The sequence below is a fragment of the Dasypus novemcinctus genome, unplaced genomic scaffold (assembly GCF_030445035.2).
Source record: "Dasypus novemcinctus isolate mDasNov1 unplaced genomic scaffold, mDasNov1.1.hap2 scaffold_215, whole genome shotgun sequence".
In the NCBI taxonomy this organism is placed as follows: domain Eukaryota; kingdom Metazoa; phylum Chordata; class Mammalia; order Cingulata; family Dasypodidae; genus Dasypus; species Dasypus novemcinctus.
The window spans coordinates 31,089-99,557 of record NW_026688187.1 but is presented as its reverse complement, the minus strand read 5'-3'; the positions used below and the strand labels follow the sequence as shown (position 1 = coordinate 99,557).

Sequence of the window (68,469 nt, the reverse complement as noted above, 5' to 3'; positions counted from 1 at the left end):
TGAAATGGTTTGGTTTGAAAAATGGAAATTTATTACCTTACGGTTTTGAGGCAAGAAAATGGCCAGATCAAGGCTTCATCAAGCCAATACATTCTTCCCAAAGACTGGCTGCCAGTGATCCTGGACTCCTCTGCCACACGGCAAGGCACATGGCAGCATCTGCTGATCTCCCCTTTCTCTTGCAGGTTTCATTGATTTGAGCTTCTTGTTTCCCTGGCTTTCTCTCTCTGTATTCATTCCATTTATAAAGGACTCCTGTAAAGGATGAAGGCCCACCCTGGATGAGGTGGGCCACACCTTAACTAAAGTAGCTTCATCAAAAGATCCCACCTACAAAGGGTCCACACCCACAAGAACCGATTAACTAAAGAACCTGTTTTTCTGGGGGACATACAGCTTCAAACCACCCCGACTGTTACTCAGGTAATTAACATTTTAGTACAAAGGCATAACATTTCAGCAATTAATAAAGCAAATTCCAGTTTCCAAAAACAGATGCAGCTTATCTTCAACGGTGTAGACATACTGCATATCTCTTTATGTCTCCAAAGATATGCAAGGCAAACCACCACATACCAACCGGTGGAGACCACGAGGCCTCTGCCTAAATTTTAATCCAACACGACTGAGGAGGCAGGATGTTGATATATGTATTTATCATCTGGCCGGTTGTTGTGTTTTTTTTTCTATTAAAACCACACAGGAATATAACAGGAAGAAAATTTCACCATTAAAAAACAAGGTACTTTAGCAGTGTCTGTGATAGAAGGATAAAGATGAGGTGCAGAAAGATGTCCTTTGCTTAAGAAAGCAGCTTAATTCATTTCACATTATGAGAGGAGAGTCTTCTTGAGCTAATCTTGAAAGATGCGGTAGTGAACGTGATGACTAAATTGCTCTGCACAATAAAACAAATTGCTTTTGGGGTAACAGTGGTTATAGAGAAGAGGAGCCTAAAGGTCAGGTTGTAGATGCAGGGTACATCTGTGCCTGAAAAGTGCCTGATTTCTGAGGATTTCCCAGGAGGCTCAACAAATCTGGCCCTCTGAACAACTTCTGTCCTGAAGTGCAAAGAAATTAGCCATTCAAATTGTGAAATAAAATGGTCATCCACCAGCTTGCAAACATGGTCCTGCATTAGCTCCGGTCTCCACTATCAATCACCACAGCTTTGCTATCAAGCTTGAACTTACTCCCTGATTTTAGAATCTGACTGATTGGGGGGACCAGAAGTGTCTAGGAGGCTTGACCCAAAGTTGTGGAGTTGATATGTATTGGTAACAGTTATTAGCAATAACTATCACTTATTTAGCATTCACAGCGTGGCAGGCTGTGCAGTGACTATTCGCGACATTAAGTCCCTTTATTAACAACAGTAGGGCCATCGAAAGATTAATACCCTCAATTTATGATGCATGAGGAAATTAAGAGTTACAAGTTAATAGATTTGTTCAGGGACTACAGCTAGTAAGTGGTAAAGCTGGGAGTCACCCTCGAGTCTGTGCTCAGGGAGTAAGATATTTAAGAATTCCCGAGTGAGGGGAGGCAGCTACTTGAGAACAAAGGTAGAGTAACCCAAGATCCTGGTCACAACGTCTTGTTTGAAACTCCCGGGCTCAAAAGAAGCCCTCATAAGTCCAAACAGAAAGTTCACTCCACTGGGCCCCTGAAAGCTAACAGGTGAGGAGAGAAAGACAACCAATCAGCAACTAGCTGGGGTCCCTCCCCAACATGAGGAAGGGGGAGGAGGAAAGGCTTCAAAAGGCCTGCCCAGGAGCCCCACAGTGCTTGTCATCCCGCAACGCGCCCGCACCCCCACGTCTCAGGTGTGCACTTTCACACTTTCTCATTTTTTACTGTCCTCGTTTAACAGGCACACCTTTGAATTATTTCTTGTGCTGGAGCCCAGAACCTAGAAACCCACAGTGTTCCTGTGATACAAGTGCTAGAAGACAAGAATTTCAGCCTTTCTCTCCTTAGTTTATGAAAGAGTTCACAAAACAAATATTTTTACCAAACTTACTGCTCCTTATGAACAAGATATTCCTCCCAAATGAAAAAAAATTAACACAATATTAAAAATAAATTACTAATTTAGTTGTTTCACTGCAGACCTTGAAGACATATCACTGGACCACTTTCTCCCAGAGAGAAGAGCATCATATTTGTTCTGTCCTTAGCAGTCTAAGATCAACTTAGTCTTATTTTCACCCTGACATCTAAGAAAAGACCTGGCATTCAGCTAATTTCCTCCATTTACTCATTTACTGGGCAAATATCTGTTGAGAACCTACTGTGTGCTAAACACTAAAAATATAGAGGTGGAATGGGATGCTGATAGCAGAGCCAAGACTTGAGTGCTGGAACCTCAACTCCTGATTCTGGACTTCTCTTTCTATGCATGTGGTACCATTCAATAACACCCCTCCTCATTGCCTCTAGGTAAAAGGTGACAGGAAGAAAGGAAGGAAGGGAAGGAGGGAAGGAGGGAGGGAAAGAAGGAGAGAAGAAAGAAGTGGACAAGACAGTCAGGGTCTGAGTCTCATAGAACTCACATTATACTTGAAAAAGAGTAGCAATAAATTAAGTAATAGATATAGCTGGATGATGATAGATGGATTAGATAGATGATAGACAGATAGTGATAAAGATAAATAGATGATAGGATAGGGTGGGAGAGAGAGAAAGAGAAAAGAAAAGATAAGAAACTGTAGGCTCTATGGAGAAATTAAAAGAGGTTGAAATGATAAAGATAAAGAATGCCTGGAGGGATACTTTATACTGCATTGTTTCCCCTTGAGATGGCATTTATACCTAAATGTTGATAAAGATTCCGCCATGGAAAAACACTTTAGGCACTTAAAATAGTAAATGCAATCGCCCCAAGGAGGAAGAATCAGGAACAAAAAGGAGGCCATTGTGGGCAAAGTAAAGCCAGCTTAGACAGGAGAGGTGTGAAATAATGCAAAAGAGGGAGGTGGGGACCAAATCTTATCAAAGGAATTTTATTCCAAGTATGATGGAAGCCCTTTCATGCTCTATGGACCACCACAAAGGAGAAATTCCTAAACAACTTGAACCCAAACCTGCCTCCCTGAGACCTCCATCCTTTAGCCAAGAGTTTTGTCCTTTGGCACTTAGATCACATCTCCCTCCTTTTCTGTGCAGCAGACATGTGTAGAAATTGTTTAGGAAAAACATCCTAATTCTTCTCCTATTCAAACTAAATTGTATAACATTGCCATCAGTCACTTTCTGTATGATCTGGTTTCCATATGCATCTCTGGCCAGAGAGCCGTGTCTGGCTCTCCCCAGCAAAATGGTGAGGTCGGGAATTGTCATGACAAAGGAGGACAGGGGAAAAAGCCCCTGGAAAACCCAAATTTGTCAGTGCCACATTAAAAATATGGTACACCGTCCTCAACATTAATTTTAAAATGTTGCTCAAGCAGTTGAGCGCCTGCTTCCCATATGGGAGGTCCTGGGTTTAGGACCTCCTAAACAAAACAAAACAAACAACAAGCAAAAGAAATGTAAAAGCCTACCCAACTCAGCAGAGCCGATGTGGTTCAGTGGTTGACTGCCAACTTCCCACATATGATGTCCTGGTTTCAATGCCCAACCCCCAGCACGAAAAAAGAAAAACTTGCATGAGCACACCTGCACTCCCATTTTGAGTGTGTCCTTTCACTTTACATTAAATTCTCCTGCTACTATATGACAAGTCCTTTATTCTTTCTTATGACCATGTCAAGGACTCTCCTACCCTAGCCTGAACTCTTCTCCAAAACCTCCAATGGCCTCTCCAACATCAGATTTTGGTGACTGACAAAGGGACGGAAAAGTAAGTATCAGCCCATCAGCCTTTTGTACCTGCCCCTGGCCTTTCCTTCCTACTCCTTTTTAGCTCAGCCATAGAACATAATCTTGGCATACCCGCCTGACCATGGCCCCCCTTCCCAGAGGGTAGTGGAGGACTTGTTCCTCATACTGCGCAGATTCAAGGGCCACAAGGGTGACAGCTGATGCTGTCCATAGGGGTCTGACTGGGAAATTACCCTAGTCAAGAAGGAGTTCACCAGCCACTTTTCCTGTCCCACTGCCAAGCAAGAACATCTTTTGATGCTTTTTCTTTTTCCTACTCCCAACCTCACTTTTCTTGCAGCTTGGATACCTCCTTTGGTTCTGACACAGCGAGCTTCTTCCTCCACGTAGCAGGTCCCAACCCACCATTCAGAGGGATTTTGTTGTTTCTGTGGTGACAAAGAGTTGAGCCCGTGGATCTCTCATTTAACCACCCTTGTGACCCATTAATGCTAGTTAGCTGCATTTTTCCCCTGCACTCCTTTGTCATCACAATCCCTGACCTCACCATTTCGCTGGGGAGAGCCGGACATGGTGATGGTCATGGCATATGACCCAACCCCTTCCAAGGCACATTCTCTCCAAACCCTTGTGTACCACCCTAAAGATCATTCAGATACACCCTCCAAGGACACATGCTCTTCTTCATGTTAGAAGCCCTTCTGACCCACAGCTGTCTCAGTCGGAGGTGACTGGGTGGCCATTTTAGTGCCTACCAGTTCCATCTCAGACTTTCCTGTCCTCTCAAACTTCAGAAACACTGAAGCAGTGGTCAGGCCCCAGGGACACCTGGGGGGGTCCCCTGGCCAGTAAAGACCTAGGACACTAGGTCTCAAACTGTTACCCGGGAAGTGGGTGCTTCTTAAAACACGGGAGTGCCTTCAAGATGGATGGCTTAAAACAGAAAAAGCTAATCTTTTTCTGTAATTCTGCATGGCCCCCATATAGGTCAGAGGATGGAGAAACATAGCCCAAAAATGGAACACAGGAAGCGGACTTGGCCCAGTGGTTAGGGCGTCCGTCTACCACATGGGAGGTCCGTGGTTCAAACCCCAGGCCTCTTTGACCCATGTGGAGCTGGCCCACGCACAGTGCTGATGAGCACAAGGAGTGCCGCGCCACACAGGGGTGTCCCTCGCGTAGGGGAGCCCCACGCGCAAGGAGTGTGCCCTGTAAGGAGAGCTGCCCAGCGCGAAAGAAAGTTCAACCTGCCTAAGAATGGCGCCGCCCACACAGAGAGCTGACACAAGATGACACAACAAAAAGAAACACAGATTCCCGTGCCATTGACAACAACAGAAGCGGACAAAGAAGACGACGCAGCAAATAGACATAGAGAACAGACAACGGGGGCAGGGAAGGGGAGAGAGATAAATAAATCTTAAAAAAAAAAATGGAACACTTAATTTTAATACCACAGCCCAATTAGACCCCTTCTGCAAGAAACAGGGAAAATGGACCAAGGTGCCTTATGTTCTGGTCCTCCAAAGGACCTCCCATTTATCTTAGGCTCATACCCATCTAGAAAGGCCAAGCATGGGAAATGGATTTTGCTGATAGAATATCCGTCTACCATATTGGAGGTCCAGGACCTCCTGACCTGTGTGGTGAGCTGGCCCATGTGCAAGGCTGATGCACACAAGGAGTGCTGTGCCACGCAGGGGTATCCCCCGCATAGGGGAACCCCATGCATAAAGAGTGTGCCCTGCGGTTTCTCAAAAAACTAACCATAGATTTGCCATATGACCCAGCAGTTCCACTGCTGGGTATATACCCAGAAGAACTGAAAACAAGGACACAAACTGATATATGCACACCAATGTTCATAGCAGCATTGTTCACTATCGCCAAAAGTTGGAATCAACCCAAATGCCCATCAACAGATGAGTGGATCAATAAAATGTAGTATATACATACAATGGAATACTACTTGGCTTTAAGAATAAATACACTACAAACACACACAATAACATGGATGAATCTTGAGAACCTTATGTTGAGTGAAGCAACCCAGGCATTGAAGGACAAATACTACATGACCTCAATGATATGAAATAAGTAAACCAAGCTGCCTCAGAGTGCTAGTGACTGGAAGATAGGCTTACAGGAAATCGGGGGGTAGAGGAAGGATGTAAGCTGACATCTACATGGGTGAAATCTATGATAAGCTGGAGGTAAGTATATGTACAAGGAAGGGATAAAATGGGGGCGTAGGTTTACCTTTGGGTGGGGCTTTGAGGGCTTGAGGGGGGCTAGGGATGGACGGATGGGTAATATTGCCCAAGAAATTGGGGGGAGGGTAGGGCAACATACGAACATAGGAGATTGTCAGGGGTTGGTTGAGAGTATAATGCTGAGAAAACCTTTTCAAAATATAATTAGGAAAGTTACCTGTTTAAGATACTTAAAGGGGATAATCTGATGTAGACAGATTCCTAGGGAATATGTGAATGCTCATTTTGCCACAGTGGGTTATACCATTGGGTAAAGACCCATATAATGAGAGTGAAGGTATACCAACATCCTGGGGAGGACTAATGCCATCAAAGAGAGGGGACTGTATCTCTCAAGAGAAATGGTGGCTCCCAGGGCATTAGGGCAGTTGAGCAAGTCAAGCCCTCAACACTGTTGCAAGTATCTCTGAACATGGCTCCTCGAGAAATGAAGATTGACTGTCACCGTGGGGCCCAAGGGGAGGGAGAAATAGATATTGAATAGATGGAACCAACGTAACTGTAAGGGCAATAGAAGTGTTTCACAAGAGTACACAAGGATGTAATAAAACATGTAATATTACACCAAAAACATATAGGGGCAGACTAATAATGTAAATCATAATGTAAAACATAGGATAACTAAAAATTTAGAAAACTGTATAGCCTAAAGTATAAACCACAATGTAAACACAAATGTTACCTTGTTTGAAAGCTATTGTCTCAATATCTGTACATCAGTTTCAGTAAATATGGTATGAATACGTTAAAAGATTATCGCTGTGGAAGGGAAAAGGTTTTATATGTGGGATAGGTGGGAGTCTGTATATTATATATATGAATTACTGTGATCTATGGCTCTTGTGAAGAGAAGCTCAATAACTAGGAAAAAAGAAAAGAAAAAGATAGGATGTAGAATTTTTCCAAATCAATATGTATTCTATATCTAACCTTTAAACTCATCGCTATATTCCATTTTACTATTAAGGGAAACTGGCATTATATTGGGCTTCACTTTTCAGGAAGTTTTGGATCACAGAGTGGTTCAACAATGGCAGTGGAGGAATACTGGTGTGGGATGTTATTGACAGGGGACATATGGTTGACAGGGAGTTATACAGGGCATATGTCCAGGGTGCATGGAAATGTTTGGATATACTCATAGTGGAAACAATTAAAAACAACAGCTGGGGGGGGGTACTGGGTTCCTGGCCGGGGGGGCTCTGTCATGGTCCCTAGGGGAGCAGCGGCAGTCCCCCATGTGCAACGGTAAAGACCAGGAAGGAATGAGGGTCCAACAGTGAGCCCTGATACTAATGACTATGCTTGTGAGCCTATACACCTGAAATAAGAACAAGGCCTAGAGCAGCACTGTGCCTAAGAGTTCCCTCCCGACAGCCTCCATGTTACTCAAATGTGGCCAGTCTCAAAGTCAAACTCAGCATGTAAATGCACTGCTTTCCCCCCAGCGTGGGACATGACACCCGGGGATGAGCCTCCCTGGTGCGGGGGAAATCGCTACCAAGTACCAGCTGATGACATAACTAGAAAATGACCTTGAATTAAAGGTTCAACACGGACCAGCAGAATATCCTGTCTACATGTAATAACAGGAGTTAAAAATGCTTTTTGACCTAAATTAAGGGGGAAATGGAAAGGACAAATGAGTTTATATAGCTATGAGTCTCTGAAAAAGAGTCTGGAGGTTGTCAGAAGGATTGCCCTTATGCACACCTGAGCAGAGTCTCAGAGACAGATAAAGTAGATACAACCCCAGGTATTGGTTCTTTTGAGGGCTAAAGAGACCCACAGGCTTTATGGTCATGGCAGATGGAGTTCACTGCCATGTCAGTTGGTCCTTCTCTGGAGTTGGTGTTTCTGCGTGATGGAGCTGGACTCAGATGGGATCTCTTTTCACAAGCCTTTCATGCTACTTTACTGGAATTGTAGTTGGTGCTGGGGTTTAAGATATATCTTGGGGATCTGAATCTCTGGACTGACAATATGATAGCCAGGCCCTGAACCTCAACAGACTTCAGCTCCTACACTCTGGGTTATTGGACTTATCCCACTCAGCTAACATGGAGTTGAAGAATGTCAACCACCACACCATGGAGCCTAGAGTGCCTACAACTAAAAGCAGGAGGATTGCACCCAGTATCCATGTGGAATCTAAGCCCCCTCTTGACATAGATGTGGAATGGACACAACCAAGCCAAGGTCCACAGGAAGGAGGAATACAGTAAGGATTAGAGTGGACTTAATGGTATTCTATTCATGAACTATTGTGGTTAGTAATCAAGAAAATGTGGCATTGGTGTGGAAAAAGTGGCCATGGTGGCTGCTGGGTGTGGGGAATGGGAGGAGGAGATGAGATTTGGAGGCATTTTCAGGACTTGGTATTGTCCTAGGACAATTACCGGACATTGTAGATCCTCCATGGCCCACTGGATGGAACGTGGGCGAGTATGCGCTATGATGTGGACCATTGACCATGAGGTGCAGTGATGCCCAGAGATGTACTCACCAAATGCAATGGGTGTGTCATGATGATGGGGGAGAGTGATGCTGTGGGGGTGAATGGGGACCTCATATTTTTTTAATGTAATATTTTTCAAAAAAGGAAGAAAAGAAAAAAGAGTGTGCCCTACAAGGAGAGCCACCCTGCGTGAGAAAAGTGCAGCCTACCAAGGATTGGCACCACACACACGGAGAGCTGACACAGCAAGATGAAGCAACCAAAAGAGACACAGATTCCTGGTGCCACTGACAAGAATGCAAGTGGACACAGAAGACCACACAGAGAATGGACACAGAGCAGACAATGGGGGAAGGAGAGAAGAGGAGATAAATAAATAAATCTTAAAGAAAAAAAAAAAAGGAAAAGAAAAACCAAGCAGTGAGAAGTGGATGTGGCGCAAGTGGGTTGGGTGCCCACCTAACATGTGGGAGGTCCCAGGTTTAATTCCCAGGGCATCTTAAAAAAAGAAGACGAGCAAGACAGTGGGCTGATGAAACAAGATGGCTCAACAAAGAGACACAACAAGGAAACACAATGAGAGACGAAAAAAAGCAGGGAGTGGAGGTGGCTCAAGCAATTCAGTACCTCCCTTCCACATGTAGGTCCTGGCTTCAGTATCCGGTGCCTGCTAAGAAGAAGATGAGCATGCAATGAACAGACACAGAGAGCAAACAGTGAGCACAAACAATGGAGGTGGGGAAATAAATAAATTAAATAAATCTTAAAAAAAAAAAAAAAAAAAGCCAAGCAGGATGAAAAGGTCATATAGAAATGTGAATATAGAAACTATTGGGGAAAAAAACTTTTCCTAGACTCCTTGAGCCTATCCTACCACCCACCTCCCAGGCCTTCTCTTTGAGAGGGTTATGGGGGAAGGCCTAGGTGTGGTAAGATAAGGAAATTTTTTTTTTAAGATTTGTTTTTATTTCTTTTCCCCACCAGCACCCCCTGTTGTCTGCTCTCTGTGTCCATTCGCTGTGTGTTCTTCTGTGTCCACTCGCATTCTTGTCAGCGGCACCAGGAATCTGTGTCTCTTTTTGCTGCGTCATCTTGCTGCATCAGCTCTCGATGTATGCGGGGCCACTCATGGGAAGGCTGCACTTTTTTTGCGCTGGGCAGCTCTCCTTATGGGGCACACTCCTTGCATGTGGGGCTCCCCTACATGGGGAGCACTCCTTGCGCACATCAGCACTGCACATGGGCCAGCTCATCACACGGGTCAGGAGGCCCTGGGTTTGAACACTGGCCTCCCATGTGGTAGGCAGACGCTCTATCTGTTGAGACAAATCTGCTTCCCAAGATAGGGAAATACTATATTGAGCTTAGAACTCTGTCTACCAGGCTTGAAAATTAGGAATGATAGGGACAGAGGAAATTTTACAGAATAAGCCTTAGTTTGCATAGTTTGTCCTGTAATTCTCCAATTTAAACCTTTTTAAAAGGTTTGGAACAAAAGTAATTAGTAAGGAAGCAGATGTGGCTCAAGCAATTGGGCTCCTGTCTTCCATATAGGAGGTCCAGGGCTCAATTCCCGGGGCCTCCTGGTAAAGGCAGACCAGCAGGCCCAAGCAGAAAGCTGGCCTGTGTGGCAAGCTGGCTTGAGTGGAGTGCTGGCCCATGCAGGAGTGCTGACCCACATGGCAAGTTGGCCTGAGCAGAGAGCAGGCGCAGCAAGAAGGCAAAACAAAGAGAGACTCAAAGGAGAGACAATAAGAAATGCAGCAGACCATGGAGCAGAGGTGGCACAAGAGACTGAGCACCTCTGCCCCACTCTGGAAGGTCCCGGGATCAGTTCCCAGTCCGCCTAAAGAAAAGACAAGCAGACACAGAAGAACACGCAGCAAGTGGATGCGGGGAGCAGACAATGGAGCGGGGGAGGGGTAAATAAATAAATAAATCTTTTTTAAAAAGAGTAATTAATAATCCAATTGCCAAATTGTAGTAAAAATCTTTAAACTGATATTGATAACAAAAAGTAACTATAGCAGAAAAAACCCATCAGACACCACCTCAGTCTGCTATGATCTATGCTGATTGTTTACTGAATATTGTAATGATGCAAAATTAAAATTTGATTTTCTCTCTCTGTTAATGTAACACAATTTTCTTAAATGGCCTGTTTTGAGTGTAAGGATATAAAAGTCCTATTGAAATTATACACACACATATATAAAGAACAGAGAATCTGTACTTTATCAGAATGGCTTCATCATATTCTTAATGGTTTAAAAAAAAATTCAAAGTCCCTGTGATTTTGGAAGTTAAGTCTTTTCCAAACTATTTTACTAACTTAATTGTCACTGTGATAGAGGCCATTTAAAAAAAAAACTTTTAATAGTCTAATAACACCCTTAAGATTTTTAATTACAAAGTCTTACAAAGTGAGGCGCTTGAATACATACATTTATGAAAAGTAATATTATCAATATTAATTGATAACATTTTAATTCACAATGGGAAATATACTCCAAAACTGAAATATAATACTTGAGTAAACTGCAGAAAAGTTTAAATGGGATATTATTTTGATATTATGTTTTAAATTTTAGTCATTTTTTATTCTGGTCAGAATTTTTAACAAGATGTTAAATTTTTTTAACTGGTTTGTCTAAAATACTATGCAGAATCACAGTATTTATTCCTTAAGACGATTGTAAATGTGTAAACATGTTTACTACTAAGGAAAATATTACTTATAAAATGATAATAGGAAGATACTCTTGATTCCATTGGTAATCTTAGAGCCTAGTAAAATTTATTAGAAAAAATAGTTTTCTTTTGGTATTGCCAAAGTTTCTTTGTGATAAACAGTATCTTTCTAAAAGAGAAAACATGAAGGAGAAATTAAAGCTGTTATGTATTTGGGGGTTATATAAAATTCTTAAAGACTGAACGTTATTACTGTCTATCCTAATACTGATCTGCAGGATGATATTGTTGGTTATAGTTTTAGGGATTCTTAGAAAAATGTGATGCTATGAAAACAAGCAAAATCTCTTATCAGTTACAGTGTTCTGCTCTGATGCTTCCATAAAAGAGCATGCAGTCAGCTCATCTTCAACAAAAAGGGACTTTAAGGAGAAGGAAGGCAAGTCTATTAGTTACGTTTTACCTGTTGATTAACGTAATTTTGGTAAAAGTGTAAAAGTAAAACAAAACAAAACTTCTACCACAAATTGTAGTTAATGATCTCTAGAAACAGCTTTAAGGAAATTAGGGCCTAGATTGTAAGCTCTTGCAGCAACTGAGTTGGATGCCTTATAGCAGTGGGCATGAGCACAAAACCAACATACCCTTAAGGGACTGGTAAATAGATTCGTGCATTGAGACAAGCCCCCAACTACCGCACATGGTGTCTCTCCATTTGAGTTATTGGCACGGCCAGTGAGTACAGCCTCAAACAATAAAGGTATCTGCTCCATCACCTGGCCATGCCCCCAAGTGGACAGAAGCATGCTGCTGCTGGAGACACCTGTGGCTTTGCTAGCCCATGATGGCTCAGTCTCCTTAGCCCTGCAGTGGACAATGCCTCCAGACTGACTGGGTTTCGTGGGGCCAGAGGGCGCTATGCAACAGGAGGGTGGAACACCACAGCGAACCTTCCGTTCTCACAAGGGCTGATGGTACTACAGTGTGTCAATTGCACGAGAGACTTACCAGCAGGGGCAATACTCGCCAGAGTGTGAGCAGAACCTAAAGAAACACCATTGGCATTATGGCCTGCTCCTGTGGAGGGTTGGCGTGTGGTTTTGTAAGCCTGGATCTTCCATTCCAGAGGCCATAAAATCCACTCTCCCCTTCCTCACTTGGTTCCTTCCCCTCTGTAGCAGTTTGATATGGTTATGAATGCCGAAAACATACATTGGATTACATTTGTAATCTGGTCTGTACCTAGGTGTGATGAAGTTATGATTAGGGCTTTCATTGGGCCACGTCATTAGGGCATTGATAAAAGGTTTGGCAAAAGACAGAGTTGAGGGTTTTTGATGTTGAAGTTTTGATATTGGATTTTGATACTGAAGCCTTAAACTGGAGCCCCAGAAAGTAAGCCCACAGAGGAAAGAGAAGCAAGCCCCAGGAAGAGAGGAACCCTGAACCCAGAGTGAAGCAAGACCCTGGAAGGGAGGAACCCAGGAAACCTGAACCCTCGCAGAGGTCAGCAGCCATCTTGCTCCAACACGTGAAAATAGACTTTGGTGAGCGAAGTGACTTATGCTTTATGGCCTGGTATCTGTAAGCTTTTACCCCAAATAAATACCCTTTATAAAAACCAACCTAATCCTGGTGTTTTGCATTAGCACCCCTTTGGCTGACTAATACACCCTCCTTAAGCCATTAGTTCTGATCATTCTACTCTAAATCTTTGGGCCCTGCTTATTCAACCTACTAATTAAATTTGTATATTCCAGACTTCAAGAGCTCTACTTTAAGATGATGGTCATGCAAGGATTTTCTCCAGCCCCATCCAAAGATCTCCCAGCTGATCCTCCCTTGGGATCTTTAGATTTAGCAGTCAGAGAATTTCACTTCCATGATAGGCAAGGACAATGTCCCAATGACAGCATGAAGTAGTTACAGAAGACAGATCATCCTCCATCATCACCCATTAAGAATAGGGGATGGAATTCTCTGAGCAGGCAATGAGGTAGAGAAAGTTAAGAGAAGGAAGATAATTTGACAATCGAGGAGGACCAACGGAAAATCACTATCGGATAAAACCTAAAAGTTGACTTTCTCTGTTACAGTAACACAATTTTCTTCAGTGGTCCATTTTTAGTGGAAGGATATAAAAGTCCTTTTGAACCACAGTGGAAAATCACCTCCCCAAGGCCTAGGGCCCAAGGCTTAATTGAGGAAGATACCAGATGACAGAAGGCACCCACCAACATATGACATGCTTCACTGACCCCTACCCTGGACAGTTCCAACTGCTAGGAATATGGACCCAGTAAAAAGTTAAATCCCTCTTTTGCATAAAGCAGACCAATGAGAACATTGGGATTTACAAGTCCTAATTTACCTAGAGGGGGAAGAGGTAGGGGAACCCAGCCTTAATAAAACAGTACTCCTAGGCCCAGCAGGTGTGACCTGTGCAACTCGCATGAGCAGGCAGGCCCACACTCCTGTCTTGACTGTGTACTTTTGCTTACATTAAATTCTTCTGCTACTAAAAAAAAAAAAAAAAAAAAAAAAGCAAATCATAATATATAGCATATAAGAAGACCTAAGTTAGCTATGAGGTGCATCAAGAGTAACCAGAGAAGCATTTGCTAGTCTTCTAGGTGCTCCACTCTGAAAAACATGGGAAACTAGCATGAATGATTTTCTCTGATCTTGACCTCAACCTCTAATGAAAAGGGGAATAGAGCTTTGTCAGTCTGAGCACAAAAGAAAGTAGCAGAAGGAAAGCTACCAGCAAGGAGAAAAGGAAAGGAAGAAGACCAGGAAAGAGGGACTTCTAGGCATCCATCCAAGAAAGACTGTGTAGGCACAAAAGCAGTCCTTTAGCAAAGTTAATAATTGATTGTTGTGAATAAAGAATTTAGTAAATCCAAGGATGATGGTGCCAGGAGAAGTACTGTGGACAGGGAAGATAAATCCATATACAGAGTGCCTATTCCATTGAGGAAAATAATCACAGCATTATCCGTGATATCCTAATGTAATCAGTCTGCTGCCAGGTGGCTGGTTGGTCTCTAAGATCACAGTGTTATATTGGGAGTAAGGCTTTGGACTCTGCAGTTAACAGGTTTGGGTACTCACCAAAAGTATATCCAGATCACCCTTGAAAGAAAGTCCAGTCATGGAGCCTTTTTATAACTCTGTTCTTGACACCAGGACCACTTTGTTCATGAGCACAATGAGCAAGAACTGAAGAAATTTGAGAAAGCAGTTGGTTAGTTTCACAGAGCAGGTCATCTTCTCAAGATGATTTGAGGGCACCACCTCTACAATAGGTGACCTTTGGTGAGCATTCACATGGGAGACAAATACCTTCATATTTCATGTCCTTCCAAAGGGTTCATCTGCATATCTCTTCTCTAAAGAATTGGTGCCTTATAGCAGCTATCAATCCTTCCATCTCGTTCTTTCTTAAGTCCCTGAATATCCAGTCAAACCATTAACCACAGCCTGTGAATCAATATGTACCCATAAGTCCACAGGTAAAGTGGACAACTAAATGTACTACTCAGGGAAACGGACTTTGGCCCAGTGGTTAGGGCGTCCGTCTACCACGTGGGAGGCCCGCGGTTCAAGCCCCGGGCCTCCTTGACCCGTGTGGAGCTGGCCATGTGCAGCGCTGATGCGCGCAAGGAGTGCCCTGCCACACAGGGGTGTCCCCCGCGTAGGGGAGCCCCACGCGCAAGGAGTGCACCCATGAGGAGAGCCGCCCAGCACAAAGGAGGGAGCAGCCTGCCGAGGAATGGCGCCGCCCACACTTCCCGTGCCGCTGATGACAACAGAAGCGGACAAAGAAACAAGACACAGCAAAAAGACACAGAAAACAGACAACCGGGGGAGGGGAGGGGAATTAAATAAATTAAAATAAATTTAAAAAATAAATAAATAAATAAATGTACTACTCAAAGTTCTGTCCACTGAGGAGAAGTCCTTCTCTGCTGCCTTCCTTTATATATATATATATATGAATATCCTCAATTTTTTTTTAAGATTTATTTTTATTTATTCCCCCACCCCCAGTTGTCTGCTCTCTGTGTCCATTCACTAAGTGTTCTTCTGTGACCGCTTCTATCCTTATCAGTAGCACTGGGAATCTGTGTTTCTTTTTGTTGTGTCATCTTGCTGTGTCAGCTCTCCATGTGTGCGGCACCATTCCTGGGCAGGCTGCACTTTCTTTCATGCTGGGCAGCTCTCCTTACGGGGCGCACTCCTTCCACGTAGGGCTCCCCTTCACAGGGGACACCCTGCATGGCATGTCACTCCTTGCATGCATCAGCACTGCGCATGGGCCAGCTCCACAGGGGTCAAGGAGGCCCGGGGTTTGAACTGTGGGCCTCCCATGTGGTAGGTGGATGCCCTATCCATTGGGCCAAGTCTGCTTCCTCTGTTACCTTTCAGGACCACCCAAGAGAGGTTCTATGGTGCTGCTGTCATCTACTTTCAAATGATGCCAGTATATCATGCAGAAGTATCTGTAAATCAGATGGGAATTTTCTTTTTACCAATTGGTCATAGGAAGTGTTCCATAGAGCCTAGGTTTGGGTTAAAGGAGAGGTAGCTATGTAAAAGGATTAGTTGCCATTGGAGAGGCTAAAATATGGGGGGGGGAGAGTTCCAGAGCTAACTCCTTTTTTTTTTTTTTTTAATTTCTCCCCACCCCTTTGTTGTTTTTCACTTGCTGTGTCTGTTCATCTTCCTTCTTTCTTTAGGAGGCACAGGGAGTCGAACCTGGGACCTCTGATGTGGGAGGGAGTTGCATAATCACTTGAGCTGCCTCTGCTCCCTGCTTTTTTATGCCTCCCATTCTGTTTTTCCTCCCCACATCTCTTGTTGCATCATCTTGTTGTGTCAGCTTGTTGTGCCTGCCTGTTGTGTCAGCTCACTGTCTTCTTTAGGAGGCACTAGGATCCAAACCAGCAACCTCCCATGTGGTAGGCAGGAGCCCAGTTGCCTGAGCCCCATCTGCTTCCCATGGCTAACTCTTAGCTTAGTGTCCGTCACTGTTCCTTGTAATTTATATGTAATAATTCATCTACTCCCCAGAACAACCATATAAGAGAGGGTTTTATCAGCATCCCTATCCCCCCAAAAAGGAAAACCAAGTTAAGTAACACCTCCAAGGTCTCCCAGCTAGCAAGTGGGATATCATGGAGGCAGGCAGACTGACTGCTGTCAACATACCTGTTGGAGAAAAACAGCATTCACTGGGACACGGAGACTGATTGACCACAGGTGGAAAACGTTTGTATTGAGAAGCTCTCCCAGTGGAGGGGGTCTGAAGAACAGACTTCAGCCCACTCCTGGAAGGCGGGGACTTGAATTTATACAGAACTTTCCTAGCTGGGGAAATGATAGTGGGAGAGGGGTTGAGCATCCGAGTGAGGTAGTGGGAGGGGATTGAAAGAGTTTATGGCTTCTTGGAATGCTGCAGGAGATGTTTCTTTTCATCTGCAGGGATTAAAGGATATATAAATAGTGAAGGTTTCCATCTCTGTTTTCCTCTGATATGCAGGTAGAGGTAGTAAAGATCTCCATCTCCCTCTATTCCTGTCTCTATGGGGGAGGGGGAGGGCTGCTCATCTCTTCATAGATAACCTGACTGAGCTGTGCATTTGGGACAGTGAGATCTGCAGCCCTGCCCTTGGTAACCATGACAACAACTCCAGTTCCCGGAGAAACAGTTTAGCAATGCAGACTCTATAAACTTTAAATATTCAGGGAAAATGCAAACCAAATGTGCTAAAAGCTTATCTAGAATGTATGAAGTTCATGCTAAAAGCTTATCTAGGATGTGGAAGATATATGTTAATTCAAGCCTATTGAGCCCTGAAACAAAGAACCATTGGCCCTTCCTCTATATAAAAAGAGCTCAAAAATCTTGTTCCGGGCTCAGATTTTAGAATGAGAAGCTCCGAGCCCGGCCGGTCGTAAATAAATCCTTTTTCCTTCCCAAAATTATTCCTGAGTTCTGGCCTTTCTATACGCAAATAATTGAACCTCTCTTGACTTCTACAACATGAGGTTTCTTTGTTTAACCTGTGGGAAAGTGCCTGCCATGCCCTCAGACACAGGGGAGGGGGTTTGCCTTTTCTCAGTGCATATCAGGGGAAACTGAGCTACAGCTTGCTACTTATTGCAAACCTCTAACAATACCCAAACCCCTAGCAAGGCTCAGTGGATGGAGCGGGAAGCAGATGGTATATAATGGAGACCAGCAGCAGCAGCTTTTGGTTGCTGCTTTTAAGTCTTTTGGCGCCATCTGCTGTTAGTCCTGCTGTTAGGACACTTTGGCTTTGAGAACCATCAGAAAGTAAGAGAACTGCCGCTATATAAGAGAGGGGAAATGTTGGTGTCTGATAGCAGCTGCCAGTTGTTATTAGTGAAATCAGAACATGAACTTTTTGACTCATGAAATCTGTGCAGAGAAAATGTGGTTTAAGATCTCTCCTCTTGGAAGGTGTTTCCGTTTTTGAAAATTTTTATCATTATATACTAACCTAACTTGAGGCAAGCTGTTTCTTTGTGACATGGTTAAGCCTTTCAAGCATCAGGAAACTTTGACTAGCTTAGAAGACAAAAGCCATGCCCCTGGGCAGCAGCCCCTCCTCAAGACAAGGAGCCCATTGCTTCCAGGGATAGATATATGAGTGGTTGGCTAGAAGTCCTAGGACAAATTATTGTTTCACCCTGAGATTGTGGCTGGGGTTTTTATCTCATTCAAAATATGTATTTATTTCTATTTTCTTTCTTTGAAATATAAGAGTGGCCATAGAGCCTCTAGTGTACCCAAAATTTAGTAGTTTTCATCTACTGTTTCAAGTAAGGGTTACTTTTCCTATAAGAAAGCCCAAGAAAATTGAAAAATGGTCAGTGGGAAATCCAAGAGGATTACAGGATCCTAAATGAGAAGAACTCCAGCCTTTCAATTCAAAATATTTATACAGATCGTATATGTCTAGAGAATAGAAATCAGTACATTGAATAAAACATGGTTGTACAGTTTCTGCTAGAAGAAACCTCATTGTAGATCAGCCCGCTTGTCTTTAGAATATTCTTAATTGTAAAGATCAGAAAATGTCCCAATTGCAATGAATTTCTATTCTGGTTGTTATAAAAAAAGACCACTAAGTATTCTACATAAATCCCAAAGAAATCTTAAAGGCTATTGTGGAAGGTCATTAAAATAATGGTCCTCCATAAGTCATACTTCCCGCTGTCCACCTCTCTTTACAATGTGTCATTTCTTCTCTTTCCATCAAGAGATGCAATCTGTTTTTTCACCTTCTTGAAACTGGGTGGATTTGTAAATTTGCTTTGACCAATAAAAAGTGGCAGAAGTGAAGCTGTGCAAGATCCAGAAACTAGGTCTTAGTAGCCTTGCAGGTCCTGCCCGCTGCCTTTTGGCACCCTGAGACCATCATGCCGTGAAGAAGCCCACGCTAGTCTATTGGAGAATACAGGACCACAGACAGAGAACTAAAGCAGCCTGGCCAGTTCCCAGACACGTTATTGAGATCATCTTGGAAAATTCCCACCCTTTGAGTTGTCAGATGACTGTAGTACCAGGTGAGTGCAACAGAAGAACCATCCAGAAAGAATAAATTGTTTTTGTGTTTTAAGTCAATAAATATTGAAATGGCTTGTTATTGCAGCAAGAGATAACTGATACAATGCCCCCCAAAATTTAAAAATCAAGCCCAAAAAAACCTGAATGCTTTCAATGCACTAGCCCTTTAAGTAAAACTTTCCTGGTTGGAAAATATACAGTCTTGTCACCAATCTAATGTACCTAAATATGTTATATAGTTGTTAATATCCCCATGACTTAATAGCTCATAGGACTAAATCTTAAAATGATTTTCTACTTGGAAAAAAGATCTTCCAAATGAAAAACTGGAGTGTTTTCTATTATAAATCCTTTGGTTAAGAGGAGATACCACACTGACAAGAAGAAAAATAAACATATATATAAATGAGTGGTATAAAATACTAAATTGTTAATAAAAATTAAATATCTTTATTCTCTAATAAAAATACTTTATCTCCTTTAAAAAAATTTTGGACGAGAATAAAGGAAATCTTACTTCGGCTTAATGACCTCAGGGCCCCTGCTGTGTAACAAGAAAACGTACAAAAGATATACAAATGATCAATCAGTAGGTTAATGATCAGTAATCATGAAAATGCTGAAGAGAACGGGCAGTGGACTCGGCGGCTGAGGCGGCGGCGTCTACGCAGTTTCCCCGGCGTGAGCAGACACGGCGGGGCCTTCGGAAAGGCGGCGGAGTCCCGGCAGTGGGAACACCCGAGAGCAAAGCCAGCCCGGCTTTCCAGAACACCTGGGCCTGGTGAAGAAAAAGAAAGATTAGAAATTTCGTGCAGATAACTAATGAAAAAAGCAAGAATACTCCAAAGCTCTCCGGAAGAAGGCTCTTGAAAAATATCCAGATGAATTCTACTATAAAATGACTCGGGTTCAGCTCCAGGATGGAGTTCGTGTTATTAAGGAGACTAAGGAAGAAGTTTAACTCCTGAACAGCTGAAACTGCTGAAAACTCAGGACACGTCAAATACATAGAAATGAAAAAAGGGTTGAAGAGCTAAAAAAATGGAAAGACTAAGAGCAGAGCTCCATCTGCTGGATTTCCAGGGGAAACAACAAGCATGTGTTCTTCGATAGCAAAAAAGAAATTGTACAGTTTGATATTGCAACTCACCTGCAAACAGCCCCTGAACTAGGGGACAGAGGGTTTAATAGAGCCGCAACAGAGTCCTTGGGGAAGGAAAAAGTGAAAGGAATTACCCAGTAGGGTAAATTGAAGTGGATAGCTAAAGAAAGGCAAAAGCAATGTAACTGCCTAACACAGGGGATTCAACAAGAGAAGAAATTGTTACTGCACAGAAAATTCAAACACACAGAGATCTTCTGGATAAAACTCTGAAGGTGAAGGTGAAGAAAGAAACATTGAACTCACTATTTACAAAGTTCGGAGTCATCGAAAACGAAGTATTATAGATAAGTCTTATCATTTATTCCAGGTGGACAAGAATTGTTTTTTTCTTAGTCACCCCAAATTCCTTTAGTCCAGATGGCATGGTTTTTCTGTTTGTAGCCATAATTTGTTGTAGATTTGACTTTTTGTTTTCATTTTTTAAATTTTTATTGAAGTATATCATTCATATGTGAACATATGTAAATTTTAAGTGTATAATAAAAGTTGTGCACTTACAAAACAAACATCCATAACATCATACAGGTCTCCCATATGTCACTCCACCACCACCACCTTGCATTGTTGTGAAACATTTGTTACAAATTATGAAAGAGCATCGTCCAAGTATTACTACTAATTATAGTCCACAACTTACAGTTGGTGTATTTTTCCCCCAACCCTCCTGTTTTAGTCAGCCAAAGGGGTGGTGATGCAAAGGACCAGAACTCTGTTGGCTTTTATAAAGGGTATTTATTTGGGGTAAAAGCTTACAGTTACAAGGCCCTAAAGATTCCAACTCAAGTTTGCTTTCTCACAAGTCAGTTGCCACATGTTGAAGCAAGATGGCAGCTGATCTCTGCCTGGTAGCTCTTTCCTGGGCTTCCTCTTTCTCTTGAGGCTCTGTGGGCCCAGCTTCTCCCCGATCTCAGCTGTAAAAATTAGGGCTTGTCTCTTCCTATGTCAGGCTCTAATCTCTCCCCACGGTCAGCTGCAAACTACCAGACAAATGGCTCATCTCTCTTTCCCAGTCCCCATGATCAAACATGACAGAGTTCTCTCTCTTCCAGTGTATTTTCTTGAGTGTCCAGTTTACATAGCCCCACCAAGGGGGTGGGGCTCAACCTGAGTCATGCTTTACCAACATGGTTGAATCAAAGCCCTAATCTTTTTTTTTATTGTTTTTTTAAAAAGATATTAGATCACAAAAAAAATGTTACATTAAAAAATGTAAGAGATTCCCCCATACCCCACACCCCACATCCCCACTCCTCCCACATCAACAACCTCTTTCATCATTGTGGCACATTCATTACATTTGGTGAATACATTTTGGAGCACTGCTGCACCATATGGATTATAGTTTACATTGTAGTTTACACTCTCCCCCAGTACATTCAGTGGGTTATGGCAGGATATATAATGTCCAGCATCTGTCCCTGAAATATCATTTAGGACAATTTCAAGTCCTGAAAATGCCCCACATCTCATCTCTTCTTCCCTCTCCCTGTCCTCAGCAACTCCCATGGCCACTTTCTCCAGATCAATCAAAGCCCTAATCTTAACCAAGGGCCCCTCAACTGAATTTAATACAACCAAAGGGTATTACACCCAGACAAATAGATTAATTTACAATATAATCTTTCTCTTTTTGGGATTCACAAAAATAATCTCAAAATGTCACATGTCCCTATTATTTTTTTTGTTCATAAACCATACAATTTCATTAATATTTAAATTTTAAAATTTACATAATTAGTCCTTATAAAATGGTTCTCTTAACCTTAGTTATTACTACAAAATATGTGGACTACAAAAATAAAGTTGCTCCATGTACACAAACTGGGTAAAATTTTAAAATGCCACATTTTTCTGATAAATTTGTATTATCAACAATAATTGTACTGATGTTAGCTTGAATAAAACTTCTGAATCCCAAAATAACTTTAGAACTTTGGATTAATATAATATTGAAATAATTAGTTAATAGTCTGTATTTATCTGAATATTTCTGAAGAAATTAAATTCAACACCTATTCATCTTTTATAAAAGTTCACAATTTTTTTTTACATAAGAAAAACTCTTACCGTATAAGGAAAACAAAAGCTTCTGTAAATGATGAAGTGTTTTTACCAAAACCTTACAACAAAAGTCCTTGTTACGTTGTTACTGGTTTGAAAAAAAAATGGAAGTACTCCAGGTACAAGAAGAGTTGTTCTATTCAGTATTGTACTGGAGGTTCTAGATTGTACAGTATGATAAGAAAAGATACAATAGCATAAGGATTGGAGAGGAAGATATAAAAAGATTGTAGTTGTTTATGATCATAGAAAGCCCAAATGAATATTTTGTCAGATTAATTTAATCTACTGATTTAAGAGCATTTAGCAGTGGATATACAATTATTATACAAAATAGCAATTACATTCCCATCTACCAGAAATAAATAATTTTAATATATAATTTTTAAAAGATATTATTTTAATAGCAAGTACCTAGGAATGATAATAAAGTACCTAGGAATAAATCTAACAATTATAAAACTTTATATTGTAACAATAATTAAGATCTAAGAAAACCAAAAGATATTTATACAAATTTTATGGAAGAAAATAATCATTGTAAAGATGTCAGCTCTCCCCAAATTGATCTACAGAGTAAATACAATCCCAATCAAAATCCTTATAGGTTTTTTTATGGAATTTCATAAGCTCTAAAATATATAGGAGAAAGAAAAGACTCAAGGATCTATGAATAAATCAGGGGAAGGGACTTTCCCTGAAAGAGACCAAGGCTTATGACAAAATTAGATCATTAAGGCAGTATGGTATTGGCACAGGGATAGACAAAAGATAAATAAAACCAAATTTAAAAAGACAGAAACAGACCCACATACATAGTCCTTTGATATATAATAGAAGTAGCACTGCAGATCACTAGAATAAGGAACAATTAATTATTGATACAGAAAAAAATTAACTGGATCCTTACCTCACACCATATATAAAAATCAATTTTTTTAGATGGATTAAAGCTTTAAATGTGAAAGTCAATGCATTAAAATTTATACAATAACATATAAGGTAATATTTTTATGATGATAATGTTAGCAAAGACTTTTTGAACCATACACAAAAAGCAATAATCTTTTTTTTGAAGTGAGAAATTCAACTACATTAAAATTAGGAATTTCTGTTCATCAAAAGATACCATAGGGAAATGGACTTGGCCCAGTGGTTGGGGCGTCCATCTGCCAAATGGGAGGTCCGCGGTTCAAACCCCGGGCCTCCTTGACCCGTGTGGAGCTGGCCCATGCACGGTGCTGATGTGCACAGGGAGTGCCCTGCCACGCGGGGGTGTCCCCCGCGTGGGGGAGCCCCAAGCGCGGGGAGTGCGCCCCGTAGGGAGAGCCGCCCAGCGCGGGAGAGGGTGCAGCCTGCCCAGGAATGGCGCCGCCCACACTTCCCGTGCCGCTGGCGACAACAGAAGCGGACAAAGAAACAAGACGCAGCAAGAGGGACGCAGGGAGCGGACAACTGGGGGAGGGGGGGAATTAAATAAATGGATAAATCTTTAAAAAAAAAACAAAAACCATAAAGTGAAAAGACATGACACAAACTGAGAAAAGTTAATTGTAATATATATGGATTTTTCTCCAGAATATATGAAGATCTCCTAAGAAGGAATAAAAAAGCATACCTAATGGAAAATGGATAATAGACATAAATTAGGCAATTCACAAAAAGGGGGATATGAATTGTCAATAAACATAAAATAACGTTCAACCTCATGATTAATCAGCAGTTATGAGCCCAGGTTTTTCTGATCTTTGTCATAGATTGAGTCACTTTGTACATCTAACAAATTTCATAGGGATTTTGTCACTCAAAGACTTGTTCATTATTATTGCTTTCTGTTTGGGATCTAGAAACAGATCAACTGTTTGAGGCCAAAAATTTCTGAATTTTGTCCATTTTTTCATTGGGTTGTCTCTTTGTTTTTGAGTTGTGGAATTTCTTTATAAATTCTAGAAATTAAATCCTTATTGGATATGTGATTTCCAAATATTTTCTCCCATTTTGTAGGTTGTTTTTTTACTTTCATAATGAAGTCCTTTGATGCACAAAAGTTTTTAATTTGATGAAGTCTCATTGTTCTTTATTTTCTTTTGTTGTTTGTGCTTTTGCTGTAAAGTCTAAGAAGCCAATATCTAATACAGGATACTGCACTACATTTTCTTCTAGGAGTTTTATTTGAAGTCTTTTATCCATTTTGAGTTAATTTTTGTAAATGGTCTGGGTTAGGGGACCACCTTCATTCTTTTGCATATGAATATCCAGTTTTCCCAGCACCATTTGTTGAAGCAACTATTCTTTCCCAATTGTGGCTCATTGTTTTGAGGGTAGGAGAACTTCAAAATTAAGATGTTAGCAAGATGATGCTTTCTCCCTTAGTTCCACAGCATTCTGATGCAGACTGCCAGCAATCCTTGGGATTCTTTAGCTTTTATTTCTACTTCATGGCAAGGTCCTCTCATAACTCACTTCTGTAATTTCTAGGTTCTCTTTATAAGGTTTCCAGTAATCCAGATTAAGGACCACCCTGGTTCAATTGCCACATTCTAACTAAAAATAAAGTCTTCAAAAGGTCCTATTTATAATGGGCTCATATCCAAAGGAATGGAGATTAAGAACATATTTTTTCTCTGGGATACATAACCTAATCTACCATAGAGCTCATGCTATGGTGCTCATGTATAGCCTCCTTCTCTACTATAGTGGCTACTCTGTTATGGGTCCATAATGCAAGCACTGGAGTGACCAAGAACAGAGTTTGGCTGATCTCCCCTGGAAGAGTCTTCCTCTCCACCCAGTTGTTCAGTCCTTCTTCTGCAGTGAATGCTCCCTTAGGCATTGATCTGAGAAGCAAAGACCTGCACACTTTGTGCTCACTCATGTATGTCCACCCATATGCCTTTTTTGAAGAACTTTTGGGTAATCTTTTATCTTCCAATCTTGCTCCTTCTAGGTCCCCAACCAACCAGCCAAGTCAGTCATCACTGCCCAAGTTTCCATGTATATCCTCTGGAAAAATACACACACACACACACCACTTCAGTAGTTTAGAACAACAGTGAATGGAGCCCCAGTGTGGCAGCAAATCATTTCTGGTTACCACCAATATATGAAGCTACTCTATTCATGTGATTTTATTTCCCTCCTCCAACAGCTATGAGGCCATAGGTGCAAACCAAGGGAGAAGAATCAGTCACATGTCGGTCTAGACCACTTGTTTGTCCATGGAACCTGCTCAGGCCCAATCCAAAATACAACATTTTCATCATACAATGGATTGCTGCTTTACCCCACCCTATGTCATGACTTGGTAGAGTTGACAATATCCAGTTCATGATGGACAGCTCTAGTTACATGGGCATTTAATGTCTCATGGTCAAGCATTCAGTCTCTACTAGAATCCAGAATCATGCTGGTTGCTGATTTCAGACGTTGTTGAAGGCCTGGCCTTACTCCTGAACCATAGAGCATGCCCTGCAAATCTTCAGTTGGGACATTTCAGAGATTCCACACAGTATCCTTACTTGCATGGACACCTCTGCCAACATTGGATCTGTTGTGTCAAATGGTCCAAGAGGCTAGGACACTTACATCACAGCCTAGAGCTATAGCAGAACACTCTTTTGCTCGGGGCCTCACTCAAAACTCACAGGCTTCTAAATCATCTGATGAATGGTTCAGACAACAATTCACAGTACAGTATATGCAGCGTGTCTTTTTCTTATGGTAGCTGGCCTAAATTGCAATAATGTGTTTTATGTTAAGAACTCCTAAAACCCTCACTGTTGTGACAGGTCCCTGAATCCTTGTAGGGTTTATTTTCCACTCTTTGACATGCATGTATCTTACTAGAGCATCTTGAGTATTTGTTACTTCCTACTTACTACAAATAGCTAACATGTTATCATCAATATAATGGGCAAACATTATACACTGTGAAATATGAAGACAATCAAGATCTTCAGGAAAAAAAATAAAATACTTTTTTTTTTAATTTTTAAAGATCCCTTTGGAATATATTAAGGGCAGAAGAAGAGTTAAACATAGATCCAGGCAAGTCAGTGAAGAACTGATGTCCCTTCCAGGTGAATATGAACAGTTTTTGTTTCTTTTATGTACTCTTTTAAAATAAAACATTTACCATACTAATAGACATGTACCCAGTCCCAGAGGCTGTGTTGAATTGTTCTAAGAAAGATACTACTACATGGTTAAGTGTATAGTAGTCCATCATTGTCCAGGCACTGCTCTAGACACTAGAGATTCAAAACCAAATAAAATGTAGTCCCTGCCCTCAAAAAATGTACCATCTCTTAGACAGACATATAAAAACAACTAAACTTAAATCAGTGTTTAAGGAAAGTGGGGGTGGCCTGTTCTACCCAGGAGCTTCTGGAACAGCTTCATAAAGATAGTATTAACCTGTGCTAGGAAAGATAAGACATCTCTCCAAGTGGATTACAGGGCCCAGAAATTTCTTCTGGTAGCTCCAAGAGAGAATTCATTCTTTGCTTTATCTGACTTCCAAGGTTCAACTGCATTCCTTGGCTCATAGCTTCATCACCCAGTCTCTCATCTCCATCCTCACATCTCCTACTACTCTCTGATCTGCCTCCTCTTATAAGGACCCCTGTAATTACACTTAGCCACCCCGATAACCCAAGATAATCTCCCCATCTCAAGGTCCCTAACTTACTTCTACAAAGTCCCTTTTGCCATTTAAGGCAAGTCACACATTGTTCACCAGGTTTTCTCACCATTTTTTTCTTATGTTCTATGTCAAGAGTCAGCAAATCATGGCCTATAAGTCAAATCCAGCCCACAGCCTAATTTCATAAAGTTTTATTGGATTGCAGCCATGCCTATGCTTTTACATACTGTCTATGGTAGCCTTTGCAGTTACAAATGCAGAGCAGTTGTGATACAGAATGTGTGGCCCTTAAAGCCCAAAATATTTACTATCTGGTCTTTTACAGAAAAAGTTTGCCAACTATTGTTCCAGGCCAACCAAAATAGAAATATCTTTTCTCTGGGGTAGAACATAACTTGGTGTTTTTGATTGCCATGAAAATACTTCTCGAGTATTTTTCTCAACTATAGTACTGAATCCACAAATCATTCTTTCACCTTGACACAGGAACCATGACAAGCTAGTCACAAGACTCTGAGGTTGTAGTGCTTGGCTTTGGGGCCCGTGGCTACCATCCACTGTCCTCCAGCAACTAGGGTGGCAGATGGATAGACACTAGTAATTGTCAGGATATTTTTCTGTCTGGAAGCCTATAGGATTTTCTCTGTCTTTGGGTTTTGGGAATTTTACCAGTATACAGCTAGATGCTGAGTTTTTCTAATTCATCTTGGATGGGACTCAGTGTCACCTTTCAACCAAATCTTGTGCTCAGGGACATTTTCTATTACTTGTTTGCTTATTCATTTGTTCTTCTTTTGTACATTATTATTTTGTACATTAGGTTTCCTAGATCTGTCCTCCTAATCCCTTGTCTTTTCTCTCATAGTTTTTATGTCTATGTTTTTGTTGTGTTATGAAATATTTTTGTGCTTGATTTTTCAGATAATTAATTTGGTTCTCAGCAGTGATCAGCTGCCTTTTGTTTCACTATTGCATTTTTTAATTAGAAAATCATGTCTCTTAGTTCCAGGAAGTCCTTTTGTACTCTAGTGGTGTTTTCTTGAGAATTCCCTTTTTTCCCCTTTTTGTTCATTGTTTCCTAAAGTTCTGAGTCTCTTGTCAGCTGGCTGTGAGCCAAGGCTGAGCTCTGCTCTAACACTCTCCTCCTCCTGCTGAGCCTGTATGAATGAAAACAGGCACAACAAGAGTGCTATATAGTAATCTAAGTATCCTTTAAAAATAAATTAAAAACATATTTTTTAAAAATTAGCGCTGTGCTGGAGTGGATATAGTTCAAGTGGTTGAGTGCCTACTTCCCATGTACAAGATCCTGGGTTCAATTCCCAGTAGAGATGTCCACAGCCTTAGTCACCCCCCAGGTGGTCCCCTCCCACGGGTCATCCTCACTATTTATCCAAGGCTCTCTTGCCACATGGTACAGTCTGCAAGGCTACACATTTCAAGAGCTCCTTCCCACTACACACAACTGCTGATACCTGAACTGGGCTGGGTACCAAAGAGTACAATGGGCTAGGTTAAACAATGGGATTTATTCACTCATGGCTTGAGGCTGGGAAAAAGTTCAAATCAAGGCATCATCAAGGCGATGCTTTCTTCCCAAAGACTGTGGCTGCTAGCAATCTTCAGTCCTTAGCTTGTCACACAGCAAAGCAGTGTCTACTGGCCTCTCCCGTCTCTTGCAGTTTCCCTCGATGTTCAGCTTCTTGCTTCCTGTGGTTTCTCTCCTTCTCTCTGAATTTCACTCTGCTTGTAGAGGACTCCAGCAATAGGATTAAGACCCATCCTGACTGAGGTGGGCCACACCGTAACTGAAGTAACCTCACCCAAAGGTCCTACTTACAATGGTTCACACCCACAGGAATGGATTAGGCTTAAGAACATGTTTTTCTGGGGTACACATAGCTCCAAATCATCACAGTACCCATCTGTTTCAGGACACTTTCCCTTGCAGGAGAAAGGTACAGTGGCCAAGGATTTCATCTCATCTTCTCCATCTGGGGGAAGAGGAAACTGGAAAGAACCAAAACATCATTTTCACATGCAGATCAGCTCCTTTAGCATTTCCTGATTCTCAGCCCACATTTCCAGGATGCATTTAGTTCATTCGGCTGGCATTAATTAAACTTCTACATGTCATTCACAATTGTGAAAAGTCAAAAGATGACCTAAGGGAAGTACATTAGTTTCAGTACAAAAAAACAAACCTATCACAGTAATCCAAAAGAGGTAAGTCCCTGAACCAAAGTAATAGCAAAGGCACAGAAATCAGAGGACATTTGTGAGCTAGATGGAGGAGGCCAGAGTGAACTACTGGAGAGTGAGAAGGAGAGGTCCACACCCACTCACTGTTTTCTCCAAGAGCATATAAAATGGGGAACAGATATTTGGAAGGAAATTCCTGTTTTTGAATTTGCTGAGTTTAAGGTGGCTGGGGAGCACATAACGTGCAATTTATCTGAGGAGATTAGACTGTCGTCAGCATCATATGGTAGTTAAAGCCACACGTGTGGATGAGGCCACCAAAGGGTCCGTAAAGCTAGGAAAGCAGAATGACAAGTAAGAGTCCTGAGGAATTCAACATTTAAGGAGCAGATAGACTTAAAAAGACACAGAAAGGAGACTGAGAAGTAGAACCTTTGGAAAGAAGAAATAACAGAAGCAGGAAAGAGGGTTTAAAAGAGTGAACATCAGTGCAAGGCTACTTAGTACAGCCACATAGACTGTGCACTTGCACAACTCCAGGGAGCATCATTCCCATGGACTCCATTAATGGCATTCCCAGAGAATGGTGCAGTGCACAACCTACACAACCAGGTGTGGCAGAGCCACCTCAAGATGAACTAAGCTCAACTAAGATCAGAAATAAATGTGAGCATTAGCGTTGGCAATATATGGAAATCGCTGGTGACTTCAACAAAAGCAGTCTCAGTGGTAGGATGAGGTCAGGAAACAACAGAGTGAGAACTGTTGGATATTGTAATCAATTATACTGATGGGTGAGAGGCAAATGGAATGAACTCGAGGGGAGGCAGGAGGCATGGACCACTCCTTCAAGAAGCTGGGCTGTGAGGAGGGTGGGAGGCAGAATCCAGGGCTGAGAAAGGGTTATTTGGTTTGGCTGGTCAGTCAAGGAGTCAGGTTTTTGTTCGGTTTAAGATGGCAAATAGTTGAGCATGTTTATCTGATGAAAGGAAAGGGCGAGTAGGAAGGGAGAAGTTAAAGAGAAAGGCCAGATCAGCAAGGTCCTGAGAAGACGGAATGGCTAGGTTGAGAACTAGGGAAAAAAGGATCATCCTTAAGGAGGAGAAAAATCATTTTCCCCCTGAGCACAGGGAAGGGGATCCCAGTAGATACAGGTTGAGATAAGTTTATAGGTGTCAGGTGAGACCTTTCTACAGCTCTTGCCTGAAGACCTTCATTCTCAGTAAACTCAGCTACAGGACCCTCTGCTGAGATAAGAGAGGGAGTTATCAAGAAGAAACCTGAAAGGAGAGCCTCTAAGTGCAAGTGTTCCTGGACTGAAAGAATAACCTGAAGCTGATGTAAGGCACTCACATCTCTAAGGAAAGAAGGTGACCATTAGAATGGGCGGGGGTGGGGGGAAGCAGATGTGGCGCAGATGACTAAGCCCTGCCTACCATATGGGAGGTCACGGTTCGGTTCCCAGGGCTTCCTAAAGAAGACAGCGAGCTGGTACAATGGGCAGTCACATCAAGCTGACGCAACAAGATGACACAACAAGAGACACAAAAAGAAAAAACATGAGAGACACAACAAAGCAGGGAGCAGAAGCTCCCGGCGCCTCCTAAAGAAGACAGCAAGCTGTCGCAATGGGCAGGCACAACAAGATTATGCAACAAGAGACATGGGGAGGAAAAGCATAATGATAGACACAACAAAGCTGGGAGCAGGGGTGGCTCAAGCCATTAAGTGCCTCCTTTCCACATTGGAAGTCCTGGGTTCAGCTCCCAGTGTCTCCTAAAGAAACAAGGAAGACAAACAGACACAGCAAGTGCAAAACAATGAGGGAGTGGGGAGAAATAAATACATTTTTTAAATCTTTAGAAAAAAAAAGGAAGGAGGTATGTCAGTCCAGAAATCGTAGGGCAACTTTGGGAGATGGTGCCCGTTCAAGCACTGTTCAGGCTTGTGTTTTTGTCTGGGTCTTCCTGACAGGGCTGTGGAGATGGCTCACCAGCAACCAGAGTCAGCCACCATGGAGACGTCTGAGCAAACTAATTTCTCATCCTCACAAACTAATTTCCCATCCTCACCAAGCAGCCTTGGGATCATGTCCCCTCCCATTGCTTTACTTGCAGATGGAGAATGCTCTGGTCATGCCAAACTGAGCACTGGGACTATGTGCCACTTCCATTTCTTCCTATAAACAGAAAAACTCGGTCTAAAAGTTAAATTGTTTCTTTAAAGTTACAGAAAACTTGCAACTCAGATCTTTTTTAAAACAAAGGCAGTCTCTAGGGATTTGTATGTTACAGGAACAGCTGCCTCAATGGATTCAGTATGCCTGATAGTGAGTTTGTTCTGCGGCCTTGCACCCTATGTACATGCTTTCACAACCAGTCCCATGGCTTTAAATACGGTCTTACGTAAATAAACAAGATTCTCAATTTTATGTACCTCCTGGATTCTCCCGAGATTTATATATCCAATTTATCTATGTGTTCCCTCTACTTGGAGAGATCTCAGACTCCAATTTAATGTGTTCAGGACAGAACTTTCTATTTTCCTTCTCAGACCTGCTCCTCCCACCCATTTCCTCATTTTTGGTAGATGGCCACATCATTCTCCCAGTTACTCAGGCCAGAAACTAGGAGCCATGATTCCTCTTTCTTCCACCCTCCACATCCAATCCAGCAGCAAGTTCTATCAGTGGAACCTACAAAGTACATACTGAATTTGTCCACAAAAAGAGAAATGGACACAGACAGCAACAAGACAACAGGATTGGGAGAGGGGGAAAGGGGAAAAGACAAGACACTCAGAGATTTCCTGTGACACTTAGAATATAAGTCAACTCGTCATCCTAATGGAGAAGAGCCTGCCTTCCATGGTCCCTGACTCTTTCCTCCTCCTTCCCTCCTTCACTCTCCAGCCCCACCAGCCTCTTTCTGTTGCAGGAATGCACAGGCTCATTCTGCCTCAGGTCAGAGCCGTGGCACATACTTGCTCACCCTGCCCTAATGCTCTTCCCCTGCAATGCCACATGCAGGTTCTGTCCTGTAATTCCCTTGAAGAGGAGATGGCAGATAGCTGCCTGTGATGTCACGCAAGGCTGTACAGGGGGAAAGGAGCTGACCAGAACTGTGCTAGAAGCCTTGCATATATTATTTAATCCACCCAAGAACCTTCAGAGCAATTATTATTCTCTCTACTTTTAGAGACAGTGAACATGTGTCCAGAAGGTCACACAGCAGTGAATAGAAGTGCCAAAGTCTCAACCCAAATCCGTTTCTGTCCCTACACCCATCACCTAGGCAATTACTTCAGTTACTCATGCACTGGAGAAAGGCCTTCCCCAACTACCCCACCTAATGTTGTCCCTGCAACCCCACCCTCTACTTGTTAGGACACCTTGACGTTCTGATTTCCCCACAGCACTTAGAAGGAGCTGAAATCACCTTTTTAACCTGTTCTGTCTCCCCCATCTCCCAGGGAAGCCATGAGAGCAGAGATCTTGTCCATCTTGTGAACTGCGTCCCTACTGCCTCAGACAGGGCTTGGCACATGGTGGGGGCTCCATAACATCACTGAACTTGATTTTGGTCAAAAGAGGTACCTGACTGACCATGCAAGTCAAGCATCCTCTTGGAAACCTTTCGAACTACCAAAAGCAGGTGAAACAAACCTAGAGATTTACAATAGTTGACACCAGAAGTTAGCTCAACTCTCAAGCTGTCATTTACTGGCCAGACTTATTTCCTTCTTGCATCTACATAGTGCAGAAACTGCCATCTGGGCCTGCCCAGCCAATTGCCCTTGGGAGCCCAGGGTACCAGCTGCCCATGCTCGCCAGGGGTGAGCAGATACCACTGCTGCCTCCAGCCCCTCCCCACTTGGTGTTTTGTTCTTTATTTTTTTTATGAGTAGACTTATACCAAAGCATTTTTTTCCCTGAGATAATCTGTAATTGGCTAGCTTTTTTTTTCTCATTATATTGGTAACATTTTTATTGTCATTGGAAATTGTTCCATAAATATAATTGAATAGCTACATAATATTTCACTATCTGGACAGATAATTTAAACAATTCTCTTTAGACAATTTTTTTTCTATTCTAATGTGACTATGACATCTACCTCCAAATATAAGTATTTTTTCATATTTTAAAAATTTCCTCCAGGATAGATACCCAGAAGGGCAATTATTAGATCAAAAGTTAACAATAGTGCTTAAAGTTCTTGATACAGTTCCTGATAAAACCAGGCAGAGCCAAAAAGCCCTAAGCACTGAAAAAATTATCTAAGTCCTCCCATGTAATTCATAATAAAAACAATACCAGCCTGTTACATAGCACCCTGTCTGTTCCTCCGTAGTAGTAACACAGGTGTTAAAAACTTACGTGGGGGAAGCGGACTTGGTCCAGTGGTTAGGGCGTCCGCCTACCACATGGGACGTCCACGGTTCAAACCCCGGGCCTCCTTGACCTGTGTGGAGCTGGTCCATGCGCAGTGCTGATGAGCGCACAGAGGGCCGTGCCACGCAGGGGTGTCCCCCGCGTAGGGGAGCCCCACGCGCAAGGAGTGCGCACCATAAGGAAAGCCACCGAGCACAAAAGAAAGTTTAGCCTGCCCAGGAATGGCACCACCCACGTGGAGAGCTGACACAAAATGACACAGCAAAAAGAAACACAGATTCCCGTGCTGCTGACAACAGAAGCGGACAAAGAAGACACAGCAAAATAGACACAGAGAACAGACAACCAGAGGAAGGGGAGAGAAATAAAAAATAAATTAAATTAAATTAAATTAAATTAAATTAAATTAAATTAAATTAAAAACTTACATGGTTATCAACCCCCGTCTCTTAAGCTTCATGAAGACAGGGACCTTGCCCAGCTTATCCATACTACCTATCACATATTAGTTGCTCAATAATTACCAGGTAGATGGATGGAAAATTTGAAAAACTCAAGAGGAAAACTGTTGGATACCAACCCTCCAAAGGCCATCTCACCTCCCACCACGCCAACATCACAACCAGCAGCACAACTCACAACCACATCAGTTCCATTTATTCTTCATACAAATATTTTACAGTTTTATTTTTAAATCATATACACATATTCATACAAAGAAAAATAAATTTCAGGATGAAACCCTGGGACCATGGTAGTTTAAAAAAAAATCTATCTGATCGCTAGCTAGAGAAGACAAGGCATGAGGCTAGCAGTCATTTCTGGGGTTAGTGTGGCTCCCCACGCCGGGGGCAGATGAGAAGATCCAGCTGCTCCCTCATCTTCCCTCAGTCTTCACCTTGTGGAGGTAATGGCAGGAGGAAAATTTTTGACACTCTCCCCCAGAAACATTTCAAGAAGTACAGCAAAGGCTTATGGTAGCACTGGACCCCCTACTCCACTACGACTTTGGCAGGATGGCAATTTGTGAACCAATGTTCCAGAACAGCGAGCTCAGTTCCCACGGGCAGGTCTTTCTAGGAGGAGGGACTGCAGCACTCACTCGCCACAGCCCTCAGCCCACCCAAGAGCCCAGAATAGGGCCCTTACGCTGATCCCACCTGGCCCCTCTAGGTTCACTCCACAAACGAGCCCTCCTCCTACTTCACACCCAAACACTCTGCAGCAGCTGACCCTGGCCCCTCGATGACCCACGCCTGAGCTCCCGAGGCCCCTAAGCTAGCAGTCCCAGCGTCACCGCATGCAGCATCACACTGGCGGGGAAGGCGAGCTCACAGCCAGGAGAGGTCCAAGAACGACAGCGCTCCGAGCACCCTTACCAACACGGCTCTGCTGAGCCCCTCCAACAGTTACTCAACCAGGCTGACCCCTCACACGTCCCGTCCCAGGAGTAATCATCTTTAGAGGTGCTCGGAGCAGAGCCTCCTAGACACAGCTGCCCAAGGGAGCTGTGTTACTATCAATTCCCAGTAAAAGTGGAGGGAAGGACAGACATTACAAGTGTGGTAGGCCCTATCAGACCTTTGGGTCCTACCCAAAAAGCAGCACCGAGAAAGGGCATGATGAGCAAAGAGATCTGCAGCTGGCTGTACAGCCCTTGAATTAGCAAGGGCCTCAGGGACAACTCAGCTCGGTTTCCTACCAATGTGCAGGGTGGAGAACACAGACTGCCTGCCCCTGCTCTGAGGCAGCTCCTCAGAGGCCGAACCGCTTGCGGTCATCAGCCCACCCCCTTGGTAGGTCCGTTTGGGGAGAGGGAGTCATGTCCGGAGCGGGGACCCCTTCCGGCGGACACTCACAGGGCAGCCCATCCCACTGTCACTGGTGTAGGCCAAACATGGAGAGGAGGGTGGGCAGGTCGTGGGCGTCAGCCGCCCCATAGGCATCGCTCTGGCCTAACATCGACAGCGCCAGGCGCAGGGTGCTCCAGATGTTCTCCGACATGGCGCCCCCTTCACCCCGAGGGCCCCGGCTTTTCCTCTGCATATTCAGGGCCTCCAGAAAGTGTTCCACAGCCTCCCTGTGGGAAGAGGAGGGTTGAGAGCTGAGAGCCGGCGCACAGAACAGCAGAGGAAGGAGGCAGGTCAGTGGGCAGGTGGAGAGGGAAGGTTGGGGCTGAAGAGCCTCAGAGAGTGAGGAGTTAGGGCCAAAGGCAGGGAGGAGGGGGTCCCTCACTCATCCCTCTACACACGCTCTCACCGGTGGGCCCCGAGGTTGATGCAGCTGATGCCCAGGTTGTAGCGGGACCGGATGTAGCCGGGCTGCAGCTCGAGGGCCCGGCGGTACGCGGCGACTGCCTCTTCACTCTGGTTTCCATTGGCCAGGGTGGCCCCCAGCTTGTTCCACAGCAGATAGTCCTAGGTGGGGGTGGACAAGGGTCAGAGCGTGAGCTACGCTCAGTCCACTCCTCCCCCTGCATCATACCCGTTTGTGTCCTTCCCCCTCAACAGTTCGCTGTGACCACAGTGGAAGCCCCTGTCCCAGGCAGACCTCCTCGTGTCCAGGTGACCCTCGGCCCTCCCTCCCCCTCCTTCTCCCACTCTTCCCAAGGCAGGCAGTGCGCGGGACGCTGTAGCGAACTCCCCTGTGACTCCACAAGCCCCAACGAGGTTCTTCAGCAGGGCAGTCACCCCCGTCTCCTTTTCTCCCCTTAGGCTCACATTGGGACGAACGCTGAGGGCAGCTGTGAAGCAGTCCACGGCCTTGTCATACTCCCCGCTCAAGTTAAAGAGGACGCCCAGACCACACTGCACGTCAGGGTCGATGGAGGCCGGGTCCAGACGCACCGCTGCCAGGAACAGCTCCTTCACTTCGAGAAACAGGGAGCTGGATGAGGAGGAAACAAGGGCAAAAACAGGAGGTGGATGGATACGCCTGTACTCCTATCCACCCAGCTAACTCCTCAGGTCGTCAGTCATATTCCCTAGAATTAGTGATCTACCAGTCAACCCTCCTATTCCCAAATTCCAATGTAGCAGCTGTTTTTCTGTTTCACCCCAACACTGCACTGTAGGATGGAGACCTCCTCCAAGTTGATTTTGGATTTTCCATCCTACTCTTGGATCCTAGAGGCTCAATCTAGCGGAACTTCCAAGCCAAAGGTCATCCTCCCACTGGGACGCAGGGTATCATCCCTCATCCCAGGAACCCCTCACACTCACTCAGACAACAGAGATCCCAAGATACGCTTGCTGGGGCCCAGGCCCGCCCCACCAGCCCCCTCTTCGCCAGGCGCCACCAGGTGGGCATAGGCAGGTGAGGCACGCAGCCAGTCTCGCAGGGTTTCGCAGGCCTGTCGCTGCAGGGACTCGTTGGTGAAGCTCACAGCCAGCGCCATCAGTGCCATCCGGTTATCTGGCTTTAGCTCCAGGCACCTGTTTGGACCAGGGTGGGCAGACTTGGTATCAGCAATGACTCCAGCACCCAGCACGTCCTGGGAGCCCCCCAAGTTTTGACACACAGAGCTAACATAGCTTCGCTTGCCCAGGCCCCTCAGACTAAGATACAGAGGAATCCTCCGACATGTGTTTACAGATCTGAGAAGGGGAAAGTTTCACCAGCCAACAAAGCAGTTGGGGTCCCACAAATGAAATCAAAAGCTGACAAAGGAATGGAGCCAGGTGTCACCAACTCACTCCAAACCTCAGTTTCATCATGAGAAAATACCCCAGCTAGCGGCGAGGAATAAAAGGCAAGATCTGGGTCTGGGCCCCTATCACGTTAAAGGCCGTTTGTGGAGCCCTGGAACCACGCCCACCTCTCAGGGTACTCACCGCCGTAGCGCGCTGATGGCTAACAGCTCCTGTTCATTCTCTGCCTGGGTGGTACCCAGATACTGCCAAGCCTGGAGGGAAGGTGGCAGGCTCCATCACCCTCGTATTCTTCTTTTCCAACCTTCCTCCCTCAGGCTTCCCCACTCACCATCTCATGCCCACTCCCCCACCTAAGCCATCATCCAGGCCCTAACCCGTCAGCACTGCTCTTTCCACACTGGAGGACGGGTGCCCAATCTGAAATCAGAATAAGGCACTCACTTCCATGTGCTTAGGATCCTGCTGCACGGCCGCCTCAAAAAGCAGCACAGCATTCGGCAGGTCCCCCTCCTGAAGTCGCTGCAGCCCTTCCTCAAAAGGCTGCGGGTGGTCACGGAGGGGGTTCTCCTCCTCAAACTGGTACCCCTACAAGGAAGGGAAGCAAGTGAGGAACCATCTACAAGACAGCTATCACACTCGGAGCAGCAGCGATGGGAGGATGACAACCAAGGTAGAAGCAGAGAAAAGGGAAGTCAAAGGCCCCCAAAAGGGAACCAGAATTAAATGTAGCAAATTCTCCGTACTATAAAAGATCATCTGTGACTACAGTAAAATCATTCAGTATTTTGCTCACACTGTCCTCTCCTGTTCATGATAACTGGAAAGCTATGCAAGTCTACAAACCCTGATCCATGCTGGGAATAAGCTTATTTTAGGAAGTCTTTATAGGCTTGCATTTCCATATCCTTGACTCCTCACCACTGGAAAGAACATATTTCTTAGCAGAACCTACTTACAGTAATGAGATCAGCTCTCCTTAGCTATTCAAAGAGTGGTCTCGGTATCCTGCAATAATGCGATAACGTACAAACAAAATGCAATTTGGGGAAGCGGATTTGGCTCAATAGATAGAGCATCCGTCTACCACACAGGAGGCCCAGAATTCAACCCAGGACCTCCTAACCCATGTGGTGAGCTGGCCCACGTGCAGTGCTGATACACACAAGGAGTGCCAAACCATGCAGGGGTGTCCCTCGCGTAGGGAAGCCCCACGCACAAGAAGTGCGCCCCGTAAGGAGTCGCCCAGTGCAAAAAAAGTGCAGCCTGCCCAGAGTGGCACTGCACACATGGAGTGCTGATGGAGCAAGATAATGCAACAAAAACAGACACAGATTCCCGGTGCTGCTGACAAAGAATCCAAGCAGACACAGAACAACACACAGCAAACGGACACAGAGAGCAGACAAACGGGGGATGGGGGTGGGGGGGAGAAGGGGAGAGAAATAGAAAATCTTTAAAAAAAAAAACAGAAATGCAACTTGGAGCCCAAGGCCCTGCCATTCAGCTGCAGCTCTTACCTAACCCAGAATCACTGTACACATTGACTGGATAGCATATGCTCAAGCACTTTGAAATGTTCATTTATTCCCTCAATTTCATTCTTAATAATTATTAACATCAATCTGTATCTGGTAGTAAATGAAAGCTGGATCTCAAAATCCCAATGGCAGAGAACACTTCGGAAAGACACTGCTCTCTCTGTACAGTGCCACTTCTAGCTGAGAATTTCTACTTTGAGAGAAGAATTATACGATGCTCTCTGCAAAGCTTTGTCTCCTGGTACTTTATTGTAAGCAGAGAGGTAATAAGATAACATGGGAGTCACTAAATAAGCATATGCCTCAGGGCAAGCAAATAAAATGCTCATTTTGGGGACATAAACGGTTACCATCATGACAATGTATACCACATATAAACAAGATACAAAATACCATGCAGGACCCTTCTAAATTCAGTTAAGGACAAATGAGAATGAAACTATACATATTAAAGACATCATTATGGTGAAACTGCTTAAGAAGAGAACCAGAAACACTTAACTCTTGCCAGCAAAGTTCTGAGCCATAAGTTATCAGAAGCAAATTATTTATTACTAAAGGAAAATAGTTAAAATGGAAGTTAAAGAAGCAAAATACATTATAGGAGATGGGTTTAGGATAAATGTATTAAAATTAGGTTTATGTTGAGAATAGGTATATTCTTGGGACATCTCTGTACAATACAATAATACAGAAGGCATAAAATGAATAAGATGACCCTAAACCAGGAATTGGCAAACTTTTCCTGTAAAGGGTCAGATGATAAATGCAGATCTCTCACAACTACTCACCTCCAAAATTACAACACAAAGAACCCACAGACAATACACAAACAAATGAGCATGGCTGTGCTCCAATTAAATTTTATTTGTGGGCACTGAAATTTGAATTTATATAATTTCACATGTCATAAAATATTACTCTTCTTGTGATTTTTTCCTACCATTTAAAAATGTTAAAACCATTCCTAGCTTGTGGGCCACATAAAAACAGGCAGGCCAGACTTGGCCCATGGGCCAGTTTCCCAACCCCTGTTCAATAAAGTAAATCTTTCTGCATTCAACCTCAACTATTATCCATCACCAATCCACACTTTAAGCCACACTCTAGGAAACAGATTATTATTATTACCTATAACTCAATTTCCTAGTGAAAGTAGTTCCTGCCCTTCAGAGCTATTGAGAGCGACAAATGAGAATATATACCAACCCTACCAAAAGGCTTAATATAATGGCCATAAATAGGTATTATCCTCACTGCTCTGGATACTTCCTATATATGACAGCCAGAAGTGATCCAAATGCTTTTCATGTGTCTTCAAGTAGATGCTGCAACAAATCAATGCCATCCTCTTGTCTAGGGTTCTCTAAGCAACCCCCTGCCCATGCTATCTATTATCCTTGAGATCTCGTCAATTACTAATCACAGAAGAATTTTTCAAAATTAGAATATTTGCACAGATAGGAAAAGAGGACTCTGGAGGAACCCTCAACAACCCACAGCATACAGCATCTAGGCTTGGCATCGCTACTGCAGCCTGCAAAGTCTAACCCAAGCCAGTCACTATGTCTGACGCATTCTCCAATACTTCATAAGCTCATACTCAGAAACAGGATCACTGCTAAGAGTCTGTCCCATCACAGAAGTTTCTTACGGTAATTGTGGTAGGGGGCAGTCTTAGCGTGGCCTGCTGCCTTTCCCTGGGACCGACTAATACACCTTGTGCTCAAGACCAGGTGTGTCAGCCAGCAGGATAAATCACAAACCCCTAGTAGATAAGGGGACTGTTGGTACATTCCTTCCCCCACTGCCCCAGGTATGTTTATCTATGTGAACATTCCCTGGGGACAGGTGGACTCTGGTGGGCATGTTTTAGGACATCCAGCTCACACCCTGGTGGTGTATCTGTCCCTGGTGGAGAGGGGAGCAGAGTTCCTCCACTGCAACAGCAAAGGAACACAAGCGAGGATGCTGTGTGGGGACCATCTCCCTGCCAAGGTTTGAGGCCCGCAGGCTAGAGGAAATGAAGCTCGCTCTCTTCTCTATGTGAATAAAACATCTTTCCACCAGAGCCTCTGTGAGTTGTGCTTTTTACTGGCGACCCCAACGCCTGCACTGGAGTGGGTTGGCATAACTTTAAGTGTCTCTCCTTCTGCCCAACAGTAACAGTCTACAATATGTGCTGGAGCTATAGATTTAAGATGCCTCTGAAAAGTTAGGGACTACCAATAAAAAATGGTACATTCAAAGAGATCCCTGGAGTTTATCTGACAATCAGAGTCAGAGTCACATAAAAAAAAAAAAAAAAGATTACTGATATATAATTTATTGTTAGTTAACATAAAGCCAGATGGAATCTGAATTGTTCACTATTAAGGAGTTAAAGAGTACAATGTATTTTTGTGGAACATTAATGCAAGATTTTCCAATCATAATTTTTCAATATCCCAAGGTATCAATGATATCAAATAGGGCTCAAGAATCTAAAAACAAACCTACTTCTAAATTTTTAATGAAAAAAAGTATTCTACCCAGCATGTCATAAATATGGGCAGAATAAATTCTAAGAAAAAGTGCTGCTCATTGAAATTAGTACTATGTCTACATTTTCAAAAGCTTGAAAATTTTGGTCTAAAATACATAACTTGCCATTTGTAAACTGATGGTACCTATGCAATTTATCAAATTGTTAATACACATTAGTAAGTTTTAACTCCGGGCATTTCCAAAGTACTTCTTCATTAGAATTCTATAGAAGGGATTCATTTTCTAGCAAAACATAGGCGGGGTCACAAGAAGTTCTCTTTTCTATTATACCACAGAATAATAGTTCCCAGAAAAAAGGAAAAATATATAGGAAATCAAAGTGGAAAAAGAAAAATCATATTTTTCTAGCTCTAAATTTTTCACAGGCTCTTGAAACCAAGCCTTTTTTATGGTACCATGAACTTCTTTCTTCCCAGTCTTTGCACAGGTCCCTTATTATGTCAATCTCTCTCTCCAGCATCCTGCTTTGTATCTCAGGCCCTGGTTCTAGTCCCTGATTCCTTTCCCAACAATATCTGAGTTAAAAAAAAAAAAAAGACATCACTACCCATCTGCCCAGTCCTGTTTTGCATCTTTTCAAAACTAAGCAATGGGAAACGGACTTTGGCCCAGTGGTTAGGGCGTCCGTCTACCACATGGGAGGTCCGCGGTTCAAGCCCCGGGCCTCCTTGACCCATGTGGAGCTGGCCCATGCGCAGTGCTGATGCGCGCAAGGAGTGCCCTGCTACACAGGGGTGTCCCCCACGTAGGGGAGCTCCACGCGCAAGGAGTGCACCCATAAGGAGAGCCACCCAGCGCGAAGGAGGGAGCAGCCTGCCGAGGAATGGCGCCGCCCACACTTCCCGAGCCGCTGACGACAACAGAAGCGGACAAAGAAACAAGACGCAGCAAAAAGACACAGAAAAAAAACAGATAACCGGGGGAGGGGAGGGGAATTAAATAAATAAAAAATAAATAAATCTTTAAAAAAAAAAAAAAAAAACTAAGCAATTCTCTCCCTTCTCCCTCATGCTTCAACTCACATCCCCAAGTACCCTACAATCCACAGGTAGATTTGTTTTTATGGTATGAGCCCTGATAAAAAATATATGCTAACAAGTTAACAGCACACACTATATACAAAATTAAGTCATCTTCCACCACTGGCTAATGGGAAATTTTCCTAATATTTAATATAATTCTTTGAAAACCCTAAATTGGGGCAAGTGGCTAGTATCTATGGGAAGAGTGTAGAACTTAAAAAGAATTATTTAAAAGTGAGTGCCCTTCAGGAAGCATCTTTAGGACTTTGTGTTAGGCAATGGTTTCTAAAACTTTGTACCAAAAGCACAAGTAACAAAACTAAAAACAGATGAATGGGACCTCATCAAACTTAAAAACTTTTGTGTATCAAAGGACTTCATCAAGACAGTAAAAAACAACCTAGTTAAGCAGCTCTGGCTTAATCAACTGGGCTCCCATCTACCACATGGGAGGCCCTGGGTTCGCGTCCCAGGGCCTCCTTGTAAAGGCAGGCTCGCCTGCACGCGCAGAGATCTGATGGCCTGCCCCTGGGAGAGCTTGGCACAGCAAGATGACCCAACCAAGGGAGAGAAGCAGACACAGAAGAACACACAGTGAACGGACACAGAGCAGACAGTGAACAAGCTGTGGGGGGGATAAATAAATAAATAGTAAAAAATAAATTTAAAAAAGACAACCTACAGAATGGAAGATGATATTTGGAAACTACATATCCAGTAAGGATTTTAATTTCTAGAATCTATAAAGAAATGCTACAACTCAACAAAAAGACAAATGACCCAATCAAAAAAACGGTCAAAAGATTTAAATAGACATTTCTCAAAAATATATATAAAATGGCCAAAAAGCACATGAAAAGATGCTCAACATCTTTGCAAAGAAATGCAAGTCAAAACCACTTCACACCCACTAGAATGACTACTATTAAAAAAAAAAAACAAGTAACAGAGAGGATATGGAGAAACAGGAACACTCATTCATTGTTGGTAGGAATGTAAAATGGTGCAGCAGCTGTGAAAAAGTTTGGTGGTTTCTGAGAAATTTAAGAACAAAATTACCATGAAACCCGGCAATCCCACAGGGTTGATTAATTTGTGAAGAATTTTTAATAAGGTTGATTATAATGTTTGGAAATGATAAAAGTGATGGTAGTACATTATTGAGTGTAACTAACAGTGCCAAAGTGTGTGTGTGACTGTGGTTGAAAAGTTTAGGGCTGTGTATGTCTTTAGAAAAGCTAGAGGATGAAACATGGGACTATATAACATAGTGAACCCTGTTACTAATGATGTATTTGGTTAATGTACAAATGTAAGATTTATATAATAGCGAAAAATTTACATACTATAACAAGGTGTTAATAGGGTGTTATATGGGAAAAAATAAGTTATGGACTGTAGTGAACAGTAATATTTTAATATTCTTCCATCAAATGTAATAAAAGTACCACACTAAAGCTAAGTGGCAATAATAGGGGGATACAAGGGGGATGGGGTTTTTCTTTTTGGAGCAATGAAAATGTTCTAAAATTGTGGTGATGAAAGCAAACCTCTGTGATTATATTGAGAGCCACTGATTGTACACTTTGGATGGATTGTATGTGTGTGAATAAAACTGCTTTAAAAAAAGGAAAGAAATGAAAGCAGTGACTTGACAGGTATTTGCACACAGATGTTCATAGCAGGCATTATTCACCACTGCCAAAGATGAAAGCGACCCAAGTGACCATCAACTGAAGAATGGATAAGTAAAATGCAGTACATGCGGTATATCCGTACAACGGGATGTTATGCAGCCATGAAAAGAGTGAGGTTCTTATACATGCAACTACATGGATGACCCTTGAAGACATCATGTTGAGTGACGTAAGCCAGACACAAAAGGACAAATATTGTATGATCTTACTGATATGAAAAAATTAGAGTAAGCAAAGTCATATATAGTCAGAAACTAGACGACAAATTACCAGGGACTGAGGAGGGATACAGAAATGGGAGTTAAAGCTTAAATTGGTGCAGAATTTCTATTGGGGGTGATGGAAAAAACGTGGTAATGGATGATAGTGATGGTTACACAACACTGTAAATGTAATCCACTGAATTATATATCAGTGGTTAAAAAGGGAATTTTAGGCTGTATATATGTTACTGAAATAAAAATGTAAAAAAAAACAAAAGAGTAAAAGAAAAGTTTTACCATATTAATCCTAATCAAAAGAAAACTGGAATGGCTATATTAATATTAGACAAAGTACACTTCAGAATGAAGAAGAGTACTAGGGATAAAGAATAGTAGATCATAACGATAAAAGGATCCATTGGTCAAGAGGACATAACAATCCTAAATGCTTATGAACCTAATAATAGTTCCAAATTTCACGATGCAAAAAACAATAGAATGTAGAGAAGAACAGATAAACACACAATTATAGTCAGGGATTTCCATACCCTTCTCTCCACAAATCATAGAATCAGTAGTCAGAAAATTAATAAGTATATGAAAGACTTGGACAACACTCTGAACCAACCGGAACTGAGTGGCATTCACCCAATAACAACAAAGTACACATCCTTTTCAAGTGCACACAGAACACTCACCAAGAGAGACCTTATTTCTGGGTCATAATACCAGTCTCAAAACAATTTTGGAAATGCTGGTAAGGATGAAATGGTACTTGAACAATGACCGCCATGTCTGGGCTGAGTGGGAGTCTCCAAGTCTATTTCTATAGACCTCTGTTCTTGCCCCTGCTCAGGTAACTGTCTATGCTCAAAGAGATGGCAAGGTTGTTTTTTCTCCCCAAATTATTATGTCTCTTAAGGGAAGCAGTAGCTCAAGTCCTTATCATCTCTCTTAAATACAGGGCTTCTTTAAATTATTTCATTTAAACAACAGAATGGGGGGAACAAAACATTCAGCTCCTTTGTTCAGAGCCCAAACTGGCTCAATGGGTATCCAAAGCATATACTGCTTTTTGTACTCTCTAATGAACACTTAGTTTTTAAAAAAAATTTTTTTAAGTGAGTACCTTCAAATTTAGGATTAAAGGAGACCAGAAAAGGAAGAAATCATGGAAGCTGAGAAACTAGAAGTTACCTTATCATAGGAAGCAGCCGTGAGGTCATCATAGTCGGAAAGCCAGGGGTGCGCCTCAGCATCCCGTTTTGCCATCTCCTCCAGCTCTGCCTGCAACTTGTCCCAGAAATCGACATCAGACTGTAGAAGGGAAGGCAGATGGAAAAGGGAGATTCACCGGGACCACCTCCACCCCCACCCACCCTAAGCCCCCCTAGGATGGATTCCCTAGGGCAGAGTTCTTAAACTTCAATGGGCTTAAGAATCACATGAAGAGCTTTTTAAAAATGCAGACCCCCAAATCCTACTCCCAGAGATCGTCATTCAGTAACATGCGGGGAAGCCTAGAAGTCTGAATTTTTAAAAGGTTTCTACCCCCACCAGGCAACTCTGCACAGATGATCCAGGAAGGCTATGAAACACAATGATCGTTGTCCTTGATGTTCACATACCCACTTTCTAAAGGAGTTTTTCCTCCTGGGTGCCTGCTCCTGTGCTACCTACTCTCACCTCTATAGCTGACTTGGCTCGTTCAAACTCCGTGTCAAGGGTAGATGTATTTGCCGGACTTGTGAACTGGTCAACCCAGGCATCTGATGGACCCTGTGACAAAAAAGGCTGGTCAACACCACCACCACCAATGTGCTACCGACTAAACATCCACTAAGCACTACCAACCTGGATGCTTCTGAGAGGAAGGACATTCTCCAATCTCTTTCCCACCCACTCCAGACCTGGATGCTACCAAGAAAAGCTGACAACAATCCCTTCCCCACACTGAACCCATGACCTGGGGCACCAGCTGGCTCTGCAGCGGGACCAGGATGTGACAGTGTCCTCCTACCTGCTGCTGTATAAACTCTGCTGCCCACTGCTCTGCCTGATTTCGGCCCGACCCTGCACCGGACTCCAGAGACACCTGCCCCTCGCCAATCTGCCGCACGAATTTCAGGAACTGGGGCACAGAGACACATATAGGCCACTTGGGAGAGGACCTCCAGGTGTGCACTCTCATCCATGCCAAAGAGGACCTGTACTCTCCCCTCCCCCAGAGCATCTCTAGCTTCAGGCAAGTTATGCTAAAGACCCTGAAAAAATCAGAAGGCAAAAAGAAAGGGCTTTCTGGCTGTAAAGATATAAGAAGACACCAGAAGAGAGAAAGGAATTAGTAAGCAAGGAAACAAGGGAAAGAATACTGGAAGAGGAAAGGAGGATCCTCCGTCTCCATTCTCCAGACAGGAAGGAAAAGACTTTATATTTCATTCCCTCTCTTTAAACTAATCTGGGGTAAGAGAAGCAAGACTCTTGCCTTCCAAGACCAGTCTGCTGAGCAAAGAAGCAGTGGGATGTGGCTCACCTCAGAGTTAGCCAATTTGGGGTCATCCACCTTGGCCACAAACTCACTAGCCGTGTGCTGCAGGTCCTCCTCGGGATGATACTCATCGTTCCTGGTACAGGAAAGGACAAGCTGGTTTCACACATTAGTCTGCCACCACCTGCCCCACATTACTCTCCACTCCTGGCCCATGGCAATTACAGTTCCTATGGGGGAAAGACAGGGCACAACCAATCCACTCTCCTGTTGAGGACCTACAACATCCGGGAGTGGAAAAGCACTAGCTGCATCCTCTTATCTCTCACTTTCCCAAGCGTATCTTTGGAGAGAGAAGGAATAGAGAACAGCAAGCTTGCATCAGAAAGGGAAAGCGGGTACATAAAGTTATGGACTTTTAGTAGGATACAGTCAGGATTCCTGACTGCGTTTGAAAAAATGAATTGACAGGGGTAATAATACAAGTGGAAATCTTAAAGACTAAAGTAGAAAAAGAAAGGACTGCAAGGTAGTTTCAGAGCATGGATCAAGAAGGTTATGGGAGGCTGGGAAAGCCATCCGATACTCCTCTCACGGGGAACCAGAAAGAAATAGCTGGACTCACCAGCGATCAGTGGAAGTTGTTCCCTCAGGCTCTCCCAGCCACAGCTTCTCTTCAGACTGTTCCAGATATTCCTCAGCCCAGCGGGCAGGCGACACAGATAAGGAGTCTGCAAGGAGCAGAGAGATGGGGATTCACATAGCGTTCAGCGAGGGATCAGGGAGAGGGAGAGGACTACATACATCGATTCTCTCCACCATGCCAAATCTGATGACACCCTGGTGGCTCCCTCAGAGATCCCTGGTCAAAAGAAACTACTACCAAATCTTCAATATCCTCTTCAATATCCTACCCACTCCCCAGGGACCTAGGGCAGAAGTTTACTGTGAGTTGAGAACCAGAGACCAAATAAGGAGGCTCAGGGAAAGATGAAGGACCAAACCCTTCCTCTCACAGCACAGAGACCTCAGTGAGAAATAGCAGGCACCAGGGCTCACTTTCCTCGGAGGAACCGCAGGGCACCCGTCAAGAGCTATGGGAGCACAGAAGTAGCCCTGTCCCTTATCAGAACCTCTACCCAGACTTCACAACCTCCCAACAAAAGGGGCCTCATTTCATCTTAGTATGTCCACCAAGAGACTCTGAAGGGCAGAGTGCTAGGCTAGAATTAAAGATACTAGGGTCCACTCTTCCCACTGGATGTTTTGTTTTATTTTTGCTTTTTTCACTTTTTAACTGAGGTATAACACACAAACATCAAAGTACAAAACGTGTATCAAACCCAAGTATGCTTCTGGATTAATTCCTACATACAAATACACAGAGAGAACTGCCAGCCATTTGACGTTACAGAACTCCTACAGGAGCTCCCCGCACTCCCTCAGTCAATACCCATCCACTGCCACTCTCCAGAGGCAGTCACTACTCTGACTTTGTCACCTCTGATTAGCTTCAAGTGGCTATACTTTCAAGCCTAATTCTAGAAATTGTCTTAGAAGCTCTAGTGACAAAGAGCACTGTGGCAACATCAGAAAAAAACAGCAAGGCAAGAGACTGAATCATGGTGCTGAACTGTTTCTCAATCTCCAGACTCTGCCCTTCAGTACCTGGGAGCCAGAAAAAAAGAACAGTGAGATCTATTCAGTGAGGCCTAAGGGGTGAGTAAACACAGAGAAGGCACCAGCCTGTAGTGCTTTATATCTTTCTATCCTGCGTCCACTTCAGTACAAACCAGACAGTGAAATGGACATCGTGTCTTCATCCCTAATCTAAAGATATGACTGTTGTTACTTTTAACAGAGAAGGCAAATTTATCCCCCCATATTAATGAATAACTTTCTACTCTATTTTAACTAAGACTTTTCCTGAATAATATCAACCAAGTAACCTCAACATCTAAAAAAGTTAACTCAAAATATGAAAAAAAAAATGGATCAAGACTCTCAGAATAACTTGTAGTTGACACTGGCATTGGTATATACTCTGGAGACTTGAATCTGTGGACTGGCCATGTGCCTGCTGGGCCCTGAGCCTCAGCAGAGTTGCAATACCTACTCTCCCATTCGTTAGACTTACCCGGTCAGCTAACAGGGAGGAGAAGATGGTCAACCACCACACCAGGGAAGCAAGAGTGCCTACAACTGCAACCAGGAGAATCGTATCCATCAACCATGTGGGATCTAAGCCCCCTCTCAAGTTAGAGGTGGAGTGGACATCACCATCCCAGGATCCACAGGATGGAGGATTAAAATATGGATTAGAGTGGACTTACTGGTATTCTATTATAGAATTATTGGGACTCTAGCAATTGAAGAAACCGTATCATTGATGTGGAGACAGTGGCCAAGGGAGTTACTGAGGGCAGCGAAAAGAAAGAAGAGATGTGCTGTGGGGGCACATCTGGGACTTGGAGTTGTCCTGAATGCTAATGCATGGACAGATGCTGGACATTATATATTCTGCCATAATCCACTGAATGTACTGGGGGAGAGTGTAAACTACAATGTAAACTATAATCCATGTGGTGCAGCAGTGCTCCAAAATATATTCACCAAATGCAATGAATGTGCCACAATGATGAAAGAGGTTGTTAATGTGGGAGGAGTAGGATGGGGTGTGGGATATAAGGGAACTTCTTATATTTTTTAATGTAATATTTTTTAAATATTTTTTTAAAGGCAATTAAATTTTTTTTTAAAAATTTGTAACTCTCAGAATATACCTATTTGTAAATAAGTTATATATTACTAATACGATGAAAGATATGGTTGGCAGGTTTGTTTGGTTTTTTTGGCCAATTAATTTCGAGGCCTCTCAACAATTATATCCAGGTTCCCCTCACCAGTTCTTCCAGGCAACATTTCTTTTTCCTTTGACCCCACTAGACTGCTGGCTCAGGGTGGAGACCTAGTAAGGAGTTGTTTTATGCTTAAACAGGCTTTATAATACCTTCTGGTCCTTCAGTCCCATTCTGTTGAAAAATAACCAGCCTCTCCCTCCTGACTCTGCAGTCTTCTGACTCTCAAGAGTGCAGTGTTCTGGGAAAGCATATTCCAGCCACAAGTGCTCCTCAAATTAACAGAGAGCACAGTTTCTGTGAAATGCTCCCAAGGACAAGAAGCAACAGAAAACCTACAAAGCACCAGGACTTTACAGTAGATATAAGTCAAATTAGAAAAAAATCCCAGAGGTGAGAAAAGCCATCCTTAAATGTCTGTAACTGGGCCTGTGACCATATTAGCCACAAGACTCAGAATTTCCTGGCATTGGGAAACTGCTCCAACAAAGGAGTCAAAATAAACAAATGGCCTTCACAATCTTATTTGGGAAATTCTTACAGAAAATCTGATCCATTTGGAGCAACTAAAGCCTAAAGGAGGGAAAGGTCTGTCCGAGGTCACATAGTTTAGAGTTTGAACCAACAACCTAGTCACCAAATTGGCAATGCAGAATGTTCCCCTCCAGATCCTACAGTTTCTCATTGTGTATTCATTCCGTCTAGGCATATTTACCCCAAACTCAAAAGTCCAAAACTCCAAAAGCCCCACCCTTACCCATGGAAGTTTCTGTGTTTACTGAAGAGCACTGTGGTAAAGAAGGTTCTAGAGTCAGACGACCTGTGTTCAAATCCCAGCTCCACCAGTTACTCACTGTGAGTCTTCAAACAAGTTTCTTAAGCCCTCTGAATTCCCACTTCCATTTCTATAAAATTAAGAATAACAACTCCTCATAGGGGTTGCTGTGTAGACCAAGTGAGATAAACTATTATCAATACTGTCTGCTCATGAGAAACCCATACCAAAAGGAGAAAACATCGTGATGAGATTGTTATTCCTTTTATTCCATAGACTCTTCCTCTCCCCTCCAGAGGAAGTCTATTGGCAGTCTTCTACTGCTGCCCATTGCTCTTCCTATGAAAGTGAAGATCTGTCTCTCGTGATTATCATATGAACCACGCATGCCATGTTAGCCAAGGCTGTCTAAATGAAAATACTCTGAAATACGTGTTTCATTCCTAGAGCTGAGCAAGCATAAAACAGAGACTTATTTGGCCCAGAATATTTGGAGTGAGGGGAGTCAATCAAGAAAAACAACAGACTGAAAAATGAGCCTCAGGTAGAGTGGCAACGGTTCTGCATCTTGATTGTAATGGTGGTTACACAAGTTTATACATGTGATAAAACTGCATAGAATATAAACACTTATACAACTGAGTGTACAGAAAATGGGTTAAGTCTATTAAATTCTATGGATTGTACCAATGGCAACTTTTTGGTTTTGATATTGTACTGTAGTTACACAAATGTTACCATTAGGGAAAACTTGGTGAAGTATACACAGGAACCTTCCTGTACATTATTTTTATAATTTATAATTATTTCCAAATTAAAACCAAAAGAAAAAAAATAACTTCATGGTCTTTTTCGAACTTGATTATAGGATCTTATAACAAGGGGCATTGAAGAATAAGAATTAAGAGGAATATAATCTTTTCTCATGCTCAAACTCCTTAGAGCGATAATTAACTTATACATCAGTATAACAATATCCACCACAAATGCTACAAGAAAGATATTAAAAAATGAAGTACTAGAAAATTAACTTCCTTTAGTTCCTTCTCCTAGATCTCAATACATTCAATAAATACTGAAGGCCTATTACATACAAAGCTATATACTATTAATAGCAGAAAGGACATTTTTATGAAGGTATACTCCCAACAACTCAACTACCTTTCCCTGTTTCCCACATCTCCGCCTTTATGAAGCAGGCACAGTTCCAAAAAATATACAAAAAATAGAAGAGAGAGAGGATTTAACAGGTGAGGCAGGGCCAATATTTGTTCTAAAGTTGTTTTTCACTCACAGGTTAAGAAAGATTTCACTGGCTGTAAGGGATTCAGGTAATTGTACCAAAAACCTCATTCATCTCAAAGCTCTTAGTAGCAATAATTTTCTTTCTGAGTCATCAAGAGTGACCGATGCCCACATTATAACAGCAGTCTCTCGGTGGTAACAGACAGCACACAAGAGTCCAAGGTTTGCATCCAAAACTGAGTTTCTGTCGGGTAGAGAATCTCTGCTGCAGCTCAAATTTTAACTGGAGGCAATTCCACAGGAAAACTCTCAATGGCAGTGAAAGGAGTATAAGTACGGGACCTGGAGTCATGCAGACATGCCTTTGCATACCACCTCTGTTACAGAACGATTTTAGACCAAGTATATAACCTTTCCAAGCCTCAGTTTCCTCATACATAAAATGGGCAGGGGGGAATACTCACCTTATAAGTGAAGACCAAATGAGTTTAAGAATAGAAACTTAGCGCTGTTGAACCCAAGAACACCTACTGCTCTACCTTAACTCCTCCCTATGGTTGGGGAAAGGAACCATGACAAAAGGGACTAACAGCTTTTATTAAAGGTAGGTTTTAGCTGTTAGGCTTTTGAGTTTTTCTCTTTTGCGTGTGAAGAAAATCCTATCTTTAAGGGAAGATAAATTAGGCAGGAGAGAAAGCAATTAGGTCCCATTTATCATCTCAGAAAACTCCAGAAACTATAATGACTGGAGCTCCCTGAGAGTCTAGATACTTGTAACTTTCTCCATCTGTATCTCTTGTTATCCTTGATTTCCAAAACTGGAAAAAGGAAAAGAAAAAAAAATTTTTAAATAAAACAAAACTGGAAAAAGACTAATGGGAAAAGAAAAAAGGAAAAGACTAATGGAGCTTCTCTTTGAGAGCAATGAGGAAGTGGAAAACTGAGGAGACCACCTTTCCCCATGTCCCCCGTCTGGCAGGCTTAGGGAAGAAAGGTCAGTCCCCAGGAATGGAGTGTGCAACAGACACTCCAAGAAGGAGCAAGGTGGCTGAGCCCCTGAAAACTGGCCAAGCATGAAGAGGACAAGTTGCAGTCCTGGCAGCACAGCATAACAGGCAGGCCCCAGGGCCTGAGGTCATTCAAGCCAGAGTCAAATCCCAACTCCACTACCTGCAAAGCTATGTTACCTTGGGCAAATTACTTACCCACTAAGCTTCAGTATTCTTTTCTATAAACTAGGAATAAAAACAGTAACTACCTTAAGGGTTCCCTTAGGAATTAAATAGATAATGCGCTTATCCCAAAGCCTAAAACACAGTAACTACTTGACAGCCATTACTTATTAATTTTTATTATTATCATCAGGATATGATGTTTGTCCTCCAAAACCATATACTTCAGGTCCCTGAACCCCACAACCCCACTTTCCAAGGTCCCAACTGTGTTCAAGATGACATGCTACAATCCCAGGTGCTGTGTGACTATTTCTCACTTCCTGGGTAACAATGCCATCCATATAACCTCTATGGATCCATTCCACCAAATATAATAATAAGATTTAGATAAAAAAGAGGTAGACCTGACTCCCTGTTCTCCATATATATGCAGAGAAAGAGAGAAAGGGAGAGAGAGAGATCCATAATCTCTTATCCAGTTCAAATTCAGTCCTCTGCTTATTACATCTCAATAATATTTCTGAAGGGAAATCTGGCAATGAGTCAAGAGGCCAGAAAAGTCATAAACAGCTGAAATCACCCTATACCTTAAAATGAATTAAGGGAACAGTACAGAACTTTGCTCCATGGGAGCCATTACAGATTTTCCCATGAACAGCCTCACCTGTTACTTCAGAGATGAATTCTTGGGACCAGTCAGTCTCATTATAATCCTGAGTTACATCCACAGCATCTCCAGCTGCAAGAAACTCCTGGGCCCAGTTCTCAGACAAGGCCAAGTCTGCCACACCAGGGGCTTAAAAGAAAGAGAAAGACAACTAAAAAAGAAGAAAGGAAATACATATTCCATCACACGGAGGGACCCTGAGGGCTCTATGTCCCTTTTATCTTCTGCATCTCAGTTCCACAGTGCTGTCAGCATCCAAATACAAAATCCCTTTGATCCTGCCTGCATGTAAAATAGCAATCTCCTCTCCTACCAGACTCTGGACCCACCTCTTTGGGGAGCCTGGCGGAAGTTGGACTGTTCAATCTCCTGCATCTCTGCCAGGAGGTCATCCATCTTGAAGGTCTGAGGGGCACGGGACACAAGAGCTGCATTCTGGTCTTGCAGGAATTCGGCCACCAACTGTCAGAAGAGAGGCGGCAAAATTAACCCACAGGGTCAGGAGGCCCCAGCAAAAGAAAGGGCCCTGAGGGATACAAGGAAATGGAAACCAGAAAAGAGAGACATATAAAGAAAGATAAACATTTTCTCTACAGATTTCCATAGATTTAGAAACACTCGAACAATACGTGAAAAAATGAAGCATGGGAGCTAAAGCAAATGTCATTAGGGAGGAGAGTCCAAAGATTGAAATATGGGAGAGCCAAGTTTAAAGGTCAAAAACACAACAGGCAAGAGAAAATGTGGCAGGAATGTTACATTTACCTCATCTTCAGAGGCTGCTCCCAAAGGCTTAGAGACCTAAGACAGGGAAAAAAAAAAAAGGAGGCAATAAGGGACAGCGAAGATCAGAGGAAAGCAAGTCGCTAAAATTCTGGCTCTACCATTTACTAGTTACATGACCTTGGGCAAGTCACATAACTTCTCTGGGCCTCAGTTTCTTCATCTACAAAATGGTAGCCTTCACTATATATATAAAGAAGTACAGTGCTTACTACAGTATTTAGGAAACACTCATTAAGTGCCAGCTACTATTCTTTCCAGCACAGTAGAGAAAGCAGTTTATCCCAAGGTGTCCACCACTTGGGCTTTCCACCTCAAGAACACTCACCGCCTCGGGGGCTGGGGTTCCAGGGGGCCAGGGGCCAGGCCTCAAGCCCTCCTGACGCAGGGCCTTGTCCTGGGTGAAGTGCCCGGCCAACTTCATGAGCGGGTTGGCGCCCCCGCACTCGGCCTCCACCAGCTCCCGCATCGCCATGGTGACCAGCCGCTCTCTGATGGGCAGAGAAGGTTTGCAACTGGGGTGGGGAAGCCAGACCCGTCCCCCCAAGCCCCAGCTCAGCCTGCACTGCCCAGGCTGCTCCACCCCTGCGCCCTTTGCTGTGGCCCCCACCTCTGCCTAAGAGTCCGAGGAGGGCCGGGACCCCCTCTCGCCCCACTCAAAGGCCACCTCTTTCAGCCTGGGCCTCTCCCGCGGCCTCCGCGTCTGCGGTCTCAGGAGGCGGGACCCCGCCAGCAGCCGGCCCGCATTTTGGGATCTGGACCCCAGGGGACTCCAGGGGGCGCTTCCCCAACCAGGGGCATTGGTCGAGCAAGAGAGGGCGGGAGCGCCACTTGACGGGAACCCCAGTCCCCAGACCCCCGTCGCCTGGTGAGCACCGCGGGAGGGGCCACCCCCTCCCCTGGCGTCACCTGAGCCTCCGATCCCCCCGCTCGGCCCGGTCCCGACCCGCCCCTCCCGCTCCCCCGACCACCCCATCTCCCCCGCTCCCGTCGCCGCTCCAGCTCCGCCCCCCGGGGCCCACGAGGACGCGGCAAGGGCGGGGAAAGACGGGAATGCGTCCACGCGCCCCCTGGAGACCCGTGCCCACCACAGGAGCCTTACCGCAGACCTGCCGCGGCACCAGGTGCGGGCTGGAGGGGGAGGGGGGCGGGAGCCGGGGGGGGGGGGGGGCGGGAGCCAGGGGGCGGGGCTCACGCTTAAAGGGTCCCTGACCGCCGCGCGACCGTCGCCGCCCGGAAGCAGTTGAAGAGGCGGGGCTTTAGGACTGCGGTGCCGCGAGATGGAAGTCGCCTCAGTCTTAAAGGGGAAGGGCTCCTTAAAGGGGAAGTCTTGGAGCGCCGGCTCTAGGTTCGCGGACACCAGAATTTGTTTCAAAGAAAACTCAAAGAAGAATGGAGCTTGGGGGGGGGGGGGGGGGGGGAGGTTGCTTCTTGGGCTTTGGGAGAAAGCCGAAAGCGCAGAGTCCTGGCTTAGCTCATCCTGGCTCTTCCTGGGGGCGCAGTGTGACCTTTCCCTTTTCCAGGCCTCAGTTTCTCCTTCTATGATGGGATTGGCCAGTCTTCCTAAGCCCTGGAACAGGTAAAAGAAAAACCTTAATACGGGGGCTCCGGGAATCAAATCCGGGGCTTCCTCCAAGCTCCCAGTCTGCCCCCTCCCAAACTCCCCAACGGGACAGCGTCACAGTCTCCATGGAGACGAAGACCTACCCCCCCAGTCCTTCTGCCACCTCTGCGTAATGGGGAAAATAGCACTGAATGATGACAAATTCCGGAGACTAAAATAGGGTCCAACGCATCCTGAGACCTCGAACTGGTAACGTACACAGGTGCAGAGTGAGTCACTCCTCCCCTCCCCTCCCTCCTCGCCACTGGTCAGGGTCACCTCGGTGGCCTTATTCTCACCACTCCAACTGGGAAAGAAAAGACACGCTGTAAGATGCTTTCAATTTTGGAATACGAACCCAAGCCTCAGGCCCCACCATCTGCCAGGGACTTGGCTCAGGTGTCAAACCTCAAGGTCACTGGGAAACAAATCCTGATACCTCACCTGGCTCCAAGACTAAGGGAGTGTGATGTCAGGTAGAAGGGCGAGAGGGGCTCAGAGCTGCTGGTAGGAGGGCAAGTCCCAGACTGAAGGACCTGCCCAGCCCAGAGTGCAGAAGAGGAGAGAGGCAGACAGCAGGTGGCGCCCTGGGCCAGCTAGTTGCTGGCTGTCCTGCACCTTTCAACAGCGGAAGCCCCAAGGGACGGGAGGGACTTAACTGTGTAAATGCATCCATGGGAAGATAGAGAAGCTGCCCTGACATCTCTGGGGCACAGAATGACACCACAGGCCTGAAGACTGTGCAACATTTCTCCTTTTACTTGTCTTTTCATTGTCCTTCGGAGGCCCTGATCCCACTACCCCTTTTCCCCTGGAGCACTCAAACCCTGATCTTTGGGTGTCCACTGTTCTCAGGCTGCCTTAATAAGGAAAATACCTAATTCCTGGTAAACCAAACCACACCAAGAGAAAGGGATGTCCTCGGAAAGTGTGTACTTTAAAAATGAGGACCCCCGAAAAGGGTAATGTATGACTGTAAGCACATGACATGGTAGAATTTCAGATCATCAAGTCAACCAGAGAGGGCTTTCCAGAGCCACGGTAACCACACCACACACACGACCTTCTGCTCTGCTAGGAGTTTAGCAACTGATTAGCAATAACTCACTATGTGCCTTGCTCTTGGGAGAATGATATTATCATAATTGATGCTTATTGAGTGCTGACTAAAATGCAGGCACTGTGCATTTTATGAGCTCACTTTGTGAGCATTGGCACTTTTTATCTTCATAATTTGCCTATGAAATAGGTATTTCTAACCCCATTGTAGCAGTCTGATATTATTTATGAATTCCAAAAGGAAGGATTATGTTTGTAAACTGGTCTTTTCCTCTGGGTGTGATACCTTTTGATTGTATTAGATTCAGCAGAGATATCTGATTAAATTATGTTAAGATTAGGGCTTTGATTCATCCGCTTGAGTAGGGCATAACTCAGGGTTGAGTCTCCCCCCAGGGGGGCTATATAAATGGGCTCTCAATCAAGAAGACACAGGAAGAAGAGAGAGAACTTTATCAGTTTTGATCCTGGAGCCCTGGAGAGAGCTGAGCCATTTACCTGATAGTTTTTAGCTGAAGATATCAGAGCCCTGAGCAGAAAGAAATGAGCCCTCCAGCCTTCAGCTGATCGGGGAGAAGCTGGGCCCACGACCCTGAAGAGGAAGAGGAAGGCTGAACCCTCGCAGATATCGCCCGCCATCTTGCATCAACACGTGGCAACAGACTTTGGGTAAGAAAGTACCTTTTATGGTTGAGTTGGACTCTTTAGGGCTTTGTAACTGTAAGCTTCTACCCCAGATAAATAGCCTTTATAAAAGCCAACAGATTTCTGATATTTTGCATCAGCACCCCTTTTGGCTAACTAATACATGTTCTAATAAAACTTTGTTTACGGACACTTAAATTTGAATTTCATATAATTTTCACCGTCATGAAATATTCTTTATTTTTTTTAACCATTCAAACCCTTTTCAACCTCCAGTCCATATAAAAACAAGCAGCAGGTCATGGTTTGTCAACCCCTAGAGGATCTGGTGCCAAAGTCCATTCTCTTAACCACTTTTATTTTCTCTTTTAGAAATCGAATTCCCTTAAATCATGGGTTCTTAACCAGGGGTCCACAGATTTCACAGATTTCAGGGGGTCCATGAGCTTGAACTGAAAATTCAAAAAATCATTATCCTTGTGGGGACATGTTGGTGCAGGTGTGATATATTTATTAAATATAAATGTGGACTTAGTAAGGAGTCCATGGAACAAAAAAGATTAAAAATCCCTGCCTTAAATATTTAAACTACATGGGTACCATATATATATATATAATATTTAGATCGATCAATATTGTCTAAAGAAAAAGAGGGCTAAGCCTATTAAATAAAAGTAGTCACTAGAAAAGAAACCTTCCTAGATGTCAGAAGAACTACAATTTATACAAAATTAAAGAAAATAGATCAACAGTAAAGGCTACATATAATATATTATACTATATTACTCCCTAGTTGTTGTTTTCTTCTTCTTACCTATACCCAGCCACATTATCCTATATAGCTCATCAGAGGTTGTGAAGTTGTTGCAGCAAAGCCAGGAGTTCTGAACCACAGAAACACCCAAAACTGGCACTCCAGAGAGGAACAGTGGAGGAACAGATTTATTATGTGCAGGTCCAAAGGAGAGTCAATCTCCAAATTCTGAGCCCCATTTTTCAGTTTTCATAGGTTTATATAGGATTTCAGGCAGGATCAGCATAACTTTTGTTCACTGGCTAACGCTTGCTAGGCAAAATTTTGCAAGTAAGAGGGTTATAGAGGCAGAATGCAGCTGCAAGTTTGCAAGCTGATTTACAGAAGCGGGGGGCGGGGGAGTCACTCATTTGATATCTTCCTACTAGGCCATGTTTACACAAGCTGATTTACAGGAACAGGGGCAGGAGTTATTTATTTGATATTCTGCAAGACCATGCCCTCACATGCCGATCGACAGAAGCAGGGGCAGGAATGACTTGTTAGATATTTTTGCAAGGTTATGCTTTTTATTCCTCAACAATCCCCCCTCTGACGTCCCTATACACTTTTTATAGGGCGTCACTCATGCTAAGTGGAAAACAACTTAAGGTAGTAAATTCTACAAGACACAAGTATACTATTAAGATTAGTGTCCTTTCAGCTACACTCCAGTCTCTGGGAGCTGTAGCTGCCAGTCCAGTCCCAAACAGCAAGCCAAACAGGCCAAAGAGGAGTAGGAACCAAAGGAAATAGGAGCCCATCTAGTCAGGTGATGGCAATTCTCAGTGGCTCCAGGCAATTCAGATTTTCAAGGGACAGTCAGGTACGGGGTGAGTTGTCCAGTTGTTTTGTTTCTTGTTGGAGTGTGCCCTTTTAACTCAAGTACGATGAATCCAAAGGCTAATACCTGAAACTTTGAGAGCAGTGGGGGTTACAAGGATAACAGCATGCGTGCCCGTCCAGGTAGGTTGGAGGGGCTCTTTTTCAGTTTTTGTGACACATACCATTAAATAGTTACAACCATGATTAACAACATTGTACTTTTGTCTAACATTATGTTGAAACATTGGTAGATTTCCAGAAATTTTATATACTCTTTAAGTATTCATATGAACTTTTCACTCATACAACTTTAATTAACAGAGGGGTAAATAATCTTTTTGATTTTATAGCACTTTTAAACACTTTCCACTTAACTTATAACATATTAAAGGAAAAGAACAAATCTTTTGCAATAGTTTGAAATAAAAAGATATTTTTCAGGATCTGATTTTGAGAAAGCAGGTTTGAACATTATGTTCCTTAAAAAGAGATGAGACTTGTTTTTTTTTTCTTTTTTTAGAAAACCAAGGAAATGATAAGGTTAAAGTACAAAAAGCTATTTTGATAAAAACAGACTTTCTTTGTATACTGATTATTCAAGAGAAAAATTTTTATAAACTTTTACTAAAACAGACTAATGACTTGAGAAACTTTGTCACAGTATACCATTTAATACTAAAGCTTTTAAAATTTTATAGATAGACCCATCAAATCTTACTTAACTTTAACCATAAAAAAATGCCTTTTTCACAAACCTTCTGCACTTTCTATATTCATTCAGGTTTTGTTCCACATTTTACTCTTTCTTAATAACCAATCATTTTATTTTAGGACAAAATTATGTTCTGTTTCCATAATAATAAAAACACATTCTACACACCCTACATACATAAGTTACCAAAATGATTTTGGGAACTGCCTCTTACAACATACAATTATCATTAACACTAAGTAAACTTGTCAAAATAATGGTTCAGTTTGGTTATATGCAATTATAACTTTTTTTTATTTTAAATACCTCATGGCATGCAATACTAGAAACAGTCTTTCAGAAACAAGTTGTCAGGGGAGACTGGCTGCCAGTAAGTTGTTATGAAATTACTTTTTGTTATTATCAATTCAGTTTGTTGTTGTTGTTGTTGTTACCTAAATTAGGTTTCCTAATGGGATGGGATCCCGAGACAGGACAGTTTCGTGTGTTTGGGCTAGGGTTTTTCCCAACTGCTGGAGGGTGAAATCTTGACTAGTCTCTCCTAGGAGTCTGAGATTTTCCTTGAAGGTTTGAATAATTGGTGGTAGTCATTTAAACAGAAATTTAAAAGGTGAAAAGCCTGAGGGTCCTGGGGGCGTAGTCTGACTTTAAGGAGGTCTAATGGGATTTGATTTACTCATGGGAGGCCAGTTCTTTTTATTTTATTTTTTTTTTACAGACCTCAGCTAGGGAGGTTTTGAGGGTTTGATTTATGCATTTTACTTTCCCTGAGCTTTGGGGCCTATATGCTGTGTGGAGTTTTTACTCAATTCCTAACATTTTGCTAGCTCTTGGACAATGGCCGACGCTGGGCCATTGTTGCTGCTTATAGATAAAGGTATCCTGTGCTGGGGAACTATTTCTCAGAGCAAAGCTTCAGTTACTTTTTTTGTTTTTCAATGCGGGTGGGAAAGGCCTTGACCCAACCCAAGGAGGAGCACATTATTAAGTACCTATACCCTTGACTTGGTTTTATTTCTAAAAAATCCATTGTTAAGTTTTTAAAAGGGCAGTTTCTGTGTGTTAGATGCCAGCCGGGGCCTGGGGGTCCTGCGAGAGGTTGTTCTCACCACGGGTTTGGCACCGGCTGCCAACAGTGGTGCAGAGCGAGGTCATCTGGGCCATGTAGAAATATTTTCTGAGCAGGGCCTTTAAAGCAGTTTTTTTTGTTTTTTTCCCAAGTGTGTGAGCTGGTGGCACTGTTAAACAAGGGTATAAGTGGCCCCCTCTGGGATGAAGGCCAGGCCATCTGGGAGTAGCCAGCCCCCCTCCCCTTCTTTGCCCACTCCTGCTTCCCCGGGTACAGTTCAGTCTTTCAATGCGTTGTTTTAAAAGGGACAGGCGAAGCACCAGGGCTTCAGTTCAAGGGCCCCCTTGGTTGCCTCTCTAGCCGCCCCTTCAGCCAGTGCATTTTCCCCAGCAACTGCATCCGTGTTTTTTTTGATGCTCCCGACAGCACATGACAGCGACCCTGCCTGGCCTCCAGACCGTTTTCAGCAGTTGAAGGATTTTGTTTTTTTGTGGTTTTTTTTCCTGCAGTTAGGAGTCCCTTCTCCTTATAAATTGCTCCATGGATATGTACAGCAGCGAATGCGTATTCAGAGTCAGTGCAAATGTTTACCGTTTGCCCAGTGGCCCGTTGTAGGGTTTCAATTAGTGCCCAGAGTTCTGCTCACTGTGCAGACCACCCCCTAGGTAGGGGAGCCGCCTTCACTACTTACTTAGCTGTGGCGACTGCGCACTTAGTAAGCCTCTCCTCACTGCTGACAAAACCACTGCTGTTTGTGAACAGGGTTTGATCTGGGCAAGGAAGTGGCCGGTCCTGGAGGCTGGGGCAGCCGGTACACACCTTCTTGTCACTTTTGCACAGTTGCACCCAGGAGTTACTCTTTCAGTCGGCAGGAAAGTGGCAGGATTTAGGAAAAGAGGTGGGGGAGTTGTTCTTTATTATGCTTTTTATTCCTGAACTAAGTGAAGACAGATAAAAGGAACAATACAATGGCAGTCATATAAAAGTATCTCGAATTCAGGAAGCTTCAGCAAAAGGATTGGTGGTGACCAGTGAATATGCTTAACTATAAAATAAGTCCAACACAAAAGTGAAAATATATGCACATTTTATATAGTATACATTTATATATAAAAACAGTAAATATATCAAAACTAAGACTCGGGACATCCAGCAAGATGGCAGTAGGGTAAGGAGCTCCTAGAGTCAGCTCCTGCTACAGGGCCCAGGAGACCAGAAGAGCATACTGCCACATCCTTGAAGGAATGGAAGGAAGAGACTGCTCATCTGCAGAGAAGATTCATAAGTAGAGCGCTCCACACCTTGGAGGCCGGTGCCCATCCTCCACTGGAGGCACAAGCCACCTAAGGAGCTGTTCCGTGGCTAGAATTGAAAGCTCCACTTTCCCAAAATGGGGAAGGAAGAGATGGCTGGGCACCAATTTCAGCTACTGATGAGTAAATTCAGCAGGCTAAAATATAATCTTGAGAACAGCTAAAGTTTGAGCCTGTCCAAGTTAGAAAGAGGCCAGAAGCCACCATCTTAACTCTGTGCCTGGCATGAGGAAAAGCAGGGCAGACTGAAAATCCCAGTGCTTGTGGGGACTGGCTTCTTTCCATCCAGGTCAGATTGCAGCTCTAGCCTAGGCCCCAGCCCCACCTCTGGGAGGAAGGAAGCTGTGAGGACCTGCACCAACCTCTCCAGGAAATTACTGGCCAAGCCACGGAGGCCAATGATTGTCCTAGTTTGGTGGTGCAATATGTCCAGGAGGTCTTCTATGACTGGAATTGGAAGCTCCATTTCCCAAAAACAGGGGAGGAGGAGACAATTGGCCACTGATTTTGGCTACTGATTGGTGGACTCAGCTGGCTAAGGTGTGACCCTCTGAACAGCTAGGGTTTGAGTCTGTCCAAGTTGGAAAGAGGCCAGTAGCTGCCATTTTTACTCCCCCCCTACCCTAGCCTGAGGGGAAGCCAGGACCGAAAATCACTACCTCTGGCAGGGAGGAGGCTAGCGGGACCCCCGCAGCCTATCCAGGTAACTGCAGATACCTTTGACTGGCACAGACTGAATAATCAGATGTCTACCAGGGCAACTGCAGTCATCTTCCACCCACACTGCATAGATTACTGCCCACACCTGCAGCTTTATCCCTGCCCCAGGCAGGGGAGAAAGGAGCCTAAAGCCTCATCAGTCTCTGTGGGCAACTATAGTCTAGGCCTGCACGACTTGGATTATTCCACACAGCTGTGACTCTGTCCTACCCCTGGCAAAGAAGAAAGTTGGGAGAAGCTTCATTGGTCCCTGGGACAATGAGGACAGCTTGAGCCTCTACAGCTTATAGCACCAAGTACATCCTTGGTTCCTACTGCACAACCAGCAAGGGAGAAAGGGCAGGAAGCCCTAAACTGAAAAGAAAAACTGCACTCAGAATAAATACTTTAGTAGGCCGGATGTCAAGACACCAACAAAAAATTACAATCCACACCAAGAAACAGGAAGCTATGGCCCCATTAAAGGAACAAGGTAAGCCTCCAGATGACACAAAGGAGTTGAGACAACTAATCATAGTTACTCAAACAAATCTCCTTAATAAATTCCATGAGATGGCTAAAGAGATTTAGGATATTAAGAAGACATTGGAGGAGCACAAAGAAGAATTTGAAAGCATACATGGAAAAATAGCAGATCTTATGGGAATGAAATGTGCAGTAAATGAAATTTTTAAAGAACATTGGAATCATAGAATAGCAGATTTGAGGAGGCAGAAGAAAGGATTGGTGAGCTTGAAGAAAAGGCCTCTGAAAGTGAACATACAAAAGAACAGATGAAGAAAAGAATGGAAAAAATTGAACATGGAAAAAATTGAACTTAAAGACAGCAAAAGGCATGCAAATATATGTGTCATGGGTGTCCCAGAAGAGAAGGGAAAAGAGACAGAAGGAATATTTGAAGAAATGATGATAGAAAATTTCCCAACCCTATTGAAGGACATAGATATCCATGTATAAGAAGCAAAACATACTCCCATTCCAAAAAAGTCTGAATAGACAACTCTGAGACACATACTAATCAGAATGTCAAAGGCCAAAGACAAAGAATTCTGAGAGCAGCAAGAGAAAAGCAATGCATAACATACAAGGAATACCCAATAAGATTAAGTGCTGATTTCTCACCAGAAACCATGGAAGCAAGAAAACAGTGGTGTGATATATTTAAGATACTACAGAGAAAAACTTCCAGCCAAGAATCCAGCAAGACTGTCTTTCAGAAATGAGGGCGAGATTAGAATATTCACAGATAAACAGAAACTGAGAGAATTTTTAAGCAAGAGACCAGATTTTCAGGAAATGCTAAAGGGCGTAGTAGAGCCTGAAAAGAAAAGACAGGAGAGAAAAGTCTGGAATAGAGTCTAGAAATGAAGATTATATCAATGAATGTAACTGAAAGTGTCAAAAGAGTGGGAAAAATAAAATATGAGAGAAAAAAACTCAAATAGGAATAAACTTAACCCATGATGTAAAGCACTTGTATTCAGAAAACTACAACTCAATGTTAAAAGAAATCAAAGAAGCCCTAAATAACTGGAAGAACATTCCATGCTCATGGGTTAGAAGACTAAATATGAAGACGTTAGTTCTATTCAAATTGATATATAGATTCAATGCAATCCCGATAAAAATTCCACCAGCATTTTTTTAATTGAGAACATGATTATCAGATTCATTTGAAAGGGTAAGGGGTCCTGAATAGCCAGAAACATCTTAAAAAGGAAAAGCGAACTCTCATCTCCAGACTTTAATTCATATTACCTAGCTATTGTGGCAAAAACAGCAAGGTACTGGTCTAAAGACAGGCACATAGACCAATGGAACCAAACTGATGATTCAGAAACAGACCCTCACATGTATGGTCAAGTGATTTTTGACTATCTTATTAAACCCACACATCTCGGGCAGAACAGTTCATTCAACAAATGGTGCTGAAAGAACCAGATATCCATAGCCAAAAAAATGAAAGAGGACCCCTATCTCACACCTTATCCAAAATTTAACTAAAAGTGGATCAAAAACCCAAATATAAATGCAAGAACCATAAAGCTTCTAGAAGAGATCATAGGAAAATACCTTCTTGTCCTGGTGGTAGGTGGTGGATTCTTAAAGGAGATAAGAAGAGGACTGAGATGGACTACTGACATTCAATGTATGTAGAAGTTTTAATTAGCTTTAATGTAAAAGTGTGGAAATGTATAGAGTGGGTGGTAGCACATAGTGAGTAACAGCTAGTTTATAAATGGAGCTGTGGATGAAAATGGTGGTCCAGGGATGTAAATGCCAATTGACAGAATACTAGAGAATAATCTAGGAATTGGATAGCACAGAAAACCAAGAGGTGGACGAGAATTGTGGTTGATGGTACAGATGCAAGGGTGTTCTTTGTGAGCTAGAGCAAATGTGCATCACTACTGTAGGGTGGTGGGAATGTGGAGAAGCATGGGAAAATTACAACTGGAGTGACCTATGGACTGTGGTTAGCAGTAATAATGTAATATGCTTGCATCTATGCTAAAGATGTACTGTGTTGATAATGGGGCAATATGGAGAATGTATGCCAAATGTATACTGTTGACGTGGTAACAATCTGATGATATTATTTTATCTGTAACAAATGTTCCACCACAGTGCGGTGTGTTGATGGATGTTGTTTGGGAATTCTGCATATGTGCATGCTGTTTTATAAGTTTACTACTTCTGTCATAAAAAATATATTTAAAACATAATAGGGTGGGTTGAGGGGAAAATACACCAAATGTAAGATAAGGACTATAATTAGTAGTAAGATTTTGATAATATTCTTTCATAATCTGTAACAAATGTCTCACGACAATGCAAGGTGGTGGTGGAGGGTTGACGTATGGGATCCCTGTATAATGTCATGCATGTTTGCTTTGTAAGTCCACAACTTTTACTATACACTTATTGTTTATGTTTGTTCATATATAAATGATATAAAGATAATAATAATAATAGGGTGGGTTGTGAGAAAATACTTTGGGTAGTAGTAATATTTTGACAATGCTCTATAATCATTAGTTTAAAATGTTTAACAACAATGCAGGGTATTGGTGGTAGGGTGAGAGTCCTGTATAATGCTATGTATGTTTGTTTTGTAAGTTCACAACTATTACTATACACTTATTGTTACGTATGTTTATGTGAGAGTGATACACTTTAATAAATTTTAAAAAATACTAAGCCTGGCAGGACCAAAAGAATACCACAAAACAGGTCATAACCCCTTTAAAAAAAAAAAAACTAAGACTCAACTTACCTGTCATATCAATATATGTAAATTGACTTAACTCACCTATTAAAAGGAAATTTCCATTTGGATCAGAAAGCAAAACTCCTCTACATGCTACATACAAAAGACATATTTAAAATAAAGTAATTCAGAAAGGTTGAAAACAAAAGAATGGACAAGAGAAACCAAGCAAATTCAGACAAAAAGAAAGTAGGAGTCATAATCTTAACCTCAAACAAGATGAATCCAGGCCAAAAGGCATTAAGTAAGAAAAAAGACATTTTATAATGCCAAAACAACTCCCAGTTGTACAACTCCCAGTGAAGATATAACTTTATAACCATTCAAATAACAAAGCAGCAACTTTCATAAGGGAGAAATAGACCAAAACACACTAATAAAGTGACCTAAATCCACTTTCTCAATCTGAGGTCAAGCGGGCAAAAAATAAGGCTAGAGAATCAATAAAGCAGAGTTCATTGTTATGGATCAAATTCTGTACCCTGATAATAGATAATCTACTTCCTTCTGCTCATGGTACAGTCATGAAAATTGACCAACTATTAAACCACAAAAGAGAGCTATGATATATTCCAAAACCTACACAGGTAACATCATCTGGTAGCAATGCAATAAAACTAGAAAAACATAACCTTAAATACTTATATCAATAGAAAAGAGCATAATTAATGTCCAACTCACTAATTATTTAAATAACAAAACCAATAAATATATTTGAAGTGTGGTTCTTGGAAAACTTTTAAGAAAATAAACCACTAGCAAACATAATCAAGGAGGTAAAGAGGGGAAAGCATTAACAGGCAAAATAACAAGGGGGAAATAATCACAGAAATGGAATTTTTATTAAATTATGAGACTACTTTGCATAATTTTGTTGTCACAGGTTGAGTTCCCTGGAAAGCAGACTACTATGGAAATTTGCATCCCAAAGTTTATTGAAGACGGTCTTCAGAATCAACACCTGTGGGGAAGCGAAGACAGTAAGACTGCACAAAGGGAAAAGTTGAGCTGCAATGCAGTCACAGCAAAGCTCTCAGCAAATTTCACAGGAAGGTCTGGAACTGGGATGGCCCTTCGGTTATCTAAAATTGGAATAAGAGAGTCAGGTCTTTGAACTCCTATATCAACCAATCTTTGGCTGTGGCCTTCCCCTCGGAAGGGAGCATGACCTTGGGTGAGGCAATTTCTGCAGCTGAGACAAGTTTCAAAGAAAGTTCCACTGAGACCTGTCTACCACCCACACTCCCAGCAGCTAGGGAATTAACGTTTTTGTCTCTGGGAGTTGTTAGGATGGGTGGCAGAGAGGGTTAGAGGAAGAAAGTATCTTTTCAGCACATCATGCCATTTGCTACATTATGCAAATTAATTTGAAAACCTGGCTGAAATGTATAATTTTTTAAGAAAATATGTTATCAAAACTGACCCTAGAGGAAATAGAATTACAGTAATGGGTCTTCAAATAATCATTCCTTCCTGAATCCATGCCGTTTGTGAAGTCCTCTCCCACATCGATTTTGGACTTGGCCATATGACTTGCTTTGGCCACTGGGACATCAGCAAATACAATACTAGCAAAAGCTTGAAGTGAGCACGTCCAGGGGGACTTGCCCCCCTGGGAATGATGTCACCTTGTGAAGAAGCATGGGCTAGCCTGCTGAAGGCCAAATGCCCAATTTAAAACCAGCACCCACTGACAATCATGAATGAAGGAAGTCTTAGACCACCCAGCTCCAGTGGAACAGCTGCATGACTACAGTCATATGAGTGACTTAGATGAGACCAGCAGAAGAACAGCACAGCTAATCACAGCCCAAATTGCTGACTCACAAAATTATTTTTTTTTTCTGCTACTACGTTTTGGGGTGGTTCATTCCATTTCCATAGAAAAATACAGTCAAAGAGCTTCTCATCCCCCAAAAATACTAGACCCAGACATTTCACAATGGAATTCTACCAAACCTTTAAAAAGCAAGGGAGGCCAATGCTATTAAACTGTTCCTGAGCTTAGTAAAGTAGGAAAAGCTTCCAAATTTTTATATAAAATGGGTAAAACATTAATACGTGTAGCTACCTCGGAAGCTTTACCTTGGAAGATGGTAGAGCTACAAGAGATCTTTGCTGGTAGAAAAGCTGCCATTGATGAGAAACACCCGTTCTAGGCTATAAGTGAGTGAGAAATAAACTTCTGTATTTTTTAAAATCACTGGGATTTCAGGATTTATCAGTTTTAGCAGCTAGAGTTACATTGATATAAAAAATTGCTACGTTGAAATAGGGTGCTGCCTCAACAAAAATATGTTCCATTAGCTTAGCAGGCAGGCAGTGGTGAGGAAATGTAGGAAGGGCTAGAAAGATGGAGCATCACAAAATACAGTGTTGCAGATACTGCCAGCTGATCACTAAACCCTGTTCCTCCTCAACACAGCTAAACTACATTTCCCAGCCTAATCTGCTGTTAAGGGGAACATATGATTGAGCATCAGCTAACAGAATGT

General features: G+C 43.0%; 1 protein-coding gene and 1 pseudogene across 22 annotated transcripts; one reads left to right on the top strand and one right to left on the bottom strand.

Moving 5' to 3' along the window:
• Window positions 1-19,274: 19,274 nt before the first annotated feature.
• LOC101425137 (peroxisomal targeting signal 1 receptor) lies at window positions 19,275-56,137 on the bottom strand. 22 transcript variants are annotated; one of them, XM_058292691.2, is made up of 18 exons: window positions 56,012-56,137; window positions 55,160-55,534; window positions 54,293-54,455; window positions 53,947-53,982; window positions 53,511-53,643; window positions 53,179-53,310; window positions 47,087-47,192; window positions 46,507-46,597; window positions 45,994-46,104; window positions 45,660-45,752; window positions 45,171-45,290; window positions 37,408-37,551; window positions 37,147-37,217; window positions 36,535-36,747; window positions 36,034-36,199; window positions 35,573-35,730; window positions 35,173-35,393; window positions 28,229-28,728 (listed from the first exon to the last, which is right to left on the bottom strand). In XM_058292691.2, exons 3-17 carry the CDS (start codon window positions 54,437-54,439, stop codon window positions 35,192-35,194), a joined length of 1,923 nt encoding a protein of 640 aa, XP_058148674.1. In that variant the 5' UTR covers window positions 54,440-54,455; window positions 55,160-55,534; window positions 56,012-56,137; the 3' UTR covers window positions 28,229-28,728; window positions 35,173-35,191. The 22 variants fall into 22 exon arrangements, with proteins under 22 accessions (XP_058148685.1, XP_058148682.1, XP_058148676.1 ...); XM_058292702.2 differs by lacking the exons at window positions 28,229-28,728; window positions 45,994-46,104 and adding an exon at window positions 19,275-19,625; XM_058292693.2 differs by lacking the exons at window positions 28,229-28,728; window positions 56,012-56,137 and adding an exon at window positions 19,489-19,625 and having other exon boundaries at window positions 55,067-55,534.
• Window positions 19,445-20,364, top strand: LOC131277644 (probable U3 small nucleolar RNA-associated protein 11 pseudogene; annotated as a pseudogene).
• Window positions 56,138-68,469: the final 12,332 nt, after the last annotated feature.

Coding starts and splice junctions, on each gene's coding strand:
- LOC101425137 (XM_058292691.2), bottom strand. CDS start 54,439: ATGGCGATGCGGGAGCTGGTGGAGGCCGAGTGCGGGGGCGCCAACCCG. Junction 46,105..46,506: donor CCAAATTGGCTAACTCTGAG/GTGAGCCACATC, acceptor TCTGTGCCCCAG/TTCCTGAAATTCGTGCGGCA. Junction 36,200..36,534: donor TTGGGATCTCTGTTGTCTGA/GTGAGTGTGAGG, acceptor CTCCTCATCCAG/CTCCCTGTTTCTCGAAGTGA.